Source organism: Humulus lupulus, chromosome 1 (assembly GCF_963169125.1).
Source record: "Humulus lupulus chromosome 1, drHumLupu1.1, whole genome shotgun sequence".
NCBI classification, from domain to species: Eukaryota; Viridiplantae; Streptophyta; class Magnoliopsida; order Rosales; family Cannabaceae; genus Humulus; species Humulus lupulus.
This window is the reverse complement of record NC_084793.1, coordinates 219,050,591-219,122,679: the sequence shown is the minus strand read 5'-3', so window position 1 is coordinate 219,122,679 and position 72,089 is coordinate 219,050,591. Positions and strand designations below refer to the sequence as shown.

At 38.7% G+C, this 72,089-nt stretch overlaps 1 protein-coding gene, 1 long non-coding RNA gene and 2 other non-coding genes across 4 annotated transcripts; 3 read left to right on the top strand and 1 right to left on the bottom strand.

The window, feature by feature from the left end:
- The first annotated feature begins 38,375 nt into the window (after positions 1-38,375).
- On the top strand, positions 38,376-38,482 carry LOC133813506 (small nucleolar RNA R71). Its single transcript, XR_009884515.1, has one exon. It is a non-coding gene; the product is annotated as a small nucleolar RNA R71 (small nucleolar RNA).
- Positions 38,483-45,648: 7,166 nt separating this feature from the next.
- LOC133827383 (uncharacterized) lies at positions 45,649-48,769 on the top strand. The gene is made up of 3 exons (XR_009890080.1): positions 45,649-45,762; positions 45,845-45,925; positions 48,597-48,769. It is a non-coding gene; the product is annotated as an uncharacterized LOC133827383 (long non-coding RNA).
- Positions 48,770-56,154: 7,385 nt separating this feature from the next.
- LOC133829567 (uncharacterized) lies at positions 56,155-57,599 on the bottom strand. The gene is made up of 3 exons (XM_062259274.1): positions 57,394-57,599; positions 56,788-56,989; positions 56,155-56,691 (listed from the first exon to the last, which is right to left on the bottom strand). The coding sequence occupies exons 1-3, from the start codon at positions 57,597-57,599 to the stop codon at positions 56,155-56,157; spliced, it is 945 nt and encodes a 314-aa protein (XP_062115258.1).
- Positions 57,600-57,810: 211 nt separating this feature from the next.
- On the top strand, positions 57,811-57,917 carry LOC133813162 (small nucleolar RNA R71). Its single transcript, XR_009884201.1, has one exon. It is a non-coding gene; the product is annotated as a small nucleolar RNA R71 (small nucleolar RNA).
- The last annotated feature ends 14,172 nt before the right edge of the window (positions 57,918-72,089 follow it).

Genomic DNA, 72,089 nt, shown 5'->3' with positions numbered 1-72,089 from the left:
AAACTTTAGATCAACTAGTTCAACCAATAACCAAGTACAAGCAATAAATTAGGCAACAGTAAACATATACTGTGAAACATATAATTCAATCTTTAATACAAATATTTAGGTGTCCGCACCCTTAGGACGAGCTCTCTGGTTATTTAGTTGATCCCGACTCGCTTATGTCGAGCTGCGCTCAATACGCTTATCATCAGCCCCGGCTCCCTTAGGTGTACTTTCACATTACCCATAACAGATATATAAATTACAGAACACATATGTTCTTTTACAGGGAATCTCAGTCCCATTCACAACTTTGGTGCAGTTTTCTTGCCTCGAATCCCGAGCGAAGAATGTAGAGCAGTCCCGAGCACAATCCTCAATCCCGAGCCTTAATGGTAACCCTAGTCATAAGCGACAATTGATAACTATAAAAATATAATCCAATTAAATGCTTGGGAAACAAATACTAGCCTCTGGAACCTCGAATTCTACTAAACCGAGTAGTAGAATTCGTCCCGAGCACTTAGGTTTAAATCCACGTGCCTAAAAACCAACCTAGGGTATGGCTGCCTAGGCGGGCTGTGACCTGGCCCTAAGGGTCACCGCGCGCCTCAAGTCAGAGGAGCAAGCATCTTGTTCAATGGGGGAGTTGGGCTGCGACTTCACCTCTAGGGCCGCGGCGCGCCCACAAGTCAGCTAGCCCCCAGGGCCTTCAGGGGCATGCGGGCAACGACGCCCATGAATTGGGTTGCGGCGCGCCCCCGTGAACCCAGAATTCCCTGGGTTTCTCAGCATTTTTCCCCCAACTACAGCCTCAAAATTCAACCTAACTATATACCCAAGCCAAAACTAGGTCCAGAATTCCTAATATCGCCTAAAAAAACAACACATATAAGTCTATACCACCAATTCAAATTTCCTTAAATCCTAACCTCAGAAACTAATTCAATTACCCAAAGTATATCCAATCCTAACCAGAATTTCAACAACTTAGGATATGAAACCTTACCTCTGCTGGTAGCTTTAATCCCCATCTGTTCCTTGTCCACTCCTAGCTTTAAATTCTCTTGATTTTTCCCAACTCAAATCCAAAGTTCTCTTGAAGGATTTCCTTCAGCTCCAAAGCACTCCAAAGGGAAGAGAGAGACACATGACAACAAGAGAGAGGGAGAGTGTTGAGAGTGTTTTGAGATACTCCAGCCTAAACCATAAACTTTTAACCATGTCCCTTAATTAAAATGACCAAAATGCCCTTTAAACTATCCCAACCCCTTTGTTGCTCATAAGAGAAAAATGGTCAATTGCCCCGTTTCCGGCTAATTCCTCGAGTCATCCTACAAATTCTCAATTAATCTTGTCATGCCCAACTAACTACAAAATACTTACCCATTACTCAATAAACCCCAAATATATGTTATGTTTCCCAAAATACCCCTAGGCTCACCCCGTGCCGGGTATTAAACCCTGCTGTGACTATTTCGCTAATCCTCTCACTAGGATCGCCTCGAGCCAAATACTGCAAATATATCCACATAATAATGTGGTCTTAATTATTTAATACATATAATCACATTTATGCCTTTAACGTGCCCAAAATACAAATATGCTTTTATAAACAAGAACAGGCCCACATACAAATTTTAATACTAAAAGACATGCATAGAATTATATTCATATTATCATATAAATCATGCATACCACGTAGTCACACATTTAATCAGTTAATCATGCACATATCCTATTATGCCATCCCAACACGCTAATTGAGGTACTAAACCCTATTAGCATTTTTGGGTCGTTAAAACTATCCCCTCCTACTAAGATTTTCGTCCTCAAAATTTACCTGAATAACTCGGGATACTGATCTCGCATAGCCGACTCTAGCTCCCAGTTTGATTCCCCGGCCTTGCTATTACTCCATAATACTTTGACTCAAGGGGTCGTCTTGTTCCTCAAAACCTTATCCTTTCTATCTAGGATCTGAACTGGTCGCTCCTCATATGATAAATCGGTTTGTAGCTCCAGATCCTCATATCCCAATACATGGGTCGTATCTAAGATGTACTTTCGAAGCATTAAGATGTGGAATACGTCGTGAACTCTTGATAATGACGGTGGCAGAGCCAATCTATAGGCTACCTGCCCGATCCTCTCCAGGATCTCAAAAGGTCCTATGAATCTAGGGCTCAGCTTGCCCTTTTTCCCAAATCTCCTCACCCTTCGCAATGGTGAAAGTTGCAGAAACACGTGGTCCCCAACCTAGAACGCCACGTCCCTACACTTAGGATAAGCGTAGCTTTTCTGTCTGCTCTGCGAAGCGAGCATTCAAGCTCGGGTCTTCTCAATAGATTCATTAATCTTCTGAACCATCTTCAGTCCCAAATACTTCCTCTCTTGCATCTCATCTCAATGAATGGGCGACCTACACTTCCATCCATAGAACATCTCGTATGGGGCTACTCCGGTCGTTGATTGATAATTATTGTTGTACAAGAATTCAATCAACGGAAGGTACTTACTCCAAGATCCCTCAAAGTCTAACACACATGCTCTAAGAATGTCCTCCAATATCTTGATTGTCCTCTCAGACAGTCCATCCATCTGAGGATGAAAGGCTATACTGAACTTCAACTGAGTTCCCATAGCCTTTTGTAAACCACCCCAAAACTTGGAGGTAAATATGGGATCTCGGTTCGATGCTGTATATTTAGGGACCCCATGGAGACATACAATCTCCTTCATATCAACTCCGCATACTAATCCACAATATAGGTCATTCTTACTGGAAGAAAATGAGCTGACTTGGTGTACCCGTCTACTATCACCCACACCGAGTCATGCTGTCCCACTGTCATGGGCAAACCTCCCACAAAATCCATGGTGATATCTTTCCACTTCCACTCAAAAATACCCAAAGGCTGTAACAACCCCGCTGGTCACTGGTGTTCAGACTTTACCTGCTAACAGGTTAAGCACTTGGCCACGTTTTCAACCACGTCCTTCTTCATCCCAGGCCACCAATATAAAGTCTGTAGATCTTGGTACATTTTTGTGGTGCCTGGATGGAGTGAGTATGGTGTAGTGTGAGATTCATCAAGAATCTCTCATCTAATACCCATATCCAACAGAACATAGATCTAATCCTTGTACTGCAATAAACCTGTCGATGGAATAATCCCTAGCCACTCCAGCTAGGACATTCCCTCTAACCTCTTGCAACTGCGCATCACCCAAAATTGATTATTTGTGATAAATAAGGCAACAAATATATTCACACTTAAAGATATAATCACATTAGAAAATCAGCTGAATAATTTGATAATTAATCCGAAAATCAATATGGAGATATGCTACTAATTTTCTTTAAACATTTTAAAATATTTTGTCTAAATTAAAGTTTAGCCAAAAAAAGGATTTTACAATCTCCCCCTTTGGCAACTTGATAGACAAAAATATTTTAAGAGTTTATTTTGAAAGATGCTGCAAAGACAAAACAAGTTAGAGCAAATAGAAATGGAATTACTCGCCCTGCGAAAATCATCTCAAATGTAACAAGGATCACAAACATAAAACAAGATAAACCGATCAAAATGAACCTTCTTACTCCCCCTTGTTGTCTAGCAATAAGCCAAAGGAGTAACAGAAATAAAACAAAAGAAAAGACACTAAACAATGTTCTTTTACAATTTATTTAAACCAAAAAGAAGCAAAAAAAAATAAAAACTGATGGCCTCATTTGGAAGGTCCCGCGGCAAAGTGAGACATCATGGTCGAGAGACAACTCTTGAGACTGAACACTTCTGTTTGAACAGATTTCAGAGTGGCCTTGACACCAACGATTTCAGTAATGACAGAATCAGCATCGCCAGCCTTGAGAGCAATCCCTTTAGTTGCTTTTACTAATGAGGGTTCCTTCTTGAGTTTGTAGTCTGCACCAGTAGTGGGAGGTGTCACGATTTCATATTCCAATCTAAGAGACTTTTGAGAATCAAGTAACTTGTAGATCAAATGAGGAAACACCAAATATTGGCCTTTCTTTTTGGCTTTTCCTAAGGCAATGATCTGATAAAAAATGAGGTGGCAAGATCAACTTGGAGACCAGTCCCAACTTTGTACAGAAAGAAATTCGTGTCAAAAGTAATGGTGGAGGTATGAATGGTGGGAATCCAGTTGTTGGTGGAAAATTTGTGAAGCACGACATAGTAATAAGTAAGATCCGTCACTTTGAGTACCGAGTGACGTTCCCAAACCATATTATGTCCTACCAATTCAGATAACACCGTATCTTTGTTGAATTCCACAGCAACATTGTCAACAGTAGGGGCAAATTGAGAACCTTGGCAATTTCAGCAGCACTAACAAATACCAATGCCCCCGAACATAAACTTCACCAAACATAAAATACTTGCTATCAAACAGATCATCATTAAGATTAGCATAGAATTCTTGAACTACTCGAGGAACAAAACCATCTAACCCAGTTAAAGAACCTAACCACCCCCAATCCTCAATATTCTTAATGACCCCAAACACTCTATGGGCAGAAAAAGAAAAAAAATTCTCACAGATAAAATCACGATGCACATAATGCTTCATATTTTTCTCATTGTCATTGAAATAGAAATTCAAAGAGTGAGCCTTAAAAGATGAACCTGGAGAGACTTTGGGACCCACTGGTGACTTAGTGCGAATCTCAGGAATTTTCACAAATTTCTTACCCTTTGGAGAAACAGGACGGTCCTCTGATGGGTCAGACTCGGCTTCTGATGCAACATTTTCATCAAGAGAGGGATCTTCTTCAAAGGGATCATCATCAGAGGGAACACAATCTGTAGATGGATCAGATTCAGAAGAGGAATAGGGAGGAGGAATTTTCTTTACCTTCGATCGAAACTTGGAACGTGGAGTGGAACCCACGAGAGACGAGGCCTTTGGAGTGGAATCTGAAGGATTAGACCCTTTGGATCGAGGAGATTTTTGAGAAGATGAGACCTGGAACCATCCTTTGCTTTTCTTCTTGGGTGCAAGCACATCAGGGGATTCTGAGGAGTCAGAATGGGTTTTGGTAGAATCACGGTCATGATCAGAGACATCATCTTAGGGGGAACCTCGGCCCCTTTTGGAGGATCCAGGGACAGAGGTGAGCGGAGTCGCCGATGAAGGAGGTCCAGACGGTACTTTGGGGGCTTCTAGGTCAGAAATGACCATGGCTTTGCTCGTGCTGATGGAACCATCAATGAGGCTGGGTTGAGACAAGGTACTCTTTCGAGCCTTTTTCTTGGTGAGAGATGGAGATGCAGTCAACGAGCCAGCCACTTCCTTGACAGACCAAGAGCCACTTCCTCTAGTTTTCACCATGATTGCACGAGAATGAGAGAAAACTGTCAAGGAAAAAGGAACCAGAAAAAAATGAAGGATGGAGACGGTTGAGATATTGGGCCCAAGGATATCCGAATATAAAGAAAGGGAAAGATAGGGATTTGATCTTTTATTCCTTTATTTGAGAATTAAATGAAATAAACACTTTTGGAAAGTACATAATAATATCCCAACAATAACTGTCAACAATTGTTCACGACACAAAATTGGGAAACAAGCCAAAAAAGGAAAGTTTTGATCTTAAAAAAATGAGATAAAGACAAAAACAAACATGATACAACATACCCTTTTTGACACACTCAGATTTGATTTCCCTTAGAAAAGATATATATATATTATTTTTTTATTTTATTTTTTTGATTAAGTAATATATATAACCAAATGTACCAAAAAATATCCCATTTTTTATTAGTGCTCAAAGTCTTCATGCCCTTGCATGTGGAGAAAGAATCAATCATTATTTCAAAACAAATTTTTACTATAAGGTTAGAAAATACATTTAATATAAATCATGCTTTTATTTTTCAAATTAAAATATCACAAAACATTTACTCCTGTCACAAAAAATATTTTATTCAAATTAATCAGTGTGTATGAGACTTACAAATTTTTCCAACAGTATATCTTAAGCATTTGTGTGTGACTGTGAAAGCAGAGATCATTGCCCTGTATGAAAATTTTAGCCTTTTTCAGGGACATTGCCCTATGTGGCAATTTTTAGCCTTTTTCTCAATGAGTACCCAAATTAGACGCTTTCATACTACACTGAAGGCTGTATTTAACAGTGGTAGAGTATCTTCTACATAATTTTTAGTTACATAGTTCCAACTTACTCAAAGTTAGCAATTTACACAACAGTGTAGGTAGCTCTATTCTAAGATGGAGCTTGAAATACTTTTCAAGGATCAAATGCTCATACACAACAAACACAGATTGATTTGAAAGAATATTAATTGGAGGGACTATTTATTTTGATTTTGATTTTTTTTTTTTAAAAAACATGAGCATATTAATTGGAGGGACTATTTATTTTGATTTTGATTTTTTTTTTTTAAAAACATGAGCATGAAATATATTAACTATAATTTCTAACCTGATGAAAAATATATTTTGACATAATGATTGAAAAAATTTCGGTGAGCAAGGACAAGAAGACATCACACAACTTTTTCAAGCACAAGGACAAGGTACAGCACAAAACAAATTAATTGGGACATACCCCCAAGGATTTCCTGAGGGAATCAAACCTGACTGTATCAAGTGCTTTTGTAAAAATATCTGCAATCTGTTTGTTAGTCTCAATATATTCTAAGATAAAAGTTTTATTTTCAACGAGTTCCCTAATAAAATGATGAAGAATGTCAATGTGTTTAGTGCGAGAGTGTTGAAAAGGATTTTTTGAGATATTAATAGCACTAGTGTTATCACAGAAAATATTCAAGGTTTTAAGATCAAACCCATAATCTGTCATCATTTGTTTCATCCATAATAATTGCGTACAACAGCTTCCTACAGCTATGTACTCAGCCTCAGCAGTTGACAGGGAGATTGAATTTTGTTTCTTGCTATGCCAAGAAACCAGATTGTTTCCCAGATAAAAGCATCCACCACTTGTACTTTTTCTGTCATCTGCATTGCCTACCCAATCAGCATCACTAAACACAAACAAGGTTAGAGTTTGTTTCCTTTGAGTACCAAACTCCATATTCCTGAGTACCATTCACATAACGAATGATTCACTTCACAGCTGTCACATGTGATTCCACAGGAACCCCTTGATATCGACCACATACCCCAACACTGTAGCTAATATCAGGACGACTAGCTGTGAGATACAGAAGACTTCCAATCATGCTTCTGTACAATGTTGGATCTACTTTAACACCATTTTCATACTTTGTTACTTTGACTGTGGTTCCCATTGGTGTTTTGGCATGCTTAGCAAACTCCATTCCAAATTTCTTGACCAGATTTTTTGCTTATTTACTCTAAGAAATAAAGGTTCCATCTTCTGACTGTTTGACTTGCAGACCTAGAAAATAGGTTAACTCACCTACCATGCTCAATTCAAACTCATCTATCATTTGTTTGACAAATTCCTGCACTAAAGTGTTAGAAGTAGAGCCATAAACAATATCATCAACATAGATTTGAGCAATAACAATATCATAATCAACATTTTTGATGAAAAGAGTTTTATCGACTCCTCCTCTTTTATACCCATTTAAAACAAGGAATTGAGTCAATCTTTCATACCAAGCTCTAGGAGCCTATTTTAGACCATAGAGAACTTTTTTAAGTTGAAAAACATGATCAGGATTATGTGGATCTTCAAATCCTTTTGGTTGTTCAACAAATGCTTCCTCATTCAAAATTCCATTTAAAAAGATTTAACATCCATTTGAAATAATTTGAATCCAACAACACAAGCAACAGCCAATAGCAATCTTATTGACTAAATTCTTGCGACAGGGGCAAAAGTTTCATCGAAATAAACTCCTTCAATTTGAGTATACCCCTGAGCAACTAGCCTAGCTTTATTTCTAATTATAGTACCAAATTCATTAGTTTTATTTTTGAAGATCCATTTGGTACCAATAACATTTGTATGATTTGGTCTAGGAACAAGAGTCCATACCTCGTTTCTTGTGAATTGTTCCAACTCCTCTTGAATTTCTTTTATCCATGACTCATCATTCAAGGCTTCTTTCACATTTTTTTGTTCAAAGTTGGATGTAAAGCAAACGAATTGAACCAAATTCACATACCTTTTTCTTGCCACCATGCTTTCTTCAATATCACCAAGAATGAGATCTGGAGGATGATTATTTTTAATTCTGGCAGAAGGTTCTCTTTGTATTGAATCTGAGATGATTTCTTGCCCTTCCTTTGTTGATCGATCAGATGATGTTGGAATAGATTCAGCTTCTGTTGCAACATATTCTGTATGAGAGGGTACAACATCACTTATTGTCACTGCAGGACATTCTGTCTGAAGGTTTCAACAATAAACCTATCAATTTCTTCTTCATTGGAATATTCAGAAAAATCTTTTAAATCATCAACAACAACATTGGATAATTCCATAGCAGTTTGAGTTCTCATGTTATAAACACGATAAGCTCTACTATTCATAGAATATCCAAGAAACACTCCTATATCACTTTTTGAATCAAATTTTCCAATATTCTCACAATCTCTAAGAATATAGCATATACATCCAAAAACATGAAAATAACTTACATTGGACTTTTTACCTTTCCAAATTTTGTAGGGAGTTTTGAAAGTACCTGGCCTAAGAAACACTCGATTGATTGTGTAACATGCAATGAATATTGCTTCTGCCCACAATCGTTTGGAGAGTTTCTTACTGTTTAGCATTATTCTGGCCATCTCCTGCAAGGTTCTATTTTTTCTCTCAACAACCCCATTTTGTTCAGGAGTCTTGGGAGCTGAGAACTCATGGGAAATCCCTAGAGATTTACAAAAATCATCATAAGCAGTATTCTCAAATTCTTTACCATGATCACTTCTAATTCTCACAATCTTACCTATATTGCAATCTTTTTCTACTCTTAATTTAATTGACAAATTTTTTAAGGCATCAAATGTGTCTGATTTTTCCCTTAAGAAGTCACCCCAAGTAAAACTAGAAAAATCATCAATACACAAAGATGTACCTTTTTCCATTAATACTTTCAACTTGAATGGGACCCATGAGATCCATGTGCAAGAGTTCAAGAACTTTTGAAGTATTGATTCTCGTGACACTTGTGTGGTAGTTTTTTAATTGTTTCCCTGACTGACAAGGTTCACATTTACCTGCAGATTCTTTACCCAATTTGGATAACCCACGAACTAACCCTGCACTTGCAATCTTTTTTAAACTTTTGAAATTTATATGACCCTGTTTCTCATGCCATAAGTCAGTGGTATTACCTATAGCCGAATGACATGTGAGGGTTGGCGAAAGAGTGTAGCAATTATCAATAGATCTATATCCTTTCAATACACTCACACCATTTTGATCAATAACATTGCAATCATCACGAGAAAATTTTACTGTGAATCCTTGATCACAAGTTTGACTTATACTAATTAAATTAGCCTTAAGGCCTTCAACAAGTAAAGCATTTCTCAATTTTGGTAATCCATCAAGACTTAGAGTGCCTTTTCCAACAATATTACCTGACATACCATCACCAAAGGTTACTACACCATATTTCATAGATTTGAAATTGGTGAGTATATTTGCATCACCTGTCATATGTCTAGAACATCCACTATCAAAATACCAAGAGTTAGAGGCACGATATTTATGACAAGTAAAAGCAGCAAGACAATTTGTTCTTGCTTTTTCAACCCAAACACTTTTTGATGGTTTTCTTTCAACCTGTTTTGTTTTACTATAATGATTTAAATGATTGTTTTTGAAAAAATTCATCATAGTAAAACATCTGGGACGGATGTGCCCTTTCACTCCACAAAAAGGACATATTGGAATGAACCGATCTGTGTTGGCTCTTTTGAGAAAATTGGTCTGTTTAACAGATGTGGAAACATATTTCATTTTTGTAGAATCACCTGTCTGAGATGTACCTGCAGAGCCGTTAGCGGATGCAACAAAATGCATGCCAGATTTCACAAAAATGGTTTTTCCTTTTGATTTAAAACCATCAGATCCTAATCTAGAAAAATTACCAGCTTTTTGTCCTGCACCAATAACATCATCCAAAATCCTGGAATTTGGATTAAGCATTTTAACACCTTTTACCATGTGGTTAATTTCATTTGATAATCTCTTAATTTCACAATCTTTAGCAATAACTTTATCCTCAAGATTCTTCACAATGTTTACAAGATCAACATTCTTTTCCTGTAAGGATTTATTATTGCTTGCCATTAAGCGATTATCAGAACAAACCTTTAACCATTGATCATACATATCTTTGTACGATTCTTTTAGGGAATCCTCGTCTAGATCAAACTCACTAGATTCACATTCAGAATTATCTTCCTGAATTGTGTTGTTCAGACAAACAACCCTTACATTATCCTGCGAATTCAATGTTAATCCAGAAACAATGGAGGTTAAAGCAAGATTTGAGTTATCTTCCTCATCACTACTTTCAGAGTCCTGATCACTCCAAGTAGCTGCCATTACCTTTTTATTTTTATTCATTGTATTGACACATTCAGATTGAATATGACCAAATCCTTCACATTCCCTGCATTGCACACCTCTTTTATTGTTATTGTCAAAAGGTTTAGAAAATTGATTACCTTTGGAAGATTTGAACGTGGATCTTTTGTTACCAATCTTTTTCATGTATTTTTGAAAAAATTTGGTCAACAGGGCCATTTCGTTTTCACCATCATTTTCATCTGAATCTTTTATTTTTGATGATTTGAGAGCAACTGATTTTTCTTTGGGAACACTTGGATTTTCCTTTTGGCGAATTTGTTGATTGAGTTCAAACATTCGCAATGAACCCATCAATTCCTCTACTTTCATTGTGTCAAGATCTTTTGCTTCTTCAATTGCTGTGAGCTTTGTTTGAAACATGTCAGGAAGCACTTTAACAATTTTCCGAACTAACACGTTATTTTCCAATTTTTCTCCCAAGGAAAAATATTCATTAGCTATATCAGACAGACTTTCATAGAATTCTATGAGAGACTCAGTTTCTGTCATTCTAGGATTTTCAAATCTAGTAGTTAACATAACAAGTTACATCAGCAGTTCCTTCAAATTGAGTTTGAAGGATTTCCCAAGCTTCTTTGGAAGATTCACACGAGGATATTAATTTTATGTATCCTTCGCCAACGCCATTAAAGATAGCTTGCAAGGCTTTGTTGTTATTATTGGACAATTTATCTTTACCATCGGTCCAGTTAAGTTCAGATTTTACCTTTGTTACAGCATCTGATTCAGATGGAGGTGTCCAACCGGTTAAGATTGATCTCCACGCCTTTTCTTCTTGAGATTTAATAAAGCCTCTCATCCTAACCTTCTAATAAGGATAGTTAGAATCATTAAGTAAAGGAGGACGAGTTATAGATCCACCTTCTGCAAAGAAAGACATTTCACAAGGCACAAAACAAACAGAAAGAAACAAGATCGCACTAAGAGTTTAGTGACCCGCTCTGATACCAATTGAAATTCCATTTTTAGTAATTACCAAATTAATTAAACCATGTGAATTAATTAAAGTGCAGAATGATAATTAACTGTTTACACAGAAAGAAGTTCTGTAGGGACAGAATCTGAACTTGTCACGACAGAACCTGAACACAATAAATAGACACTGCAAAACAATAAAGAACACACTAAATTTTTTTAAGGTTTAGAAACCTTTTCGGATAACCTACTCCTTGGGGCGACACCCAGAGAATAAACCAACTAGTAAAGAAACAATGTGTACAAAAGCATTGACTTAAACAATGTAAGACTCCCTCTTAAACTATTGCCGAAATCTTGTTGTACTCTTCTCTACGAATCTGATTTGATGAAACACTTATCTCTTGAACTCCCTTCAAAGAATAGCGAGTGCACACTTCCTCCCGAAGTGAGACTTAGATAGAATCCTCTCCCGAAGATCCTTATGAACACGATCACAATAGACACTATCTGTTTACAATGGACTAGATAAATATCCACAAGTACACTCAGCACTCTCACAAAGATTAAGGTGAACAAACTTAATCTCTACAAATAAAGACACTCTTCAAAATAACATAATGTTTACAAATATTGAAAATGGAAGAGGTAAAAATTCCAAAGGCCTTGGAAAGATATTTATAGGCAAGGAAATCGTCCAAGGCCAACATTTTCTGGTATCTTTGAAATCAATTTGCAAATTCCTTTGATTTAGGAAATCAGCCAGCCAGACGAATTTTTTGTAGACAGAAAAGGAAATTGATGAGTCAGCAACGTAATCAGTTTTATCTAGCAAAACGAACATGGTCATTTCTTTTGACCATGTTCATTTTCGACACCTTCTTTATTCCAGAATAAACATAATCCCTGAAAATAATATCAAAATAATTGCAAAATATATTTTTACCAAAAATTGATTATTTGTGATAAATAAGGCAACAAATATATTCACACTTAAAGATATTTTCACATTAGAATATTAGCTGAATAATTTGATAATTAATCCGAAAATTAATATGGAGATATGCTACTAATTTTCTTTAAACATTTTAAAATATTTTGTCTAAATTAAAGTTCAGCCAAAAAATGGATTTTACAATATTTTTCTACTAAATTATGGTAGCAAAATAGTTTAGTAGAAAAATCCATAAATAAAAGACCAAATATTTCTACTACCAAACTTATTAGTAGCTAATTTATAAATTTAGCTACCAATTGTTTTTGGTAGCTAAATTTATTGGCGCCAAAATATAAAATTAGCTACTTTATATATTATTTGTTACCAATTTATTTTTGTAGCAAAAACTAAAAATTTTAGCTACTAATTTTTTTAGTAGCAAAATCTAAAATTTTAAATTATAAAGTTCAGAAAATTTTGCTACTAATATCTTGTAGCAATATAAGTATTTAAATTATACTACTAAAATATTGGTAGCTCATAGTACTTAATAAATCATACTTATCTTATAACATATTTATAATAAGAGTAATGATATGTGCACCCAAAATATGCACCCAAACATTACACATAGTGACGTGTCACTACTTTTTAAAATAGTGGGTCCCTATTTTTATAAATGTGATTGGCTATGCTAAACCACCACATCAGTATGTGTAATATTTTGGTGTATATTTTTGGTGTACATATAATTACTCTTATAATAATTATATACAATAATACATATATATACACATACTTGTAAAATAAAGTATTTGTATTTATATAAGATAAATCAAATAATAAATATATATTAATATAACATAACCAACCACCACTTATAATATCTATTGCATGCACACACTCTCACATTTATCTCACCACTACACTACCACTTTCTCCACAAACTGCTACCTTATCTACACAATATTAACCATCTCATATATATATATATATATGTATTATACAGATAAAAGGAATCACAATGTTATCATTTTTGTTTGAGCAGCGAATATATCTTTCTCATACTTGTCTTAGTTATATAATTTTGTCTTTCTCTCATATATAGTTATCATTTTTCTGCAACACTCTCTCTCTCTCGCGATCATCACTCCAGGCCAAGAACGTCTCTCACTATTATTATTCTCAGCTAGCATCGTCTTTCTCAATCTCTCATATATATATATATATATATATAAACAAATTCATTAGATAACTAGAAGAGATTTTTTCTACACTTTAGAGTGAACCCTACACTAAAGGCGATCTTGTAATTTTGTATAAATTAAACAATGTTAGCTTGCATCTTCAACCTATATAAAATTTGTGTCTTGTAATTTTTGTATCAATAATCAAAGCAATTTTTAGCTCGCATCTTCTATGTATATGAAATTTGCATGTATGCAATATATATTTATCTTAAATTTATATTTAGTTTTAAAATTTTCCATGAGCATTTATTATCTTTATATATTATAATGTTTAAACAAATATAATCCATTAGTTTCTTAATACAAATTATCAAACAAAAAACTAGTGGAAGTTATTTTATTAGCTAATAATTTAAAATATATAGCTATCAAATTTTACTTGCAAAATAACATTACTACTAATCATTTTATTAATAAAAATAAATTAATTTGCTAACAAATTATAGTAGCAAAAAAAAATTAGCAGACACAAAAGTTAATTATTTTGCTACCAAATATTATATTTTTGTTTCTAAATATTTAGTAGCCAATAAAAAACATTTGCTACAAAATTTTTGGTAACCAAAAACTTTTAGCGATGAGGATTTAACTACGAACTAGCAACCAAATATTTTGGTAGCAAAAAATCCATTAGCTACTAATATTTTTGTAGCTAAAAGACATTTTTTGTAGTGAATACCACCGCTGCTAGTTCCAAATCATGGGTAGGGTACCGCTGTTCATATTCCTCCAACTGTCGTGACGCATAAGCGATAACCTTCTCATTCTGCATTAACACGCATCCCAATCAAAGTCTCATGCGTCATAGTACACTACAAACTTGTCCCCATCCGACAGAAGACTCAGTACCAGAGTAGGGATCAATCGTCGCTTCAACTCCAAGAAACTACCCTCACACTTGTCTGACCATTTGAACCTCAGATTCTTCCATGTCAACTCATTCAATGGTGTGGCAATCTTTGAAAACCCTTCCATGAACCGTCTGTAATATCCTGCTAATCCAAGGAAACTCCTAACCTCCGAGGCATTCCTTGGCCTTGGTCAATCCCTAACTGCTTCTACCTTGGCCGGAAATCCTATCTCCACTAACAATGTGTCCAACGAATGTCACTTCTGGCAGCCAAAACTCACAATTCTTAAATTTAGCATATAACATATGCTCCCTCAACCTCTGCAATACCAGTTGAAGATGTTGCTCATGCTCTGCCTCTGAACGAGAGTAAACCAGGATGTCGTCGATGAAGACAATCACAAACTGATCTAAGAAATCCTTAAACACCCTGTTCATCAAATCCATAAACATTGTTGGGGCACTGGTCAATCAAAACGACATGACCAAAAGCTCATAATGCCCATACCTCGTGTGGAAGGCTGTCTTCGGAATATCCTCGTCCTTGATCTTCAACTGGTGATAACCAGATCGATGATCAATCTTCAAGAATATCGTCTTACCCTGTAGCTGATTGAACAGGTCATCTATCCACGGTAGGGGGTACTTGTTCTTGATAGTCAACTTGTTCAACTCCTTGTAGTCTATACACATTCTCAGAGTCCCATCCTTCTTCTTAACAAACAAAATCGGTGCACCCCAAAGCGAGTAGCTAGGTCTGATGAATCCCAAATCCAATAATTCTTGCAATCGTATCTTCAACTCCTTTAGCTATGCTGGAGCCATCCTGTATAGTCCCCTCGACACTGGCTCTGTACCCAGTGCTAACTCAATGACAAACTAAATTTCCCTGTGCGGCGGCAACCCCAGTAAATCCTCAGGAAATACATCCAACAACTCGCATACTAGTCTAGTCTCTCCCAACCCAACTGGCATAACTTTAGTGGTATCCACCACACTAGCTAGAAAACCTATACAGCCTACTTGTAATAGGTCCCTAGCCCTCAACGCTGATATCATAGGAATGCGGGGCCCGTGCATAGTACCTACAAAAACAAAGGGATCCTCACCTTAAAGCTCAAAAGTTGCCATCTTCTTCCTGCAATCTATAGTGGCCCCATATCTAACTAGCAAATCCATCCCCAAAATCATATCAAAATCATCCATACCTAACTCAATCAAATCTACTGATAGTTCCCTACTATCCACCCTCACTGGCAGTGCTCTAACCCTTCTCCTAGAATCTACCAACTCCCTTGTAGGCAATATAGTCCCAAACCCTGCAGTATAATACTCACTAGGTCTACACAATCTATCAATAACTGTACTATAAACAAATGAATGTGTAGCACAAGAGTCAATCAACACAGTATATGAAGAGACAACACTAGAAAGCTGACCTATTACTACTGAGGTACTAGCCTTAGCCTCTGCTGTGTCAAGGCGAACACTCGAGCTGGATTTAAGCTGTCTTCCTTCCTTGGTTCCTCTATCTTTAATGTTGGGCAATCCTTCTTGAGGTTTCCAACCACCCCGTACAAGTAACAAGCCTTTTCCCGAAATTCGCCCAAATGGCACTTCATGCTTGTAGCACACTCTGGGTAGCTCCTCCATGACTCACCGCCTCCCTGGCAGCCACCTTGGGCACCCCAGCCCCTTCTATCAGGACGAGTAGTGGTCGAGGTATCAGGGGTCTTCCTCTTTTGATCACTAGGGCCTCCACCCCTACCAGACCCTGTAAATGGAGGCACTGCCCTGCGCACATCCCATCTCACATCATTTTCCCTCCCAATCTTGTTCTCTGCCTCATTAGCAGTGAGGTTCTTCTCAATAGCCAAGGCATAAGTCGTCTCCCCAGGTACTGATGTGATCCTCACATCTCGGGCTATCATAGCATTAAGCCCTCGAACAAACCTGTCCTGCCTAGCTACATTAAATCTGTTGCAAACTTTGCTAGTCTGTCAAATTTCAAGGCATACTAAGTAACTGTCATACTGCCCTGCACTAACTTCGTCACCTTTCTGCCCTGACGGGAACATTATAGTATTTCTGGTTGAACAAATCTCTGAACTCATTCCAACTTAGAGTTAAACGTCTCGAGTCTGAGATTCCACCTCCCACCAAATGTGGGCATCCTCTCTAAGCATATGGGTTGCACTGGCCACCCTATCATTACCTTCCACCCTCATAAAATCCAGGATGGATATGATCTTACTCATCCACTGTTCAGCCTTAAGTGGATCATGTCCTCCCTCTAAGATTGGAGGATGCTGTGTCCTAAATCTTTCATAAAGTGGCTCCCACCTATTCCCAATCTCAGGGTGCCACAATAGGTAGCAAGTTAGGTGTAGCACTCCCTGGCGGAGCCTGCTTCCTCAGAAGGCGAATCTCTTCTTCCGGACTCTGAAGTCTAGCTTGCATATCAAAAAGCAGCTGTTGCCAATTCTTAGGGACTGGTGGAGGGTTCTGGCCCTGCTCATCATCTCTAGCCCCAACCCCGGTGCCAGCTAGTCGAATTGATCGCCTTGGACACATAACAATCCAAGTTTACCTGCAATAAATGACTTGGCCGATCGGGCAATAATAACAGGTTCATATTCATTTCATGGTCTAACGCCAATATCCAAGCCATAAAACACACTCATGATGCAAACAGAAATTTCAACAATTATTCATATGCAATAGCAATGCTAATAAGCAGGCATTATCATATTCACATAGTAGTCAAAGGCCAGGCCCTATCAGTATATCTCATGCTTCCTAATAAATGTGCAGATAAAACATTTATATTTCATTTAAACATTCAAACATATAGTCACATATATGGTTACCAAAGCCCTTAGTCGAGCTTGTCTTTAGTAGCAGCTGTTGCCAATTCTTAGGGACTGGCGGAGGGTTCTGGCCCTGCTCATCATCTCTAGCCCCAACCCCGGTGCCAGCTAGTCGAATTGATCGCCTTGGACGCATAACAATCCAAGTTTACCTGCAATAAATGACTTGGCCGGTCGGGCAATGATAACAGGTTCATATTCATTTCATGGTCTAACGCCAATATCCAAGCCATAAAACACACTCATGATGCAAACAGGAATTTCAACAATTATTCATATGCAATAGCAATGCTAATAAGCAGGCATTATCATATTCACATAGTAGTCAAAGGCCAGGCCCTATCAGTATATCTCATGCTTCCTAATAAATGTGCAGATAAAACATTTATATTTCATTAAACATTCAAACATATAGTCACATATATGGTTACCAAAGCCCTTAGTCGAGCTTGTCTTTAGTGGCAAGTGTACATGCCCACTCGATCTTCAAGAACCCTTAAAACTAGATGGCTCTGATACCAAGTTATAACACCCTGGGTTACCAAGACTGTTACACTATGTGTTTAGAATAGTGCCAGATTTGCTAATCAAGTCATTTGAATGTAAATTTGTTTCTAAGATCGACGGATAGGTTAAGGTTAAAAGATTTTGATCGTAAAATGGTTGACTTTTATTAAAATAAGAGTTTGATACATGGGATCCCAAAATAAGTGTTTACATGGAAGATACAACCCTCAAAAGTTAATACAACGGTAGCCAGTCTAAATGGATAAATACAAGTTTGAACTATAGTCCCTGTAACTTCCTCGGAAGTGGCGGCCGAGTAGCTGCTGATGTACACTTCTCCCCCTAAGCTCTCCAACTCACTGTTGCTCCAGCTTTCCCTTTCCTTTACCTACACCACATAGCACCCATGTGCCAAGGCTTAACAAGAAAACCTTAATCAACAAGCATAGATAACACAGAAAGTGCATAGTAAACTTTAGATCAATTAGTTCAACCAACAACCAAGTACAAGCAATAAATTAGGCAACAGTAAACATAAAATTCAATCTTTAATACAAATATTTAGGTGTCTGTGCCTTTAGGATGAGCCCTCTGGTTATTTAGTTGATCTCTACTCGCTTATGTCGAGCTGCGCTCAATACGCTTATCATCAGCCCCGGCTCCCTTAGGTCGTACTTTCACATTACCCATAACAGATATATAAATTACAAAACACATATGTTCATTTATAGGGAATCTCAGTCCCATTCACATTTTGGGTGCAGTTTTCTTACCTCGAATCCTAAGCGAAGGATGTAGAGCAATCCCGAGCACGAGTCTCAATCCCGAGCCTTAACGGTAACCCTAGTCACAAGCAATAATGGATAACTATAAAAATATAATCCAATTAAATTCTTGGAAAACAAATACTAGCCTCCGGGACCTCGAATTCTACTAAACCGGGTAGTAGAATTCGTCCTGAGCGCTTAGGTTTAAATCCCCGAGCCTAAAAACCAACCTAGGCTATGGCTGCCTAAGCAGGCTGCGACCTGGCCCTAAGGGTCACCGCACGCCTCAAGTTAGAGGTGCAAGCCTCTTGTTCCAGGGGGGAGGTAGGTTGCGACTTTCCCTCTAGGGCCGTGGCGTGACCACAAGTGAGGAAGCCCCCCATGGCCTTCTGGGGCACGCGCGCGACGCCCATGAACTGGGTCGCGACGCGCCCCCTTGAACCCCGAAATCCCTGGATTTCTCAGCATTTTCCCCTAACTACAGCCTCAAAATTCAACCTCACTATATACCCATGCCAAAACCAAGTCTAGAATTCCCAATATCACCTCACAAAACAACACATATAATCCTATACTACCAATTCAAATTTCCTTCGATCCTAAACTCAGAAACTAACCCAATTTCCCCAAGTATATCCAAACCTAACCAGAATTTCAATAACTTAGGACTTGAAACCTTACCTCTGTTAGTAGCTTTAATCCCCAACTATTCCTTGTCCACTCCTAGATTTCAATTCTCCAGTTATTTTCGAGCTCACATCCAAGCTTCTCTTCAAGGATTTCCTTCAGCTTCAAAGCATTCCAAAGGGAGGAAAGAGACGCGTGAGAGCAAGAGAGAGGGAGATTGTTGATAGTGTTCTGAGATACTCGGTCCTAACCCAAAATCTTTTAACCATATCCCTTAATTAAAATGACTAAAATGCCCTTTAAAGTATCCCAGCCCCTTTGTTGCCCATAAGGGCCAAACGGTCAATTGCCCCGTTTCCTGCTAATTCCTCGAGTCATCCTACAAATTCCCAATTAATCTCGTCATGCCCAACCAACTACCAAATACTTACCCATTACTCAATAAACCCCAAATATATGTTAGGCTCACCCCGAGCCGGGTATTAAACCCCGATGTGACTATTCCGCTAATCTGCTCACTAGGATCGCCTCGAGCCAAATACTGCAAATATATATTTGGAATCCCAACGTGATTATATGTATGAAATGATAATGTGATCTCAATCATTTAATACATATAATTGTAGTTATGCCCTTAACGGGCTTAAATTACAAATATGCCCTTATAAACAAGAACGGACCCACATGCATATTTTAATACTAAAAAATATTCATATTATAATATAAACCATGCATGCCACATAGTCATGCATTTAATCAGTTAATCACGCACATATCTTATTATGCCCATCTGACACGCTAATAATGGTACTAAACCCTATTAGCATTTTCGGGTCGTTACACTTCGCTTCGCCTTGAGTTATTACGAACACCCAAGCCGATACTAAGTTGTGATTCTTCTGGTGTCCACCATTCTTAGCTTGCATTTGGGGACAATTTATCTTTATATGACCCTGTTGTCCACACTTGTACTAGGCTCGTGTGTTAGCTCGACATTCTCTACGATGTTTACGGTTGCACTTCGGGCAATTTTCCACCTCAGTGTTGGGATTTTGCCAGCCGCTCGTTGCCCCTTTCTGTTTCTTATTACCTTCATGGCTCTAGTTGTTCTGAGCCTTCCTCTTATCTCCAGATCCAAAATTTCCTTTTTTGGCCTCCCTCTTAGCGGCGCTTTCCTTCCAAATCCGTTCTTCCATCTGTTTCGCTTCAAGCTCACACTCCATAATGGTTAATTTGACGTCTATGAAAATCATCACCTTCAACCCTCTCATGAATCGTTGAATCCTTACGGTCTCAATAGGCACCATCTCCTTTGCAAACTTTTCCAGTCGATTAAATTTCATTGCATATTTGTCACTGTGGAGTTTCCTTGAGTTAAAGCTACGAGCACATCCACCTTTGCTTCTAGAATTGCACCTCTAAAGTATTTCTTGTTGAAAACTTCTACAAAATTGATCTAGGTCATGGCGGTCACATCTCTAGTTTGCTTTACAATGTCGTGCCAAATTCGCGCATCTTTCTTCAAAAAATGTGGCGCGCACGACACCTTGTCCTCGTCATTCAGACGCATGTAGTAAAAAATGGACTCTACAATCCTAAGCCACTTTTATGCTTCAATATGGTTGGCATTCCCTTCAAAGCTGGGCAGGTGCTGCTTCCTGAATCGTTCGTATACTGGCTCAAATTCTAGTATGAAGCGTCCCACCAAGTATCCTTGATAAGTATCAAATTTGTCTATTTTCAATTCATTATTCATCTATGTTTTTGCACTTGATTATTTGTTTATATATGTTTAATAAGTTTATTTTTTGTTTTTAGGACTTCCAAGAAATTTGGGTGAAAAGTAATGAATTTGGGATGTTTTACAAGCAATGGTTAATCTCGGAATTACAAGTTTGAAAATTCACACTTGATTTTGATAATTTTTCAATGCTCTATTTAAAATATTTCAAGATATACAAGTTTTATATTTTTTTTTCTTTACCTTCCATTTCTTTTTAATTGTCCAATTCCGAGCTATATTGAGAAAGTTATGATTAAAATACCGTCAGTGGCTGCAGCTGAAGAAAACCACAAAAATGGAAGATTCACTACAACTGCCGCCAGCCTTATTCCAGGTCGCGACCTGGGGGACAGAACGTAGTGGCCGTGGCCAGCAATGTCCCAAGCCGCGGCTAGAGCCAGATTTTCTGGAAAATAGATGTTCCAGTGGCCGCGGCTGACGATTGAATTTTTCATTAATTTTTTAATTTCAAATGTATTTTTGAAAGGACTATTAAAGGGTTAGGTTTAACTTTTATAATAACTTTGGATGCCTATTTTTAGAGGCTAGAGCATCAAAGGAAGAGAAAATACATCAGCATATACATTCTTCAATCTAGTTTTTCTTTCTTCTCAAAACTCTTTTATTTTCATTGAATATTATGCTTGTGAATATGAATGTGATTATTGAGTATTTTTCTTTATAGTTGAGGGTTATTTCAAAACCCTAGACATGAGATCTTGAATGCATTGATGAATTGTATTCCTTCTATTCCCTTATATTAAATTCCTTCTATTTTTATATTTCAATGTTATGAATATTGGAAAATCTTGTTTAGATGGCCACTAATTAGGGTTTTGCATTGTTCTACTATCATCTTAGGATTGCTATTAACCTAATAGTTGAGGATTCTAAGTAGAGTGATAAATTACAATTAGGATATTGTGCCGGGTATCTTGATTGTGATGAAAAATAGAACCTACGTTAAATGAATTGCATGCTTAATGAATTTGTTGCCTAGATTAACCTGCTTCCATTTAGTGTAATGATTTTACTACGTTAAATAGATCTCATGATTAATGGGTTTATTGCTGGGCTAAAAGGATTAATTAAGAGCACTTGGCTTTAATTAATTATAATAGGGAAATTAGGATGATTGACTACTTAAGAGTTATCTGCGGGGTTAATAGTTTAATTGGGAATAGGGAATATTATTTGTCATCGTTGATAGATCGATTGTCGAAGGTGAAGAGTAATTCTTGACTATAACTTTAATATCATGTCATCCTTACTTATTTAATCTTTGATCAATATTTTGTTTTATGTTTTCAGTTTTTAAAATTAAAACCCCTGTCTAATTTATGTTTAGTTTTTATTTTGAATAATAATTTGATTGATCTTCTAAATCTGTACGCAAGTATACGTAGTCGTGTCAAGTAATAAAGTTTGTAAGAACAGAGATTGTCCCATAGAGACTATTAACCAATTACCAATAATCATTTTTCACTTTTTATTTGGTGATTAAAATAAAGATGAATGATTCTAAACTATGAACACAATTTAAATAACTGTAAATAGAATAAAAAATCAACGAATTAACAATCAATAATAAAAAGCTTAGGAATTAATTTCATCAACTTTTCATTCTATTAATTTTACTAATCAATTCTAAATCTCTTCTTCCTCTTCTAATAGCAGGTTAACATAATCGATTTCTATTCTTTTTCAAGATATAAGATCTCAGCCTATATGGAGGTTTTCTACATTTCAGTGATAAACTTAAACATATAGAAGTCATTAAGCATGGAAACCTAATTACTACACAGGTCATAAAGGCACTTTCATCCAATATGCAACCTATGTCTATATAATGATAGCATATTCAATTCTCATCTTTTGAATTTTGAATCAAAACCATTAAATCAAGTAAATAGTGATCAAGTATTTACTAGCATTAAGCAAACATCATATAGATTAGAATAGAGAAGAAGTATCAATAGAACATCATAATAAAATTAAATTGAAATTCAAGTGACTACATCAATCCCTAGATAAAAGATTTAGTTCATAGATAACATAATGATAATCAAATTCAAATAATTGTTCATAGAAAATAACCTAAAGAATTTAGATGAAGAAGAAATCTAGAAAGTCATAAACCAGAAAAAGAAATCTAATTACAGCAGTCTTTTCTAGATCTGGGGTTTTTAAAACTAAAATTGCCTCCTAAATTCACAGAATAATGTCCCTTAAATAGTTTTCCAATGGTCCCAATTGAAAAGACCCTTTTGTCCTTCTAAAAGTGGCTAAAAATCTCAAAACCACATCGATAGCGCTGTAGCGCTAGGTATTGGACGTTGTAGCGCTATTGACAGTGCCAAATTTCCTCAAAAATTGATGTACTATCATTGTAGCGCTAGTAATGTAGCGCTGGGGCACTAATCTTCACATCCTTCAAGCGCTGTAGCACTGGGGCACTATTGACAGAAACAAAAGCTTTAAGGTCGCCTTTCTAGCGCTGTAGCGCTAATCACAAAAATAGTACTCAGACCTAATGCTCTCTAAAGACTCGATTTTCTCCAAAATAACTTCATTTTCTTCCACTTTCCCTTTATTCCACTCTTTTCACCATCTTAGCATCAAAAACCTGAAACATGAACAAACAAGCATAATGTTGCAATAAAATTGTTCTAAACTATTGAAACCCTTCCTAAAAACTAGACCATAAATGAGCCTAAAACTTTTTTATCAAACTCCCCCAAACTAATCTTTTACTCGCCCTCGAGTAAAGAATCTAACTTGACTTAAACCTAAACAAACCAAATTGACATAACCAACCAATTCCAACACTCAAGACTGCTATGCACATATAATTCTCAGGAAAAATCATCATGCTATTTAAAATATTAATGTAGATTTTTCAGTCAAAATACCCAATCACTGCAATCCATTAACGCCAAAGCTCATTTACTCATAACTTGCAAATAAAATAATTGAACCACTTTATGCACATCAAATTCTCACCAACTAACCACATAACCAAATTATTTCCATATGCATGCACTACTCACTATTCTCCATTAATATAAACAAATGCACAAATAAGAATCAATAGGGCTTTACAAAGGTTGTAATAGAAGGCTTAGGTACACGTAGATAAAGAAACATTTTAAGCTTAATCATACCATAAGCATTCCAACTAACAAACTTTCCCATCAAGTTCAAACCACTCATCCCTTGTTACCCCTTTTTTTTCTGTGCAATGATTGAGAAATTTTTGTTTTCTTTTCAACAATTGCGAAAACTATGCAAAACTAGCTCATTCTTATTTTTCTTTCTCACAATACACTCCCCCAAACTTTGATTTTTCAATGGATAATTATTTGGGAGTGTAATTATTTTGCACTTTATTTTTCTTTTCTTTCTTTAACTTTTCTCAATCACAAGGAATTTTCTGAATAACACATGATACATACATCCCATTACACATTCACTCCCCTCACATAATAGTTTTCATCCTCATGGTATGGGTCAAAACAGTAAATGGTAATCCAGTTCACAGCTAGGCTCAAAAGAATGTGCTAATAAGAAAATAGTTATAAGGCTCAAAAAGGTTGACTAAGGATAAAATTTAATAGGGTTATCTTGAAAGGCACAACCAGTCCAAAAAATTTCCTATATCATTTTCCTAAATGTGCATTGTTTCAAATTTCATCTCAAATAGTAAGCAAAGAGGTTCTATAATTTTTGTTCATTCTTTTTCAATCCACAATCCGAATTCGACATGCATAAAATAGTTCAATTATAGCATTTGCACATCTCGAGCAATAGACCTCTAATGTCAACAGATCACGATGAAAAAGAACAAAGTAATCTAACCAAGCACACAGATTTTTTAAAAACACATCATTTTTCCTTTGGATTATACTACATAACATTCAATCATATTAAAATGGAAATTATCATCAACTTAATTTACACTATAAAATACAACTCAATACAAACTAACTATAAAAAATGCACTAAATAACACTAAAAATAAATCTCTCCCCCAAACTTAAAACCTAACATTGTCCCCAATGTTTAAAGTGCATAAAGAATGAGAAAAGAGACTTACCTGAACTGCCACATAAGTATGGCGGTTGTGGAGGCTGAGACGAAGGTCCCTCAAAAGGTTGAGACGGCGGAGGCTGTGGTTGTTGAAATCCAGCAAATGGCAAAGGTGGAGAGAATAGCGAAGAATACGGTGGATATGGTGGTGGTGGAGCAAAATAATTCTGATCCACATCATTCATCAACTCGCTAAATTATTTAAGTGAGCCACATGTTGTACCTCGTACTTGTATTGCTGTCCCATTTACTGATTCATCATTTGATGTTGCTGAACCATGTATTGATTTTGTTGAACAAGATAATCCAACTTATCATTGACGTTCTGCATTCTAGGGTCAATACTACCCCCCCCCCCCCTAGTAATACCGGTTCGGCATCTTCTTCCACCTCAGTGTCAACACGTCGTTTACCTTTCTTTCTCGTCTAAGGCACATAAAAGCAGATGCAAGATAATCCTTCATTAAAGAAATAGATAAAGGTTGCTGCAATGAATAATAAATATCTTTGACGAACTTGGGCCCTCCATCTTTGTAGCATAACATAGTGATTATAGACCCATGGCCCAATCCTCCAGTTGTATGGCCTTTTTCAATGTACTCAATGTTATATTTAATCCACGAGCCCATTGTCATCAGAGCATGCATCAAAAGTATTCGATCTTTAGTCATGTCAGACACATGACTCACTGGCATAAACCGAGCACATACAAAGAAAGCCCAAAACTTGGCCTCAATGTTCGACTGACATGAAGAAATACTCTTGGGTAAGGAACTAGATAAATTCCACAAAGCACCCTCAAAACATAACTTCTCAGTCACAGCAGCATAGTCTATGTATCCTTTCAAAAATCTTGAATATTCCTCATCTTGCTCTTTGATATGCGACACATTAAACACCTTATTAATTTATTCGGCGATGAAAGGCACCCACTTGCCTCTAGCAAATACTTTATCATTGTGCTTAACTTTCAAATTTGCATAAAATTTATACACAAATGATACGTTTGCCTAGGCCAGTTTAGTAACAAATTTGTCCCACTTCCTAGCCGCTAGATTTGCTCTAACCAACTCAAAATTTTGATGATAAAAGGGTTCAGATTGAAATTCTACCTCTCTTTTAGGAATCAAAGTCTTTCTCATAAACTTCTCATACCATTTTTCAGCTGAAAAACCAATAAGTCTTGTTTCATCAAACTCTTGCTCCGGTGTGTCCTCCCTTTGTTGAGATGCAGAAGCTTTGCCTTTACCTTTATCCTTAGCCTTCCCATCCTTACTTTTAGGAGCCATAGTATCTATGCACTCAACACCACAAAACCCAAAAAAAAAAAAAAATTCGGCAGCACCTCCCCATAAATTATATACTTTCCTTCTTCTAAATCACCCTCTAAAACCAATATCACAAAATAATATACCCAAATACCACGGATCACAGCAGCAAAGACCAATTTCTACCCAAAGACGAGCAAAATTTGTACCCACCCCAAATGTAGAAATAATCTTGAAATATAAAGAAGTGAAAACACTTACTAGCGTTTGAAATGGCCTTCCACGAGCTTGAATGACCAAAGCCCCTTGAAAATTTGAACTTTTTTCAAGAAATGTGAAATTCTGATTTTTAGGGTTCAAAAATTTAATTTTAAAAATTGGTTTTGGTGGAAAGAAATAGATCAATGGGTAATAGGGCTAAGAAAAGAGAAAAGATGAAGAAGAAAGGTGGAAAAATATGGTGGGATGTCTTGGAGGAGGCTTTAATGGAAGATAAATTCTGGTTTTGGGGAGTTGGAATGGAGAGAGAACAAAATAGGAGAAGAAGAAGATGAGGTTTTGGGGAAAAATTCTGAAACCCTGCCTTTTAAAAAAAATTGAAGCTTTAGAGCGTTGTAACGCTATAGGTAGAGCGTTGTAGTGCTACCTTGTTATTTAACCTTATTTTAATATGGAACAAGCGTCGTAGCGCCACTTGGATAGCGTTGTAGCGCTACTTGGATATTTTTCATCCTGTGGGTTCTGGAAATAACGTCATAGCGTTGTGGATAGAGCGCTATAGCACTAGGCGTCCTTTAAAAAAAACATTGAATTCTCAGGAAATAGCGTTGTAGCACTGCTTGGAGAGCACTGTAGTGCTACAGCTTCGAAAAATAAAAAAATTTAAGCCTTTACTTGTAGCACCATTGTGTTTTTCACGGTTTATAAATTACTAAAAATAACTAAAACAAATTCCCTAAAACATTGTTCCAAACAAAACAAAAACAAATAACATATAGTTAAAATAAAATAAAAAATAAACATAGGAATGCCTCCTAAGAGCGCTGTCTTTAACGTCTATTAGCCAGACTCTTGTTTTTCATTCAATTCAGAGTGGTTCCATAATCACCACAGACTTGCATTTTTGCACCTGGCTTTCCAAATAATGCTTCAATCTCTGACGATTCAACTTAAAGTGACCCATTTTCTCGCTATGAATTTGCACCGCTCCATATGGAAATGAAGCAACAACTGTGTATGGTCCTGATCATCTCAATTTCAATTTACCGAGAAAGAGCTTAAGTCTAGAATTAAATAGCAGTACTTTGTCTCCTGGTTGAAAATCCTTCCTAAGTATCTGCTTATCATGAAAGGCCTTCGACTTGTCTTTATTAACCCTTGCATTCTCATAAGCTTCATTTCAAAATTCATCGAGCTCGTTCAACTCCATAAGCCTATTTTTTCCCACCATAAAGAGGTCAATGTTTAAATTTTTTCACAGCCCAGTAAGCTCTATGCTCAAGTTCCACCGATAAATGGCATGCCTTACCAAACACCAATCGATACAGTGACATACCGATCGGAGTTTTGAATGTTGTGCAATAAGCCCAAAGTGAATCATCAAGCTATTTCGACCAATCCTTCCTTGATGTATTGACAATCTTTTCCAAGATACTTTTAATCTCCCGATTTGAAACTTCGGCTTGACCATTTGCAAGTGGACGGTAGAACAACACGTTTTAATTATGAACTCCATAACAAGCATAGAGAGCAGTAAATGACTTGTTGCAAAAATGACTTCCTCTATCACTAATAATTGCTCTTGGAATACCAAACCGGGTAAAAATATTTTTTTTAAGGAATTTATGTACCTCTTTACCATCACAAGTAGGAGTTGCTGCAGCTTCTACCCATTTAGAAACATAGTCCACCGCAAGCCAAATGTACTTATTATTATAGATTGATGGTAAAGGTCCCATAAAGTCTATTCCTCATACATCAAACAACTCAACTTCTAGAATACCAACCATTGGCATTTGATCTCTTCTTGATATATTACCGGTCCTTTGACAACAATCACAACTCTTGACAAAGACATTAGCATCTTTAAATAACGTAGGCCAATAAAACCCACATTGCAGAACTTTTGCTGCTATTCTTGTTCCTCCGAAAGGACCGCCACAATGCAAAGTATGACCATGAGTAAGAACGGAAAGCATTTCTTCTTCTGGGACACATCTTCTAATCACTTGGTCAGTGTTGCGATATTTATAGCTATGCAAGTGCACACAGTCGCAAACTTGTAATAAAATGGTAAAACCAAGTATCGTCCTCAAGGACTGATTTATCAATTACCAATCAATTAATCCCTTAATTCTATTTGATTAAGCAATTATCAGAGATTTTAAACTAAGAAAAATACTAACAAAACGCAGTGAAGAATTAAACAAATTAACAAAGAAAACACAATTAGGAAAATTATGATTCTCTATTTTTCCACCCTGTTATTTCCTAATGCAAGCATCTATATCCCCTTCTCCCTATTCAAGAATAAGTTGCAACAATAATTCATAATCTGGTCAAGACTTATGAAATTCAATCTAAATGACAACTTCCTATATTTCTATGGTAAGTTGAATCATGTAGAGGGCATTAGCCACACAACTCAGAAAATAAGCAAATAACCTAGATACTTTCGTTCTAAATTAAATTTGCATCCAAACAATCAAAGCATATCAAATTTCACTTTTCAGATTTCAATTTGATTCATAAAATAGCAATTAGAGGTGATCAATCAATAATCGCACAATTAACATAGATTGCAAGAAATTGAAAGAGATGAAGAAGAATATCAACTTTGCATTAAACCATAACAAGGGTTTCCAAAAGATTCACATAAAATCCCTAAAAGAGAATTTAGCCTATGATCTTCATTCTAGCAATAAGATAATTCAATTACAAACATGAAAATTGACAGAAAAAGATGATGAAAACTCAGGGACGAATCCTCCAATATGGTGTTCTTACTCCAGCCGTCGTCGTCCCCTATTAGCCTCTCTCAGTCGCCTATATGACTCCCAAAAAAACCCTACTGAAAATTCCCTCTCGAAAAGACTGAATTGCCCATCAAAAATAACCAATTATGCCAGAAATCGCGACCCCAGCGCTATAGCGCTAACATTGTAGCGCTGTAGCGCTAAACTCATAAACAAAACGGGGAAAAAACTAGGCACCAGCGCTGTAGCGCTCTTTTGGTAGCGCTATAGCGCTAAAGTCAGGAACTATCTTCCTGAAAACTGCTTCCCAGCGCTGATGTTGTAGCGCTGTAGCGCTTAAGTCAGTGCTGAAGCTCTTCAAGAATTCTTCCTAGCGCTACGGCGCTCCCAAGGTAGCGCTGTAGCGCTACTTACAGAAACACCCAAAAGTCACTAATCCGTCTCGATTTCATTCCATTTTCGCTCCTTTTCAATATTTGCAACACTTAACATCAATTACCCTGAAACAAGAACAAACGAGCATAAATCCGAAATAAAACAATCCTAACTAAAGAAAAATAACCTAAAAACTAGAACCATAAACGAGCCTAAAACTCGTTTATCAAACTCCCCCAAACTAAATCTTTACTCGCCCTCGAGTAAATCCTAACTTAAACTAACAAAACGAAACAAACACAAAACGAACACATTAAACCATCATTACTATCTATACTACTTTTCCAAAACTCATGAACTCTCAATTGCAATAACAATAACCAGAATTTCAGCTCAATTGCCTTAAAGTCCGATTTGTAAAGTTCAATTAGGGAAATCACAAATATATCATGAAAATTACTGCAACAATTGGACTCTATCATATATGCTCAACTCCTTTCAGACAATTCCACAAACCAAATTTTCAATACGCTTTGCATCACTTGACCTTCTTCACTAATGTCAATAACATGTGTTTTGAAATCAAGAGGACTTTCACAGGTTATAGCTTGGCTTAGGCAGGGGTAAATAAAATTGTCATTTAAGCTCAGTCGTTACCATAAGCATAAAACCTTAAAACCAACCAAATTTTTTTTTTTTTTTTTTTACCACACCAAAAATCGCCCTTTTATACAATTAAAGAGAGAGATGACAACACTTTTCATTATTTTTCTTCTTTTCTTTTTCTAGACTTATCACCTTTTTTTTTTTTTTTTCAAATCACACTCCCCCAAACTTATTATTTTCTATACATATATATGATCAAGGAGTGTGACAAAGTGATAATATATATATTTTTTTTTTCAAAGACTTCTCTCTCTCTCTTTTTCGTTTTTGTACAATCATACTGTATTCCCATCATACCAACTTCTTACTATATTTTTTTTTTCTTCTTCTTTCCCACAGATTATATGCTTATGATAACAAAAGGAAAGGAAAACAAAAATAAAGAAGTTAAGAAATTCAGGCTCAAAAAGTATGATCAAGAACAAAAAACAAAGTTTAAGGTTCAAAAAGGATGACTAAGGATAATAATCAAGGTTGGCTTGAAAGGCACAATCGATCCAATAAAATTGCCTAAATCACTTTTCTAAACACATGTCATCAAGGATTTCGCCTCAAAGGCCAAACAATGCAAGTTCTATCAAATTCAAATTGTCATACCACCAACCCTAGTCCAACATATATAATAAACTCCAAAATGTTGCATTTTCAAAACATATTAAAAATTTCCCAAAAAACCTTTAAATTAAACGCTAAACCAATTGAACCAAGCAGACAGTTGAATTCAATTTCCTTTTCATGAACAAAAACAAAGCAGCAACAGACACGAATGATGGTTTAACGATAACACTACAACTCAAAAACAAATAAAAACAGAAAAATAAAAACAGCATAAGCCCCCCCCCCCCCCCCCAAACTAAAGATGCACATTGTCCCCAATGTGATAAAAAATAAAAACAGAGGAAGAGAACTTACCTGACCAGCCACATCAGTATGGCGGTGGTGGTGGATGGAACGAAGGGCCTTCGAAAGGCTGAGATTGCGGAGGTTCAGGTGCAGGAAAACCAGCAAAAGACGGTGGTGGAGGCGGAGGGTAAAACGGAGAGTACGGTGGATAAGGTGGAGGTGGAGCAAAATACGTGCGATCTGAATCATCTAGCGACCAGCGGTTCACCAAATTGTTTAGTTGAGCCACATGACTCACTTCATAATCATAACGCTGGCCTAAATACTGATTCACCATATGCTGCTGCTGAACCACATATTGATTCTGTTGGATTAGATAATCCAACCTCTCATTAACTTGCTGCAAGCTTGAATTGCTATCGCTACCCACTAAAGCTGGTTCATCGTCCTCCTCCACAGCAGCTTCCATACGGCGCTTTCCCTTTTTTCTTGCTTGTGGCACATATAAAGAAGGCTCGGGATAGTCATTCATCAGATTAATGGATAATGGTTGCTGCAGCGAATGATAGATATCAGTAACGAACTCTGGGACACCAGCCTTACAGCATAACATTGTGATGACTGATCCATGGGCCAAACCACCAGTAGTGTGCCCTTTTTCAATGAAATTGATGTTGGCCTTAATCCAAATACCCGGATTAACACTCATCCCCTGCATCAATGCGTACATTAATAAGGCTCGATCCTTAGTCATATCAGATACATGACTAACAGGCATGAATCGAGCACAAACAAGGAACGCCCAAAATCTCGCCTCCCTGTTAAGCTGGCATGATGCTATACTTTTAGGGAGGCTGCCAGATAAATTCCAAGGGGCGCCTTCAAAATACAGTTTATCAGCCACGGCCGCAAAATCTATAGAACCGCCCAAGAATTGGGCATATTCCTCCTCCTCTTGTTTGATATGCGGGACCTTGAACACCCTATTAATCGCTTCAGCAGTGAAGGGCACACGTTTCCCTCGAACAAAGACTGTGTCATTGTGTTTATCTCGTAGGTTGGCATAAAACTCATACACCAACGACACTTTAGCCTGAGCCAGCCTTGTTACAAAATCGCCCCATTTCCTATTCATGAGATTCACCCGAACCCGTTCAAAGATCGGATGAGCAAACGGTTCAGACTGAAATTCTACTTCTCTCTCGGAGATCAAAGGTTTCCTGACAAATTTCTCATACCGCTCCTGAGCTTGGAAATTGATAAATCGAGTCTCATCATACTCATGCTCAGAACTTTCTTCCCTGGATTGAGACGCAGAAGCTTGCCCCTTCCCCTTGTTTCTACCCGCTCTTTGCTTGGGTGCCATTATCTCTATGATCACCAAATCACAAGACAAAATTTTTACAGCACCTCCCCTCTTTATGGACCTTTTTCCTCTTTACAAACAGTAGCAATATTCAACCTTTCAAGCAAATCAACTAGAATCCCCAAACCCAAACCACAGAAAGGATTTACCCTCTTCAATCAAACAAGGCCAGCCAATCCCAAATATCACAGCAACACAAATCGTAAGAGAGTAGGAAAGAAAAACACTTACCAAACCTTTGCAATAAATTCCCTTACACTTGAATGTGAATACCCCCTTCAGAATTTCCTCTTTTTGCAAGATTTTGGATCAATGAAATTCTAGGGTTTCAAAATAGATTTGGGGCAAAAGTGAAAGAGATTGGAATGGAAGGGAAGAAAAAAAAGAAAATAAGATGAAGAATGAAGGAAAAATGAAAGGTGTGTGGGGAAATTTCTGGGAAAAAGGCTGTAATGGCAAGGCTATGGAGGGATGGAGAGGATAGGAAGAAAGAAATAAAGATGAAGAAAAAGAAAGAAGAAGAAATGAGGGAAAAAAAATCGCACCTTTCTGATTATTAAGTGGTTCACTGGGCCGAGCGCTATAGCGCTATAGGAGTAGCGCTATAGCGCTCATACGCGATTTGGGAGTGGGCCTCTGGAACCAGCGCTATAGCGCTGGTTTAACAGCGCTGTAGCGCTTGTTGAACCTCGAATCTCCTGTTCCTTTCTGAGAAGAGCGCTATAGCGCTGCAAGTGCAGCGCTGTAGCGCTATAGCTCCTGAAATCACCACTTTTTTTTTTATTTTTTTTTATTTTATTTTTTTTATTATTATTTTTTTCACGATTTTCACGGTTCAAAAATACATAAAAAATAAAAATAAAAATAAAAACTAAATACAAAATCCCATCATTGTTCAAAACCAAATAAAATAAAATTCACAATTGAGAACTGCCTTCTCAAAGCGCTGTCTTTAACGTCATTTAGCCGGACGCTGGATCCCTCTTCAAAGAGGCTTCAGAAGAAGGACAGACTTTGCTTGATCGAAAGTACCACCCAAGTAAGGTTTCAATCTCTGGCCATTGACTTTAAATAAAGCACCTGAATTGCCCCGAACTTCTACAGAGCCATATGGAAAAGCTTGAACTACAGTGAAGGGCCCTGACCATCTTGACTTCAATTTGCCAGGAAACAGTCGAAGTCTTGAATTGAACAGAAGTACCTGCTGCCCTGGTTGGAACTCCCTTCTGATTAAGTTCTTGTCATGCCAAGCCTTTGTTCTTTCTTTATAAATCTTGGCATTCTCATAAGCCTCATTTCTGAACTCCTCAAGTTCATTCAGTTGCAGCAGCCTTCGTTCACTAGCAGCATTCCAATCAAAATTCAACTTTTTCATAGCCCAGAATGCCTTGTGCTCCAATTCAACTGGTAGATGACACACTTTACCAAACACCAACCTGTAAGGAGACGTGCCTATCGGTGTTTTGAATGCAGTTCTGTATGCCCAAATCGCATCATCTAACTTTTTCGACCAATTCTTCCTCGAACTGTCAACGGTCTTCTCCAGGATGCTCTTGATTTCTCTATTCGAAACTTCAGCTTGCCCATTTGATTGAGGATGGTAAGGCAAAGCTTTTCGGTGATAAACTCCATAACGAGCCAACAATGCATCCAGTTGCTTATTCACAAAGTGTTTCCCTTCATCACTAATCAGAGCTCGGGGAGTACCAAATCTAGTAAAAATATGTTTCTGCAGAAAATTAAGGACAGTTTTTCCGTCATTGGATCTAGTTGCTGCAGCCTCCACCCATTTAGATACATAATCCACTGCCAATAGAATGTATTCATTGTTGTAAGATGGTGGAAAAGGCCCCATGAAATCGATGCCCCATACGTCAAACAGTTCTACCTCAAGAATCCCTTGTAGAGGCATTTCGTTTCTCCTCGAGATATTGCCCGTTCTCTGACATCTATCACAAGCCTTGACAAACACATTGGCATCCTTGAATAATGAAGGCCAATAGAAACCGCTTTGTAATACCTTAGCCGCCGTTCTTGATGCTCCAAAATGCCCTCCGCATTGTTGAGTATGACAGTGATTAAGAATGGATTGCATCTCTTCTTCAGGAACGCACCTTCTGATAATCTGATCAACACAGTGCCTATAGAGAATAGGTTCCTCCCAATAGTAGTGTTTCACCTCAGAAAAGAATTTCTTTAATTGCTGCCTTGACATTTCAGAAGGCACAATCTTGGCAACTAAGAAGTTCACTATATCTGCAAACCAAGGGACAGCTAAGGTTTCACTTACCCCAAACAACTGCTCGTCAGGAAAATGATCATTGATTTGCACTGCTTTCTTATTTTCAGTCTCCTCCGCCTCAAGTCTAGAGAGATGATCAGCTACCACATTCTCGCTGCCCTTTTTGTCACGAATCTCCATGTCAAATTCTTGAAGCAACAGAATCCATCTAATCAGGCGGGGCTTGGCATCTTTCTTTGACATCAAATATTTAATGGCAGAGTGATCAGTGTAGACAATCACATTGTTGCCAATCAGATATGGTCTAAATTTGTCGCAAGCAAACACAATAGCTAGCAACTCTTTTTCTGTGGTGGCATAATTAAGCTGAGCATCATTTAGAGTCCGACTAGCATAGTAAATAGACCTAAATACTTTGTCAATCCGCTGTCCCAGAACTGCCCCCACTGCGTAATCACTGGCATCACACATCAACTCAAAAGGCAATTCCCATCTCGGAGCTATCACAATTGGAGCAGAAATAAGCTTCTCTTTCAAGAAATTGAACGCCCTCAAACATTCGTCATTAAAATCAAAGACAACTCCATTCATAAGCAGATTCGAAAGAGGCTTAGACACCTTTGAGAAATCCTTGATGAATCTTCGATAGAACCCAGCGTGACCAAGAAAACTTCTAACTCCTTTTACTAAAACTGGTGGAGGCAGCCTTTCAATGGTAGAAATTTTCGCTCTATCTACCTTAATTCCCTCACTTGAAATTTTATGGCCAAGAACGATCCCCTCTTTTACCATAAAATGGCATTTCTCCCAATTCAACACCAGATTAGCCATCTCACAACGACGCAGCACGTTCTTCAAATTACCCAAACAGAGGTCAAATGATGAGCCAAAAACAGAGAAGTCATCCATGAAAATCTCAATACACCGGTCTACCATGTCTGAAAATATGACCATCATGCACCGTTGAAATGTTGCAGGGGCATTGCATAGTCCAAATGGCATTCTCCTGAAAGCAAATGTGCCATAAGGACATGTGAAGGTTGTTTTCTCTTGATCCTCTGGTGCAATAGCGATCTGATGATACCCAGAATACCCATCCAAGAAACAGTAGTAGCTGTGGCCTGCCAATCTATCAAGCATCTGATCAAGAAAAGGCAAAGGAAAATGATCCTTCCTTGTTGCCTTATTGAGCTTGCGGTAGTCTATACAAATCCGCCACCCCGTTACAGTCCTTGTTGGAATGAGTTCATTGTTCTCATTTTTCACCACAGTCATTCCACCCTTCTTAGGTACCACTTGCACAGGGCTCACCCATGTACTATCAGAAATTGGGTAGATCACCCCGACATCCAACCATTTAAGAATCTGGTCCAATACTACATCCTTCATGGCTGGATTGAGTCTTCTCTGCGCCTCTATGGATGGCTTGCTATTCTCCTCCAATAAAATTTTATGCATCACTGTCGCTGGGCTTATTCCTCTAATATCTGCCAAGGTCCACCCAATGGCCAATTTATGCTCCCTTAAAACCCTCAACAGTTTCTCCAATTCTACCTTTGACAGGTCAGCTGACACAATGACCGGTAAGGTTTCATTCTCTCCCAAATAAGCATATTGCAAGTGATCTGGGAGAACCTTTAATTCCAACGGTGGTGGCTGCTGAATGGAGGTTAGCGGTTTTTCAGTCGCATCCGCTAATTCTTGGAACTTTTTCCAATATGGTAAGAAAGAATTTATCCAGTTGACACATTCTCTGATCTCAGCGTCCTCATCATCATCGCCTTCATCACCCAATAATACTGCCTCTAAGGCATCACTGCTCATCCTTCTCTTGGAGACTGCCTTTTCTATCACATCCACACTAAAGCAACTGTCACTAGCCATCGGATACTTCATAGACTTGAAGACATTAAAGACCACCTCATCTCCTTGAACTCTAAGCTTAAGCTCTCCTTTTTGAACATCAATAAGAGCTTGGCCTGTGGCTAGAAATGGCCTACCAAGAATAATAGGGACATCTGTGTCCTCCTCCATGTCCAGAACAATAAAGTCAGCGGGAAATATGAACTTATCCACTTTCACAAGAACATCCTCAATAATACCTCGTGGATGTGTTAACGATCGGTCTGCGAGCTGTAAAGTGACAGTTGTTGGTTTTGCCTCCCCCAAACCAAGTCTTTTAAACACAGATAAGGGCATCAGATTGATACTTGCCCCCAGATCACATAAGGCGTGCTTACATTCAAACTCGCCAATGGTGCAAGGTATGGTGAAACTCCCCGGATCTCTCAGCTTTTGGGGTAACTTCCGTTGTAAAATAGCGCTGCACTCTTCAGTGAGTGCTACAGTCTCATAGTCCTCCATTCTCCTTTTCTTTGACAGAATCTCCTTCATGAACTTAACATAACTGGGCATCTGCTCCAAGGCCTCCGCAAAAGGAATGTTTATGTGCAGCTTTTTAAACACCTCAAGAAACTTAGAAAACTGTTTATCAAGGGTAGTCTTTCTAAGCCTCTGAGGGTATGGGACTCTAACTGGCTGCTCAATGACAACTGGGGGACTCTGATCTGACTTCTGATGGTCTTCAGTAAACCTTTCTGAATCAGACTGTGCACCCATCTCTTTTTTCTGAACTACTGCCTGTGGAGGTCTAGGCTGCTCTGTTTGCTTTCCACTCCTCAGAGTAATTGCCTGAACTTGCTCCTTGGGGTTTACTTTAGTATTACTAGGCAAGTTTCCCTGAGGTCTGTTATTGAGCATATTGGCCAACTGCCCAACCTGTGTCTCAAGGTTTCTAATGGAGGATCTGGTCTCAGTCATGAATTGAGTTTGTGTATTAGTAAGAGTCAACAGGGCAGCTTGCAGTTCATTAGGTCTCTCAGGTTGAGGCATTGGTTGTTGAGGCCTAGGCTGCAGTGATGACGAAGCTTGATTCATAGGTGGCTGAGACATGTTATTCTGAAACTGGCCCTGAAACGGAGGTTGTTGGCCTTGATTATTCTTCCACGAAAAATTTGGATGATTTCGCCACCCTGGATTGTAGTTGTTGGAGAATGGGTTATTGAGTGGCCTCTGAAAATTTCCCACCGCTTGAACTTGGGCGTGATCCATTGGGGTGTTATTATTACAGATAGGGCACTGATCGAAAGAATGAGCACCACCACACATTTCACACCTCACTGCCATCTGAACCGCATTAGCAGACATACTACTCTGTTGCAACTGCTTGGTCAAAGAGGTTACTTGCGCTGTTAAAGCAGTAATCGCATCTAGCTCATGCACCCCAGCTACCTTTCTAACTCCTGATGATCTTTCCTCTGACCACTGATGGTTGTTTGTAGCCATGTCCTCCAGCAGCTCATAAGCACCAGCTGCACTCTTGCTCATAAAAGTACCACCTGCTGCAGCATCTATAATAGTTCTGGTTGTTGGACATAAACCATTGTAGAAATTCTGTACTAGCATCCACTGTTCAATGCCATGATGAGGACATCTTCTCAAGAGTTCCTTAAACCGTTCCCAAGCTTCATACAGTGACTCCCCGTCATTCTGGCAAAAGTTATTTATCTCTCCCCTCAGTTTAGCAGCCTTTGACGGAGGGAAAAATTTGGATAAAAATTTCTGAGCCAGATCTTGCCAAGTGACAATGGAGTTTGGCTGCAGAGAATTCAGCCAACTCTTAGCTCTGTCCCTTAGAGAAAATGGGAAGAGCCTAAGCTTGATTGCGTCATCACTCACCCCATTATATTTGAAGGTTCCACACAACTCCAGGAAGTTGGACAAATGGGTGTGAGGATCTTCAGAGGGCAACCCATTGAATTGCACAGAGGACTGCACCATTTGTAAAATAGCAGGCTTTATTTCGAAGTTGTTGGCCTCTACAGCTAGTGGGCGTATACTATTTTGTACTCCCGTCAGAGTGGGTAGCACATAATCTCTCAGACTCCTCTCAACGTTGGTCTGAGCCTGAACCCCTTGGACAACTCCTGGATTTATACCATTCCTGCCATCCCCATCATTCTGTGCCATCTTCACAGAATTCTGGGTCTCTCTCTTATTCTTTCTGATTTGATTGCAAGACTTTTCGATCTCGGGATTCAGAGGAACAAGTGTGGCTTTTCCTTTCCTGCCACGCATATACCAAAATTCACCTGAGATAGACAAATTAAGCAACTAAACAGATTAGAAACAAGAGAAATAAAAATCAAATTAGAATAAAAATTAATTAGACTGATATTGATAATTTTCAGTCCCCGGCAACGGCGCCAAAAACTTGTTGCGATATTTATAGCTATGCAAGTGCACACAGTCGCAAACTTGTAATAAAATGGTAAAACCAAGTATCGTCCTCAAGGACTGATTTATCAATTACCAATCAATTAATCCCTTAATTCTATTTGATTAAGCAATTATCAAAGATTTTAAACTAAGAAAAATACTAACAAAACGCAGTGAAGAATTAAACAAATTAACAAAGAAAACACAATTAGGACAATTATGATTCTCTATTTTTCCACCCTGTTATTTCCTAATGCAAGCATCTATATCCCCTTCTCCCTATTCAAGAATAAGTTGCAACAATAATTCATAATCTGGTCAAGACTTATGAAATTCAATCTAAATGACAACTTCCTATATTTCTATGGTAAGTTGAATCATGTAGAGGGCATTAGCCACACAACTCAGAAAATAAGCAAATAACCTAGATACTTTCGTTCTAAATTAAATTTGCATCCAAACAATCAAAGCATATCAAATTTCACTTTTCAGATTTCAATTTGATTCATAAAATAGCAATTAGAGGTGATCAATCAATAATCGCACAATTAACATAGATTGCAAGAAATTGAAAGAGATGAAGAAGAATATCAACTTTGCATTAAACCATAACAAGGGTTTCCAAAAGATTCACATAAAAGCCCTAAAAGAGAATTTAGCCTATGATCTTCATTCTAGCAATAAGATAATTCAATTACAAACATGAAAATTGACAGAAAAAGATGATGAAAACTCAGGGACGAATCCTCCAATATGGTGTTCTTACTCCATCCGTCGTCGTCCCCTATTAGCCTCTCTCAGTCGCCTATATGACTCCCAAAAAAACCCTACTGAAAATTCCCTCTCGAAAAGACTGAATTGCCCATCAAAAATAACCAATTATGCCAGAAATCGCGACCCCAGCGCTATAGCGCTAACATTGTAGCGCTGTAGCGCTAAACTCAGAAACAAAACGGGGAAAAAACTAGGCACCAGCGCTGTAGCGCTCTTTTGGTAGCGCTATAGCGCTAAAGTCAGGAACTATCTTCCTGAAAACTGCTTCCCAGCGCTGTAGCGCTGATGTTGTAGCGCTGTAGCGCTTAAGTCAGTGCTGAAGCTCTTCAAGAATTCTTCCTAGCGCTACGGCGCTCCCAAGGTAGCGCTGTAGCGCTACTTACAGAAACACCCAAAAGTCACTAATCCGTCTCGATTTCATTCCATTTTCGCTCCTTTTCAATATTTGCAACACTTAACATCAATTACCCTGAAACAAGAACAAACGAGCATAAATCCGAAATAAAACAATCCTAACTAAAGAAAAATAACCTAAAAACTAGAACCATAAACGAGCCTAAAACTCGTTTATCAGTCAGCACAATGACAAAAAAGAATGGGTTCATCCCAATAATAATGCTTAACTTCCAAATATAACTTTTTAAGTTGTTGCCATGACATGTTAGGAGGCACAACCTTCGCTACCAAATAATTAACATAATCCGCGAACCACGGTAGCTTTTCTTCTCCGTCAATCAAAAATAATTGTTCATCTGGAAAGTTGTAATCAATTTGTACATTTTCTTATTAGGATATTCTTCTAATTCCAATCTATATAAATGGTCTGCAACTAGATTTCTTGTCCCCTTTTTGTCACAAATTTCCATACCAAACTCTTGCAATAATAGGACCCATCGAATCAAGCGGGGTTTTGCATCCCTCTTGTTCAGAAGGTTCTTAATAACAGAATGGTCTAAGTAGACAATAGCCTTATTACCAATTAAGTATGGCCTGAACTTATCAAACGCAAAAATGATTGCAAGTAGTTCCTTCTCAGTAGTTGCATAGTTTAATTGAGCATGTAACGACCCAAATTTACTAATAAGGCTTAAGGGCCTTGATTAGTGTGCCGGGAGGGCATAACTAGATTATATGTGATTTAGCGATTAGACGCATGTTATATGATTATTTGAATATCTGTGATGCATGACTATGTGTATTAGTATGCATGTAGGCCCTGATTAGGTTAGAAGGGCATAATCGTAATTTTGGTCGTTGAGGGCATAATTGTATATATATGTGATAAAATGTCGAGACCACATTATTATGTGGCTATATTTGTAATTTGTGACTCGAGACGATCCCAGTGAGCGGTTTAGCAAAAAATTCACGGCAGGGATTTATACCCGGCTCGAGGCGAGCCTGGGGGTATTTCTGGGAATCTAGAGAATATATTGGAGTATATTTTGACATTGAGGAATATAATTGGTGATTAGTTAAGTTTCGATAAGTAAGTGGTAAATATTAGAGACACTCGAGGAATTTGCGGGAATTGGGTGAAATGACCAAAATGCCCCTAGGTCGATTAAAAGGCTTAGGAATTATGGGAGGGTATTGTGGTCATTTGGCTTATAAGGGATAAATGTTATTAGGCTTTATACTTAGTGGATTGTGTAGAAAGGGCTGGAATTCTGAAGGAAAGAAAAGAAAGAAGAGAAGGGAAAAGGGAAAGAAAAACAGGGCAATCTCTAAGGTCGATTTGGGACTTCCTCACCATTTTCTTCTGGGGTTTGAGGCTAGAATCCAAAGGAGCTTAAGGCTGAGATTGTACACTTGAGGTCTTGATCAGGTTGGGGAAACTAGCTGAGGTTGTTCATCAGTTGAGGTAAGACTTTGAGGTTAATATTTCAGTTCCTGGATTTGGTGTTGAGCTGGTTTTTCTAAGCAAAGTTCTGTGGGAATTTTAGGGAAGTTGAAGCTGAGCTTTGATGAGGTGATGGCCAAGCTAGTGAGGAGGTTAACCTAGGCTAAGCTCATCCATCAGAGGTAAGGAACTTCAATTTTAAGCTTTGTGATTTCTATGGTTTTGTTGAGTTTCTGAGTTTTAGGTCCAGCTGTGGTGAATTCTTTGATTAGGGGTGGATGTGATTGAATTATCTGTGGTTGGGATGTTTGGGATGAGTGGAGGATGTTGGTAAGCTTGTTTTTATGTTTGGTTGAAGTTTGGAAGAGTTTTGGTAAGGTTTGGCTCGGGGAAAATTAAAGGAGGAAAAGGCAGGAATTGATGTGCTGTGACTAGTGCTACAGCTCTAGCCACTGGGCGCTGTAGTGCTAGGTTGAGTGGTCTGGGGCTCCTAGGGCACTGTTTGTAGTGTTATAGCGCTCTCCTTAGAGAGCTGTAGCGCTACCCTGTTTCCAAAAAGGGGTTTTTGGGTTATTTTCAAGGGTTTTTGCCAGGGGGTTCGGGGTTTGATTCCACCACCCCATTTGGTGGAATTAGAGCTTCCCGAGACTAGGTTTTGGGCTTGAGGTTTGGTGATGATTCTAATCTATGGCTGTGACTAGGTGTACGCTAGGGCTCAAGAGGGATCGTGCTTGAGGATCAATTGAACAAAGCTAGCGAATCTAAAGGTAAGAAAACTGCACCCAGTTATGTGTTTGTAATGGGACTAAGTGCTTCCGATATCTGTATAATTTCATAGATGGTATTATGCCATGGGACATGTGATAAACGGCCTAAAGGTGTTGTAAATCATACTTGCGCACAGGGCTTGGCCATTGGTAGCCGAGGACAGCTTGATATTCACTGAGCTCGATTTAAGCGAGCCGGAGTCAGTGGGATAAATTGAGGGTGCAACCTAAGGGAGTTAACCATAGTTATCATATTTGGATTGATTGTTGATATGAAATGATATACTGGTATGTTGAATACTTGATTAACATGAATGCTTAAACGGTTGAGTACATGCTTATGCGGTATGAGTTATCTGATTGTCTGTTGAATGATTGTGCTGTGTTGTTGTGTTTTCTTACGGGTGCTACGTGGTACGTGGTGCAGGTAAAGGCAAAGGCAAGTTGGACCAATCCTGAGATGGAGAGCTGCGGGGCTGAATATACATAGTCAGTTGTTCGGCTGTCACGACCAAGGAGTGGAACAGGAAGAGAAGTGCTTAATTGTCTGTTTTGCCTTAGAGTGGCTAATCACTATATTTAAGTCTTGAATCTTTTGTAAATATTCTTTAACTTATTACTTTTGGGATCCCGTGTAAAAAGAAAATGTTTATTTATAAGAAATGCAGCTTTTGAGACCAAAACCTTTTTACCCTAGTTCAACTATAGTTTCAGTAACATGTTTTGAATTAAATGACATGATTAGCGAGTCTTGCACCTTTATAAACACACAGTGTAACGATCTTGGCTATCGAGGGCGTTATAACTTGGTATTAGAGCGTCCTAGGTTTAAGGGTTCCTGAAGACTGGCTGGACATGTACATTCGCCGTGAAAGCCACGCTCGACTCAGGGTTTGGTAAATTGTGTATATATGACTATGTGCTTAAATGATTTGAATGAGATATGATAGTTGATATCTACTTGATTAATAGGGAGCATGAGATACTGATAGGGCCTGGCCCTTGACTATTTCATGATAATATTGAGGCGTACTTATTAGCACTGCTATGCATGTGGATGAATATTTAGATAAATTGTTATAACTTGATTGCTTGTGAATTGTTGGAGTTCCAGTGATGGATCATGAAAGAATTACTACCCTGTCTTCATAGTTTGATTGCCGAGTCATTGATTGCAAATTGACTTGGATAATTATGCGTCCAAGAAAATCTACACGACTAGCCGGTAGGTCTGAGACTAGAGATGATGACCAGGGCCAGACCCCTCCGCCAGTCCTGAGAACTAGAAGCAGCTTATGACAGACATGTAGGCTCAGCTACAAAGCCAATACGAGCATATACGAATTCTATGGCAGCAGGCTCCATCAGGGAGTGTTGTCCCTATTGTGTCACCTGTAGTGGTACCTGTTGTGCAGCCAGTAGAGGTTGGGAATAGATGGGAGTCATTGTATGAGCGGTTCAAAAAGCAGCAGCCCCCGATCTTTGAGGGAGGACCTGATCCACTGAAGGATGAACAGTGGATGACTATGATTACTACCATTCTGGACTTTATGAGGGTAGAGGGACATGACAGAGTGGCCTGCGCCACATATATGCTGAGGGAGGATGCCCGAATATGGTGGGAGGAGGCACACAGACCAGAGATGTTATTGCCTTGACTTGAGAAGGATTCAAGTACTTATTTAGTCAAAAGTACTATAATGTTGCCATTAGGGCAGCGAAAGTAAATGAGTTCGTGGGGCTGGTTCAGGGCAGCATGACCATTACAGAATATGCCCTAAAGTTTGACAGACTTGCGAAATTCGCACCAGACCTTGTGCCTACTGATGCAGCTAGGAAGGAAAGATTCATCAGAGGGCTTAATACTATGATAGCCCGAGATGTGAGGATTACAATAGTACCTGGAAGGAAAACTTATGCCCGGGCTGTAGAGAAGGCTCTTACCGCTGAGGAAGCAGAAAATAAGATCTGGAGAAAGAGTGCAGCGAGACGAGAGGGCCGCAGGGTGGTGCCTCCATATTCTGGTTTTGGTAGGGGCGGAGGCCCCAGTGATTTGAAGATAAAGACCCTTGATGCTTTGACTGTTCCTGGTTCTGATAGGAGAGGTCGGGGTACCTAGGGTGGCCGTCAAGGAGGCGGTGATGCATGGAGGACTTATCCTGAGTGCACGAGGTGCAGAAGACACCATTCGGGCGAGTGTCAGGCTAAGGCCTGTTACGTGTGCGGGGTGGTGGGACACCTCAAGAAATACTTCCCGACAATGAAGAAGGGAGATGCGAGGAAGGTGGACAGCTTGACTCCAGCTCGAGTGTTCACCTTGACGCAGGCAGAGTGTAACGTCCTACTTTTTTGGGTACCTTTAAACGACTCGGGTCGGGATTTTTCCCCCGGGTTAAGAATATTATTTTAAATAATATTATATTTTGTTTGTAAGTATTCCATGAGTTATTGCTAGCCAAAATATGAATTTTGTGATTTTAAAAGTCAAGATAAGACTCTCGGTCCTGGACCGACACAAAAACCCTGATCGGGTAAAAATCTCGGAAAATAAAATGAAAAATCATGGCAATTATATTTTGGGCATAAAATACATTCATAAAAGTTAAAGTTTGGTCAAAAATAATAAACCTAAAAGAAAATGGAAATTTTAGGGCATTTTGTGTTAAATGCCTAATTTTACCGAAATGGGGAATTTTATTCCATGAATGGACCTTAGGTTAAATTTTATTATGTGATTAATTAAATTAAATGTGAGAGACATTTAATTTAATTAATTAATGTTAAGTTTGGTGATTAAAACTTAATAAGAGTGAAAAAGGTGTCAAAAGCCAATTTGGACTTTTCTTCTTATGAAACCTTTATTGACCTTTATTAAAAAAAAAAAATGAAATGATCATATATGGCAAAGGGTGGCCGGCCATGTGGTGTTTTAGGTGGTGTGAGCCCAACTTAATAAAGATAAATCTCATTTTAAGTAAGTCAAGTCAAGTGGGCAAGTGGGAGGAAAACACTTGAGTGTTTTTGGGATAAATTAGATAGTATATAACTCTTCCATCCCTCCCCAACCGACCACACCACCCTCTCTCATTCACTCATCTGATTTTTTAAGACCATTCAAAGTGTTCTCTCAATCTTCAACCTCAAGAACACCAAGGAAAACTTGGAGGCTAAGTCTTGGTCTAGGAAGTATTTTCCCTAAGGTAAACCTTCACTAATCTAGGCTTTTGTAAAGTTTTAAGCTTAGAGTTTCAAATAGCTAATTAACTATGTTGTTGGGGGAAGTTGGTTAGGGTTTTTTTGAAAGGTTTTGGAGGAGCCAAAGCTAATAGGAAGGTCCAAACCTTAAGCAAGAACACCAAAGAGGTAAAAAGTTTACTTTTGATGATTTTGTTGTAGGGTTTTTAGTTTTAAGCATTATTTTGTATATCTAATGCTTAAAGTTTCTTGTTGGTGATGTAATAAGGTTATGGTAGTTGTATAATAATTTTTATGATGCATGTGTATTGATTTTTGAAAATGGGAACCAAAACCCCCAAGGGTTTTGTAGGATACCCTAAAACAAAACATGTTTTAAGCTGTGACTTCCAAGGGATCAAGTAGCCACTGTATATAGTTTTTGTAAAATTAAATTTTACTGTTATGTTGTTGAGATTGAGTACATAAAATTGAGCTTTTGAAACACTAAAAAATGTTTAGAAATGAGTAAGTTATGCTATTTCAAAGATTAGGTAAAAAACTGTTTTTTCGTATTCTTATTTTTGGAACCAAGTTTGGACAGCCACTGTATAGGGAAAATGATCCCAGTTTTTTCTAAAATTTTGTGTACATATTATTGGCATAACCTATTATTCCACTGTAAAAGTTGGTAAGAAAATATTGAACGGTTTGAAAGTTATTAACTGTCAAAGTTTGGAAAAAATAAGGACTTGAAAATAAGGTCATTTTTACCTCATTGTTGGAAAATGATTTCACCAATCAAAAATGCTCATTTTGACCTAAGATTTTACAAAGGCCTAAATAGCATAACAAAAATGGAATTGGGAAATTTTGGTAACAATTGGGTAAGTAAATTTCAAGTTGTGAACTAACGAAGTTTGTAGTTAAAAATGTGAAAATATGTTTTTCACACTTAGTGTAAAAATGAGATTTTGGAACATAAGGTAAAAAGTAAAATTTTGTTTATTTCAAGATATAAAATGGTAAGTCTTGAAATCATATTTTCACTAAAATTTACCCTTTGAGTTTAAATGAATTATTTTTATTAAAGAGTTTTTATTCTTTCTAAAAATAAGAGATTTAATTTATTAATAGTTAATAAATTAAAAGATGGTTTAAAACCCTATATTTTGAGAAAATAATTAAATAAATTATTTTCCTAGTAAGTAAAATTGATTAATTGCTTTTGTAAAATTAATTAGTCAAGATGAGAAATTTATAACGGTTTTCCTAATTAAGACAAATTAGGCAATTTTCTTAAAACGGTTTTTAGATATTAAAACCTTAAGAAAAATAAAAGGAAAATTTAAAGAGTTTATTTTCTTTAAAAATAATTAAGGAATTTATTTGTATTTTCTGGATATAATACCGGCTAAAATCTTACATATTTTAACCGACTAGTCAAAAGTGCGGGTTAATAGCGATACCTTGAAAGAATAAGATTTTTAGCGGATTGTGGGAAATACCATTGTGATACCCGAGCCTAGGTATCGAGACCTTAGGATAGGTCTCCCCGAGACTTAGGGTTTAGTCTCGAATATTTTGTATGACTTTCCTTAATAGGTTTAAAACCAAATAAGGATTATAAATCCTTACAAATGACTTTTATTAAAATGACCAAACTGCCCAAAATAATAATAATTAATTATTAGTGCCATAATTAATCCGAGTATACTGTATGGATAACTACAGTATTGGCTAAGCGTAACTAGACTGAACGTTGGAGGGTGAAAACCTGCTGAGCGCTAAGGACTCCAAGTAAGTCAACTTATATTGTATGGCTGCAACATGAAATGATTATTGTCTTGTATGTTAGTGTAGGGATACATGCATATATATAGGCTGTCATAGAAAGTTGCTTAGAGACGTTAGTCTAGTGAGTGCTGATTTAGAAAATATGAACGGTAGAAGTCCGTCATATCCTAGACGGTTGATCCCCGTCACACTGCTTGATTTTATTTATGTCCGGTTCATTACCGCAACGAGTGGCCATGAGATGAGGATAAGCTGGTTAAACCTAGGGGCGCCAAGATAAATGGGACCTAGGGGCCCTCATGCTTACTTAATCATTGGACGGTTAGAATCCGAGCAAGTGCTCTGATAAGTTATTCCCGGATAGCAGCCGTGAATATTGGCCATTCCGTGAGAGTGCCTAGAGATACTAGGGGTTGCCAAGATAGAGTGAGGTTGAACACCCTTGGGGTAGCTGCTCACCAGCACCACTGATTAACATAGAAGTATCCATAAAATCGTGTAAATTGGATTACACTCTTGAATATGTAGTGATGCCCTAGGTAACACGATAGTTACCCTTGATGAGAATATTTATTGGCTAGATCTTAGTGTGGGGACTCAGTTCTCTTTTACAGATTAGCAATTATGTTGGAGGGCGCGTTACGCATGAATTGTTGGAAATTGTCGAGCGTTGGTCTCGAATTATGTTGTGATATAATATATCTGCTTGCTCTGGGATTTTCTGAGTGTAGGGATATAATTGTTGATAAGATATAGTTGTGATATAATATATCTGCTTGCTCTGGGATTTTCTGAGTGCAGGGATATAATTGTTGGTAAGAATTAGTTGCGATATAATATATCTGCTTGTTCTGTGATTTTCTGAGTGCAGGATTTTTATCTAGATGTGAATTAATTTATCCTTGGTTATCAGGCATGACCATAAGTTTGCCAGGACGCTTTAGCGTTCTTGAAATTGATTGTGTAGGGTCCGGATGGGTCCGGATCCCTATTTCTCTATCTGCTTTGTTTGGAAGTTGATCTTACTAAGCGTTTTCGCTTACCTAGTTGTTTCATGTTGTAGGTAAGAACAAGGGCAAGGCAGAGCAGTGAGCGCTGGAGTCTTCCTTGCAAATGTACATGTGGACCGACCTTTTGGGAAGCCTTTTTATTTTTGGAAATGTTGTGTAATTTTCCTAAACTAGGCTCACTCTAATCTTTATAAAACATGTCTGTAACTAAATGTTAAGTATGGCCATACGACTTTTTAAAAAGTTTTTTTTTCTATGGGTTTTTGAGACATTTTGTTAAATGAAAACATTTATATTTCCGCATTATCGAGTCTTGAAAATCCGGGTCGTTACACAGAGGCCGAGGCTAGCCCCTCAGTAGTGACAGGTCAGCTTTCTAGTGCTGGCTCTCCTTTTACTGTATTGATAGACTCTGGTGCTACACATTCATTTGTTTCTAGTTAGGTGATTGATAGACTGTGTAGACCTAGTGAGTATTGTACTTCAGGGTTTGGGACTATTTTGCCTACAAGGGAACTGGTAGTATCTAGGAGGTGGATTAGGGCACTACCAGTGATAGTTGACGATAGAAAGTTGTCGGTAGATTTGATTGAGCTGAGTATGGAGGACTTCGATATGATTTTGGGTATGGATTGGCTGGTTAGATATGGAGCTACTATTGACTACAGAAAGAAGATGGTGACCTTTCAGCCAGAAGGCGAGGACCACTTTGTTTTTGAGGGAGCGGTGCATGGACCCCGTGTACCCAGGATATCATCACTGAGAGCCAGAGATCTGTTACAAGGAGGGTGTATAGGTTTTCTGGCTAACATGGTGGATACCACCAGGGTTTCGCTAGTAGGATCGGAAGAGACCAGATTGGTTAGCGAGTTCTTGGATGTGTTCCCTGAGGACGTGCCAGGGTTGTCGCCGCATAGAGAGATTCAGTTTGTCATTGAGTTGGCGCCGAGGACAGAGCCAGTGTCAAGAGCACGATATAGGATGGCTCTAGCAGAACTGAAAGAATTGAAGATACAGTTGCAGGAGCTTCTGGATTTGGGGTTTATCAGGCCTAGTTACTCGTCGTGGGGTGCTCCAGTCTTATTTGTGAAGAAGAAGGATGGGACTTTGAGAAGGTGCATAGACTATAGGTAATTGAACAAGTTGACTATCAAGAATAAGTAACCCCTACCAAGGATTGACGACTTGTTCGATCAGCTACAGGGTAAGATGGTGTTCTCAAAGATTGATCTCCGATCTGGTTATCACCAGCAGAGGATCAAGGACGAGGACATACCAAAGATGGCCTTCCGAACGAGGTACGTGCACTATGAGTTTCTGGTCATGTCATTTGGTTTGACCAATGCCCCTGCATCTTTCATGGACCTGATGAACAAGGTGTTCAAGGACTTTCTAGATCAGTTCGTTATTGTCTTCATCAACGACATCTTAATGTATTCCAGTTCAGAGGCAGAGCACGAGCTTCATCTTCGACAGGTTCTTCAGAGGTTAAGGGAGCATCAGTTGTACGCCAAGTTTAAGAAATGCGAATTTTGGCAACCCGAAGTGACATTCCGTAGTCATATTGTGGGTGCAGATGGGATTAAGGTGGATCCATCTAAGGTAGAGGCAGTTAGGGATTTGCCGAGGCCAAGGAACACCTCAGAGGTGCGGATTTTTCTTGGTCTAGCAGGTTATTAAAGACGGTTTGTGGAGGGCTTCTCGAAGATAGCGGCACCGATGACAGAATTGACATGTAAGAATTTGAAGTTTATTTGGTCAGACAAGTGTGAGGACAGTTTCCAAGAACTGAAGCGACGACTTATCTCTGCGCCCGTGTTGAGTCTTCCTTCGGGGGAAGGGAAGCTTTTTGTTTACTGTGATGCATCGAGGTTGAGTTTAGGCTATGTGTTGATGCAGAATGAGAAGGTCATAGCTTATGCATCACGACAGCTAAAGGAGTATGAACAGCGTTACCCTACCCATGATTTGGAGCTAGGAGCGGTGGTATTCGGACTGAAGATTTGGCGACATTATTTGTATGGGGAGAAGTGCGAGGTATACACTGACCACAAGAGTCCGAAGTATTTCTTTACACAGAAGGACTTGAACATGTGACAGAGGCGTTGGCTAGAGTTGGTGAAAGATTATTATTATGATATTCTTTACCATCCGGGGAAAGCCAACGTAGTGGCGGATGCATTGAGCCGGAAAGGCCCAGGTGAGTTATACAGTTCTACCCAAATCTCGAGAGAGTTAGCTGATGAGATGGTCAGGGAAGGGATAGAATTGGTGGTAGGCCGGTTGGCCAATATTACTTTGCAGTCGACCCTGCTAGAGCGGATTAAAGAGGGACAGTTGGTAGACGCTCAGTTACAGGAAGTTAGAGAGAATGTCTAAGCGAGAGTAGCTAAGGATTATTCTATTTCTGAGGTTGGTTTACTTCGGTATCAGGGGCGGATTTGTGTTCCAGCTGATGAGGGGATCAGACGAGAGATATTGGATGAGTCTCATACGACGCCGTAGTCACTTCATCCGGGTACCACGAAGATGTGCCAAGATCTACAGATGTTATATTGGTGGCCCGGGATGAAGAAGGATGTAGTGGAGTACGTAGCCAGATGTTTAACCTGTTAGCAGGTGAAAGCAGAGCACCAGCGACCAGCAGGGTTGCTTCAGCCTTTAGGTATTCCCGAGTGTAAATGGGAGGATATTACGATGGACTTTGTGGGAGGTTTACCCATAATTGTAGGACTCCATGACTCGGTGTGGGTGATAGTGGACAGATACAGCAAGTCAGCCCATTTTCTTCCAGTAAAGTCGACATATACTGTGGATCAGTATGCTGAGTTGTACGTGAGGGAGATCGTATGTCTCCATGGGCTTCCTAAGTCTATAGTGTCAAACCAAGATCCTATCTTTACTTCCAAGTTTTGGAGTGGTTTCAGAAGGCTATGGGAACTCAGTTGAATTTCAGGATAGCCTTTCATCCTCAGACTTATGGACAGTCCGAGAGCACGATTCAGGTGTTGGAGGATATGCTCAGAGCGTGTGTGATTGACTTCGAGGGATCATGGAGTAAGTATCTCCCGTTGATTGAATTTTCGTATAACAATAGTTACCAATCAATAATTGCAGTGGCTCCCTACGAGATGTTATATGGGAGGAAATACAGATCACCCATACATTGGGATGAGATGGGTGAGAGGAAGTATTTGGGGCCGGATATGGTTCAGAGGACAAGTGAAGTTATAGAGAAGATTTGAGCTAGGATGCTCACCTCTCATAGCAGACAGAAAAGCTACGATGATCCTAAGCATAGGGACGTGGAGTTCCAAGTTGGGGACCATGTGTTTCTCCGAGTTTCACCCTTGCGAGGGGTGAGAAGATTTGGAAAGAAGGGAAAGCTAAGCCCTAGGTTCATTGGACCTTTTGAGATCCTGGCAAGGATTGGTGAGGTGGCTTACAGGTTAGCCTTGCCACCATTGTTGTCAGGAGTTCATGACGTATTCCATGTTTTTATGCTCCGAAAGTACATCTCAGATGCGACTCATGTGCTGAGATATGAAGACTTGGAATTGGAGACAGATTTGGCTTATGAGGAGCAACCGGTTCAGATCTTAGATCAGAAAGATAAAGTACTACGGAATAAGATGATTCCTCTTGTTAAAGTGTTGTGGAGGAATAGTAAGGTCGAGGAGGCGACCTGGGAGCTTGAGACACCAATGCGGGATCAGTATCTCGAATTATTCAGGTAAATTTCGAGGACGAAATTCTCATTAGGAGGGGATAGTTGTAACGACCCAAATTTACTAATAAGGCTTAAGGGCCTTGATTAGTGTGCCAGGAGGGCATAACTAGATTATGTGTGATTTAGTGATTAAACGCATGTTATATGACTATTTGAATATCTGTGATGCATGACTATGTGTATTAGTATGCATGTAGGCCCTGATTAGGTTAGAAGGGCATAATCGTAATTTTGGCCCGTTGAGGGCATAATTGTATATAACTGTCGATACCACATTATTATGTGGCTATATTTGTAATTTGTGACTCGAGACGATCCTAGTGAGCGGTTTAGCGAAAAAGTCACGGCGGGGATTTATACCCGGCTCGGGGCGAGCCTGGGGGGTATTTCTGGGAATCTAGAGAATATATTGGAGTATATTTTGACATTAAGGAATATAATTGGTGATTAGTTAAGTTTCGAGAAGTAAGTGGTAAATATTAGAGACACTCGAGGAATTTGCGGGAATTGGGTGAAATGACCAAAATGCCCCTAGGTCGATTAAAAGGCTTAGGAATTATGGTAGGGTATTGTGGTCATTTGGCTTATAAGGGATAAATGTTATTAGGCTTTATACTTAGTGGATTGTGTAGAAAGGGCTGGAATTCTGAAGGAAAGAAAAGAAAGAAGAGAAGGGAAAGAAAAACAGGGCAATCTCTAAGGTCGATTTGGGACTTCCTCACCATTTTCTTCTGGGGTTTGAGGCTAGAATCCAAACGAGATTAAGGCTGAGATTGTATGCTTGAGGTCTTGATCAGGTTGGGGAAACTAGCTGGGGTTGTTCATCAGTTGAGGTAAGACTTTGAGGTTAATATTTCAGTTCCTGGTTTTGGTGTTGAGCTGGTTTTTCTAAGCAAAGTTTTGTGGGAATTTTAGGGAAGTTAAAGCTGAGCTTTGAGGAGGTGAAGGCCAAGATAGTGAGGAGGTTAACCTAGGCTAAGCTCATCCATCAAAGGTAAGGAATTTCAGTTTTAAGCTTTGTGATTTCTGTGGCTTTGTTGAGTTTCTGAGTTTTAGGTCCAGCTGTGGTGAATTCTTTGATTAGGGGTGCATGTGCTTGAATTATGTGTGGTTGGGATGTTTGGAATGAGTGGAGGATGTTGGTATGCTTGTTTTTATGTTTGGTTGAAGTTTGGAAGATTTTTGTTAAGGTTTGGCTCTTGGAAAATCTAAGGAGGAAAAGGCAAGAATTGTTGTGTTGTGACTAGCGCTACAGCGCTAGCCATTGGGTGTTGTAGCGCTAGGCTGAGTAGTCTGGGGCGCCTAGGGCTCTTTTTGTAACGCTGTAGCGCTCTCCTTTGAGCGCTGTAGTGCTACCCTATTTCCATAAAGGGGTTTTTGTGTTATTTTCAAGGGTTTTCGCCCGGGGGTTCGGCGTTTGATTCCACCACTCTGTTTGGTGGAATTTGAGCTTCCCGAGGGCTCAGGATTGGTCACGAAGGTAGGTTTTGGGCTTGAGGTTTGGTGATGATTCTAATCTATGGTTGTGGGTAGGTGTATGCTAGGGCTCAAGAGGGATCGTGCTTGAGGATCAATTGAACAAAGCTAGCGAATCTAAAGGTAAGAAAACTGCACCGAGTTATGTGTTTGTAATGGGACTAAGTGCTCCCGATATATGTATAATTTCATAGATGGTATTATGCCATGGGACATATGATAAGCGGCATAAGGGTGCCGTAAATCATACTTTTGCACAGGGCACGGCTTGGCCACTGGTAGCCGAGGACAACTTAATATTCACTGAGCTCGGTTTAAGCGGGCCGGAGTCAATGGGATAAATAGAGGGTGCGGCCTAAGGGCGTTAACCATAGTTATCATATGTGGATTGATTGTTGATATGAAATGATATACTGGTATGCTGAATACTTGATTAACATGAATGCTTAAACTGTTGAGTACATGCTTATGTGTTATGAGTTATCTGATTGTCTGTTGAATGATTGTGCTCTGTTGTTGTGTTTTCTTGTTGGGCCTTGGCTCACGGGTTCTATGTGGTGCAGGTAAAGGCAAAGGCAAGTTGGACCAATCCTGAGATGGAGAGCTACGGGGCTGAATGTACATAGTCAGCTGTTCGACCGTCACGGGGGAGGAGTGGAACAGGACGAGAAGTGCTTAATTGTCTGTTTTGCCTTAGAGTGGCTAATCACTGTATTTAAGTCTTGAATCTTTTGTAAACATTCTTTAATTTATTATTTTTGGGATCCCGTGTAAAAAGAAAATGTTTATTTATAAGAAATGCAGCTTTTGAGACCAAAACCTTTTAACCCTAGTTCAACTATAGTTTCATTAACACGTTTTGAATTAAATGACTTGATTAGCGAGTCTTGCACCTTTATAAACATAGAGTGTAACGGTCTTGGCTATCCAGTGCGTTACAGAGCATCATTCAAGGTCCTACTAGCATAATAAATTGTTCGGAATACCTTGTCAACTCGCTACCCCAGATATGCTCCAACTGAATAATTACTCACATCGCACATCAATTCAAAGGGAAGTTCCCAATTCAGTGGTACCACAGTCGGTGTTGTGATCAATTTCTATTTCAAAGTATTGAAGGCTCTTAAACAATCAGCATCAAAATTAAAATGTACTCCATTAATTAATAGTGCAGACAGGGGTTTAGAAATCTTGGAGAAATCTTTAATAAATCTCCTATAAAATCCAATGTGGCCAAGAAAACTCCGAACACCCTTAACTAAAATTGGAGGAGGCAAGTTCTCAATAGTTGAAACCTTCGCACGATCTACTTCTATGCCTTTGCTCGAAATCTTATGGCCCAAAACAATTCCTTCGCTCACCAAGTGACATTTTTCCCAATTCAGGACCAAATTAGATTCTTCGCATCTCTTTAACACCTTCTCCAAAATCTGTAGACACATGTCAAATGAAGGGCTAAAGACCAAGTAATCATCCATAAATATTTCAATGCTCTTCTCGACCATATCAAAAAATAATGACATCATGAATCTTTGAAAAGTAGCAAGAGCATTGCATAATCCAAATGGCATTCTACAAAAAGCAAACGTACCATAAGGACAAGTAAAAGTTGTTTTCTCTTGATCTTCGGGAGAAATAAGTATTTGGTGATAACCCGAATACCCATCTAAAAAACAATAGAAGTGATGGCCCAAAAGTCTGTCGATCATTTGATCAACAAAAGGCAATTGGAAGTGATATTTTCTTGTTGCCTTGTTTAGTTTCCAGTAGCCAATACAAATTCTCCACCATGTCACTATACGAGTTGGAATTAACTCATTGTTATCATTTTTGACTACTATCAATCCCCCTTTTTTCAGAACCACTTGTATTGGGCTTACCCACGAACTATCCAAGATTGGATAAATAACACTAGCATCTAACCACTTCAAAATTTATTTTTGAAGCACCTCCTTCATAGCAGGATTTAGCCTCCTTTGAGCATCAATACTAGCCTTACTGTCCTCCTGGATGAGAATACGGTGCATAACAGTAGAAGGGCTAATTCCCTTTATATCAGCTAAAGTCCAGCCAATGGCCAATTTATGAGCTCGAAGTACTCTTAATAATTTTTCCCCTTCAACAGTAGATAATGAAGCAGAAATAATAATAGGGAGAGTATCATTCTTACCCAAATAAGCGTATTTAAGATGATCTGGTAAAGTTTTCAATTCAAGTACTGGTGGTTTCTTTATAGATGGTAGTGGTCTCTTGGGCCCTTTTCCAAGTTCCTCATATTTCTTCTTATAAATAGGTCCAGCAGAGTTTAGCCAATTTACATATTCAAGAACCTCAATGCCATCACAGTCATCCCCTCCTTGTGAAATAAGGCCCATCTCAAGCGGATATTCAACAAGTTTACTCTTTCACAATTGTTCCTCAATTACATTCACACTAAAGCAACTATCACTTGCTCTAGGATACTTCAAAGCCTTGAATACATTAAATACAACCTCATCACCCTGCACTCTTAGCCTCAACTCTCCTTTTTGAACATCTATCAAGGCTTGACCAGTGGCTAAAATTGGTCTTCCCAAAATAATTGGAACATCTTCATCTTCCTCCATATCAAGAACAATAAAATCAGCGGGAAAGATGAATTTTTCCACTTTGACAAGAACGTCTTCAATAATACCTCGGGGGTATGTCAATGAACGATTGGCCAGTTGTAGAGTAAGCGTAATGGGTCTAGCTTCCCCCAAACCGAGTCTTCTAAATACGGACAGTGGCATTAGATTAATACTTGCACCTAGATCACATAAAGCCCTCTCACAATGAAAATTCTCAATGGTGCACGGTATAGTGAAACTGCCTGGATCTCTCAACTTTTGAGGAAGTTTCTTTTGAATTATTGCACTACACTCTTCTGTCAAAGCCACGGTTTCATAATCCTCAATTTTTCTCTTATTAGACAATATCTCCTTCATAAACTTCACATAACTAGGCATTTGTTCAAGAGCTTTCGCAAAGGGAATGTTAATGTGAAGTTTCTTAAATACTTCAAGAAATTTGGAGAATTTCCTGTCAAGATTTTCCTTTCGGAACCGCTGAGGATAAGGAATCTTTGGTATCGACTCGGTGTATTTTGGCTTCTCTTTCTTTGGAAGGTCTTCAATAACCTCCTCTTGTGCTAGACTAGGTACATGTTGATCTTCAATCTTCTTTCCCTTGTTTTCTACTGTAGGCCCCTCATGCTTAGTCCTGCTCCTCAAAGTGACAGCTTGACATTATTCTTTGGGATTCACCATAGTTGATCTAGGTAAACCTATTGATTACGATCCGCCATTAACTTTGCAAGTTGGCCAACTCGTGTTTCTAAGCTCCGAATGGAGGATCTGGTTTATGTCATAAATTGGCTCAAAGAATCAGCAGATACCTCTGGTTTAGTCATTTCAGGCGGTGGTTGTTGATGTTGCGGCATTTCTGGCCTTGGAGTATCATAAAAGGGTCTTGGGTTTAGCCCATAAGATTGTGTATGTGAAGGATATTGAGGTGGATTTGGATGATACTGTGATTGGTTCCCTTGATTATTACTACATGACAAATTTGGATGGTTCTTATATGCTGGAGTATAAGTGTTAGGGTATGGATTGTTATTCGGTTACCTTGGGAAATTACCAATGGCTTGAACCTGTTTAAGTGGGATATCATCAACCGAATAAGAACTCGTTGCTGGACATTGCTGAAAATGATAAGGGCCTTCACATGTCTCACAACTGATAAGAGCGGGTTGTAGTTGCATCACTTGACCTGAAATGTTGTTTTGTTGTTGCATTTGTTTCGTTAGCGAAGCAATTTGAGCAATGAGCATAGCAATAGGATCAACTTCTAGAGCTCCTGCCACCTTCTTATTTTCTCACTCAGATGGCCAATTATAATTATTCATGGCCATCTACTCTTAAAGCTCGTAAGCTTCGTTAGCGCTTTTTCTCAGAAATGCTCCACTTGCTACTGCATCTATAATAGTCCTTGTGTTTCCCCTCGTTCCATTATAGAAAGTGTGCACCAACATCCATTTCTCTATACCATGATGTGGACATTTTCGCAACAGCTCTTTAAACCTCTCCCAAGCGTCATATAATGATTCCCCCTCAAATTGAAAGAAATTATTTATTTCACCTCTAATCCATGCTGATTTAGCGGTAGGAAAATACTTAGCAAGAAATTTTTGAGCAAGGTCTTCCCATGTCAGAATGGAATTGGCTTGCAGCAAAATCAACCAACTTTTAGAAAATAGCCTCAAACAGATTGCATCATTACTTACTACGTTCATTTTGAAAGTATCACATTACTCCAAAAAGTTGGTAATATGGAGGTTCGGATCCACATCAGGTAGCCCCCCAAACTGAACGCAATTCTGAACCATTTGAATAATCGAAGGCTTGATCTCAAAATTGTTCGCCTCCATAGTAAGTGGGCGAATACTAGAATGCACCCTTGTAACAGTAGGGAGTACATAGTCCCTCAGAGGTAAGTCTGCCTCAGCTGCAGCGTTCCCCGCATTACCCTCATTTAGATTGTTATTAGCAACATTATTGATGTTTTGGGCCATCTTTTCAAGTATTTTCTATTTTCTTTCTCTTTTGCAGGTCTTCTCAATCTCAGGATCAACATGTACTAGTATTTTTGAACCCTTACGTCGCATAAAAAATAGGTCACCTGAAATTGAGAAATATAAAAGCAACTAGATTTAGAAAACGTTAAATTAAGACCAAAGTAGATCAAAAAATAATTATATTTGGTATTGATTATTAGTCCCCGGCAACAGCGCTAAAAACTTGATCTGCTAAATTTGTACGCAAGTATACATAGTCGTGTCAAGTAATAAAGTCTATAAGAACAGAGATCGTCCCACAGAGACTATTAACCAATTACCAATAATCGTTTTTCACTTTCTATTTGGTGATTAAAATAAAGATGAATGATTCTAAACTATGAACACAATTTAAATAACTGTGAACAGAATAAAAAATCAATGAATTAACAATCAATAATAAAAAGCCTAGGAATTAATTTCATCAACTTTTCATTCTATTAATTTTATTAATTAGTTCTAAATCTCTTCTTCCTATTCAAATAGCAGGTTAACATAATCGATTCTTATTCTTTTTCAAGATATAAGATCTCAGCCTATATGCAGGTTTTCTACATTTCCGTGATAAACTTAAACATATAGAAGGCATTAAGCATGGAAACCTAATTACTACACAAGTCATACAGGTACTTTCGTCCAATATGCAACCTATGTCTATATAATGATATCATATTCAATTCTCATCTTTCAAATTTTGAATCAAAACCATTAAATCAAGCAAATAGTGATCAAGTATTTACTAGCATTAAGCAAACATCTAGATTAGACTAGAGAATAAGTATCAATAGAACATCATAATAAAATTAAATTGAAATTCAAGTGACTACATTAATCCCTAGATAAAATATTTAGTTCATAGATAACATAATGATAATCAAATTCAAATAATTGTTCATGGAAAATAACCTAAAGATTTTAGATGAAGAAGAAATCTAGAAAGTCATAAACCAGAAAAAGAAATCTAATTACAGCAGTCTTTTCTAGATCTGGGGTTTTAAAACTAAAACTGCCTCCTAAATTCACAGAATAATGTCCCTTAAATAATTTTCCAATGCTCCCAATTGAAAAGACCGTTTTGTCCTTCTAAAAGTGGCTAAAAATCTCAATATCGCGTCGATAGCGCTGTAACGCTAGGTTTTGAGCGTTGTAGCGCTATTGACAGTGCCAAATTGCCTCAAAAATTGATGTACTAGCATTGTAGCACTAGTAATGTAGCGCTGGGGCGCTAATCTTCAGATCCTTCAAGCGTTATAGCACTTGTTTTGTAGCGCTGGGACGCTATTGACAGAAACAAAAGCTTTAAGGTCGCCTTTCTAGCTCTATAGCGCCACTATGATAGCATTGTAGCGCTAATCACAAAAACAGTACTCAGACCTAATGCTCCCAAAAGACTTGATTTTCTCCAAAAATAACTTCATTTTCTTCCACTTTCACTTTATTCCACTCTTTTCACCATCTTAGCATCAAAAACCTGAAACATGAATAAACAAGCATAATTTTGCAATAAAATAGCCCTAAACTAATGAAAACCTTCCTAAAAACTAGACCATAAACGAGCCTAAAACTCATTTATCATCAATTGTAGTCCTTGTGGGTTCGACCCTTATTTACCGTTTTACTGAAGCAGCTAGTGTTGGGAATATGTTGCTTTACTCTTTGCAAATCAATAATGAATAATGATAATAATGTAATTGTAACGACCCAAAATCATTAATAAGGCTTAAGAGCCTTGATTAGCGTGTCGGAAGGGCATAATTGGTTTATGTGTGATTTAAATGATTAAATGCATGATTATATGATTATATGAATATGTGAAATGCATGTTTATGAGTATTAATATGCATGTGGGCCTTATTTATCTTATATGGGCATATTTGTAATTTTGGCCTGTTGATGGCATAAATGTGATTATATGTGATAAATTGTTGAGACCACATTATTATGTGGATATATTTGCAGCATATGGCTCGAGACAGCCCTAGTGGGCAGATTGGTGAAATAGTCACAGCGGGGATTTATACCCGGCTTAGGGTAGCCTAGGGATATTTTCGGGGATTATTAGACATTTGGGTAAATAATTGGTGATTAATTGGATGACAGGATTAATTGGTGGATATAAGGAGCACTAGAGGAATTAGTGGAAATTGGGAACAAATGACTATTTTACCCCTAGATTGAGTTAAGGGTTAGTTTTATTTGGAATGGTAAAATGGTCATTTTTTTATTAGAGGATATAACCAGATTTTATATTAGTATATCATAGAATGTTTTAGAAATTATAGAAGAAGGAAAGAAACAGAAATATTCTCTCTCTACTCTCACTATTTCTCCCTTCTCTCTCACTTGGATTTGAGCTGAAAATCTTTAAGGAAATTGAAGGGAAATTAAGCTTGAATTGTGGCTAGAAATCAGAGGAAAAGTCAGAGTTTTGGAGCTGAGTTGGTGTGAAGATTCAGCAAGAATTTGAGCTGGGTTGGGGTAAAAATCTCTACTGAAATTTGGGTCTCCATTTGAGGTAAGAACATTGCTTTAAATTTCTGTGTTTTGCTGAGTAGTTTAGGTTGAATTTTTGAGCTCTTGTGTATGGATTTAGTGATGAATTTGGCTGAGCTTTTGAGGTGATAATATCTAATGAACTTGGTTATGATTTTAGTTTTGTGGCTAAGATTTTGAGGATTAAATAGGTGAATAATTCTTGAGTTTGTAGCTTGTTTGATGTTTGAATTGAGGAATTTTTTAGGGAAAATTCTGGGTAGAACGTGGGTATTCTCGGCTAGGAAAAGGAGGAGAAAACCCAAGTTTTCTCTGGGTTCGTAGGGCATTCCACGACCCAGCCTGAGGGCGTCACGGCGCGTGTGGCCCTTCTGGCTTGGGATGCTCTATGACATGGGGCAAGTCGCGACTTGCTGAACCAAGTCACGACCTGCTTGGGAATTTTGGCTTTGGGAGTATTTTAAGAATTGTTAGAGCTCGGGGGTTTGAACCTAGGTGCTCGGGACAATTTCTACTACCCGGTTGTAGAAATTGAGGTCCCAGAGGTTAGTTTCTGTCTCCTAGGTATTTTATTTTATGATTGGAAGTTGATAGAAAGCAATGGCCCTTGTCACTAGGTTTATCACCAAGGCTTGAGGCTAAGGACCGTGCTCAGAACCAGTTCACCTTCTCCACTCGAAATTAAAAGTAAGAAAACTACACCTATTTGTGTGGCTATGTTGGGGCTAAGGTTCCCTATATTTGAATGCCATATAATTGTGATATGCCATGTGAGCATGAAATAAACGGCCTAAGAGGTTCGGGACTGATATTTGCGCACAGGACGTGGCTCGGCCACTGGTAGTTGAGGTTAATTAAATAATCACTAAGCTCGACCTAACCGAGCTAGAGTCAGTTGATTAAACATGTTCATGATATGAATGTTCATGATATGAATATTAATCTTGAATATAAGGAACTAAATGATTAAATGATGATAAGATGAATTTAGATACATTTAATCATCAATACTAACAATGAAAAACATAATAGAATTACAAAATACAAGATTAGGGTTAGAGAGATACAACCTTTGTATTGAACAACTTGAATCTTTAAACTTGGGGAACTTCTAAGGCTTATACACAATAATAATATTACTGTCCAAAATCTCTATTCCAATCCTTCCTAATTGCTTGAAGCTTCAACTAAGTAGAATGAAATTTGGGATTGAACAAGCTTTAAAACTCATGCAAGTCAAGCAATGCTTGATGAGTTTCTTGAAGAAAACTTTGGTCTTAGAAAGCTAGAGAGAGAATGAGGTTAGAGAGAGAGTTGGAAAGTGTGATCAAGACTTTTCAACTCTAATAAACCATATATATGTTGGTATTAAATGATCAAATCAAAAGTATGCAGCGGAATATATGGAGCCATTTTAATAAATATTAATACCAGACAGGATCATATACATATATAAATATTAAATCACATACAAATAGATCAGGGATTACCTCTTGTAGCCTATCAAGTGTCCTTGAGTCTTTTTGTATAAATCAACGATTTTCCAATCCAGTGTTCTGAGATCTCACACCTTGATCTTCCAGACCAATCCTCAAACACACAAGGACGTGTGTGGGCACGTAGGATTCAAAAGGTTGATTTATGTGACTCCCTAGATGTACTCAACACATGAGATCTAGAGAGTTTTGATAGAGAGAATGTTTAGAATAGTTTTTAGGTTTAGAGAAAATTATCGCTTTAGAGAGAGAGTCTGATTATCCATCCTTATTCTGAATATCATGTATATTATATTTATAAAGATATTTAATCTAATCAAATAATCTTTATTTAATTAAAATATAATTCAAATAAAGAATTATTAGATATTTTTATTTAATTATCTATTTAAATCATATTTAAAAAGAATAATTAAATAACTGATTAAACAAATTTATTTGAAATTCCAAATCCAAATCCTAGGGATAATATCTCTTACGCTAGGTGCCACACACTGTATTGTATAGTGTGTCACCCAGCCCTATTAGGGTTGCCCTAATTTTCTCATTTGTTTATTTAATCAACTTTTATGACAAGATTTTATTCCAACATAAACATTAGTTAATTCAAAATTAATTTTATCTTAAAATATTAGTTTTAAATTAAATAAATAAATATCATATTATAAATAAGATATTTATTATTTTCTCTCTCTATATTAATCCAAACAAGATTAATATTAAGTTTAACCTATAATTTTAAATAATTAATTAATTCACAATTAATCAATTACCCATAATTATTAAATAATTATTTCTTTGCCCTCAAAAATTAATTCATTTCCAATTTAGTCATTTCTCTTAACAAATCTTTCTTTTCACATCCTTACTATTGACAGTGTAGGATAGAGGTGATCTCGGGACCATGGACCTATAATACGAAGCTCCAATAAACCAGATTATTAATTAAACTCTTTAATCTAATAATCTTATTTATTAATTCCATGATTACTCACCTATAAATATGGAATTGCACTCTAAGTATTTATAGAATTATATTTATAGAGTTTTCTCTAGTAGTCCATTGATATAATCAATATAAGTAGTTTTGTCGTCCATTATTGGTTCGTTAATTAGAGCTGGTCAAAATTTCATTTTTACCCTTCTAAATACTTTTTGATCCTTAATTATCATTAATTCACTAGCGAATAATTAATCTATAATCTAATTATAGATTTGAGCTCAGTAACTATTCAGTTTTAGAATAAACCCTTAAGGGAACCAATATTCGATCTATTAGGAAAGCATGGATTCCAATATTGTAATTCATATTCCTAGCCATCCATGATATTGAATCTCCAAAAAAAAAGTCATTAGCCTCATTATTCTAAGAGACCTTAACGAGTGAATCAAAAGATCTAATAAACATAAACAGGAGTTGATGAATACACAGGATTTAGACTAATCTACAAATGATCATCTATTATGACGAGAATTAAATCTTTACGTCAAAAGACAAATTTATAAAGATAATTAATTCTCATCAATCTTGTCATATATAATCTCTATTATATATATATATATCACATTTACTAAGATGTCTATTCACATTAGTAATTCGAATCTAGATTACTTGCATCTCGTATGCTTAGCAAACTGTACTAGTAACCATTCATTAAAGATTTCTTACTTTAATATGCTACTGACTTTTTTATTAATTATATATGATCTTAATTCTCACGTACTAATACAAGATAATATTTTCATGAATGAATAGGGATTTTCTTGATATTATTATATAATTAATTCAAACAATAATTATAACATTCAAATATAATAAAATTGTACTTTAAAACCAATAAAATGTATTTACATGCTTTTAGGGCATTAACTCTAACATCAACACCGCTGCTAAAGCTGCCAAGGAAGCTGGTCCAATCCCGAAGGATGATCCAATTATTGACCTTATCCAAGAGGTTCCTCCCATATCAAATTAGACTGTCCTTTGTAATTTTGTATATCTTAGTAATTAGGCATGTGAGCAATATTTTATTGGGTTACAAACAAATTAAATGCTCGAGCCCCTGAATACAACTGTACATATTCTATTGAATGGATTTTTTTGCTCTATTTACTTGCCTTCTTTGCCATTTACTTAACACATTTTACTTACAACATTTAGTAATAATGCAAATTGGACTCAAAATTTTTAACCTGATGTAGCATCATGAAAAAATCGATTTGGTTTACCCTATTTTATCAACAATATGTGGGCCCAAGTCTAGGAGACTGGGGTCTTGCGTGTCCAAGTATAGGCAACTTAGAACTTGTGCTCGAGTCTAGAAGACTCGGGTCTTGTTTGCCCAAGTGTAGGTAACTTGGGACTTGTGCCCAAGTCTACTGACTCGAGGCTTGAAATGTTGGGAAAACTTGTACAGGATCTTTATTTATTTTCATGTAGATCTAATATTAAACAAATTAATATGAGATAACCTAGAAGATGTTTCTAAAATTGAATTCAAAGAGAAATGATGATAAGAATACTTAAATTATATGCAGGGGAATGAATGAGTCATTCCTTCAGTTTCTCTAACCCTTGTGTCCTTTCTGTCGCAGAGTATTATGAGGAAATTGAACTGATCTTCAATTTTCTTCACAGTCTTCCAAAGTATTCTGGGGAATCACCTAGACTAGAGTGGGAAATTCTCAACACATGAGATTGATACAGAGAGAAGAAGAGAAAGTAACAATAAGGCTTAGAAAAGGACTTATGTTTAGAGAGAATCTAAAACCTATCGGAAACTTGTGTTTCAACTTATCTGACTTATGTTTTCAACTCTCTCAAAACATTCCTTTTTGTTTATCCAAAAAACAATCGTGGATGACGTGGCAATAATTTTCAGCACGTGGCAGAGATGCTTCTCGCCTATCGACCAGAGATACTTCCATACGCAAGGTTCAAGTTTTATATACGACTAGCCTGGTCGTATACTCCATTTATTTATGTATAAATTTGTATAGTTGTAATGATAGCCGATAATATCTCTTCATTATAACCTGAATATCCATTTATTAAGGAAATATATGATTGATTGACTCATGTAACCCTCCTTGGGCCTATAAATATAGAAGAAATAGCTCAAGGGGGGATCCTTTTTCGAATTCTCTTTTCTGATCTGAAATCTAGATAATTGTATTGTTATTATCCATCGTCTGTATTGTTTCTCCTTCTAAGGTTTGTGAAACTCAAGAACCCTAGTTCTTTGATCACACCTTTGAAGCTCAACATTAATAATAGCATCAAGTGGACGTAGGTCATTACCAATCTTTGGGGCCGAACCACTATAAATCTTTGGTGTCATTTTCTTTTTTCCCATTAGATCTTAATTGTCACATTATTTTCATCCAAGTATTTGACTCCGTGTCAGTTGGCCAAAACGAGAGTCAACATTCTGGTGCTTTCATTGAGAGCTTGTGAAAGAATCTAATGGAAAAAACATCCAAGAAGACCGGACAGGTCGCAGGCGCTGCATCATCCCAGCCTCCTCCCCCAAATGTGGCTGAGGACGAACCGCATTTGGAGTTGGATGAGGAGGAGTTAGATTCTGAGACCCTGAAGGCAACACTGGGGGTGTTGCAGGATGAGTTGCCCAATCTGAGGGCCAATCAAGAAAATGCTGCCAAGATAATGGCGTCGCAGCAAAGAGAAATAAAGCGCCAACGTCAGGAGCTGAGCGAGCGGTAGGCTAAGATGGACCGTCGACAGAGGGATGCCATGGCTGCCCTTGAAGCAGCCATCCAGCTGGCTAGGAATCAGGCTACGCCAGCCTCCTAGCCAGACCAACCACCAAATGGGCCACCTCAAAGGGGTCCCAATCCTAGCCCTCCGCTCCAGCCAGTAAGCCCTCAGAGGCCAGAACAACCACCTATGGCTCAGGATGATGTCCCACCTAGGGATCCTGAGCAGCAGCCTCCGTCTCAGGCTAGTCGAGGCAATCCCTCGCGCCCAAGGCAGAATAGGGTCGGGCAACTGCCCCGCAGCCCTAGACGCCCAGGGGATGAGGAGCCCCATCCACTGAGCAGGGGGCAGCGTCCTTCTGCCAACAGGAGGAACTCAGAGACAGGCTCTGCAGTTAGGGGCCCCCCAAGGCATAACAATGCACAGGGACCCACCGACTAGCACAGGCCTCCCCCTAACGCTCTAGAAATGCCAGCCCAAGGAAGCAACAAAGTGAATAGTCGGTCGCACCATAGTCAGCCACGATTCAGAGATGGCCACAACTACAATGAAGCCGACTCTGGCAGAGGAAATGCTGGTCAGAGGAACGAAGAATGAGGTGGAGGCAGGAGCCCCCCACCTAGAGAAGACTGACCAGCGGGTCATAACGCTGGGGGGCAACCCAGGTAGAATAACGTCTTCAGTCGACTTGGAGCCAGCGAGCAGCGATGAAGAGACGATGATCTGAGGGACGTAATTAACGACCGCCGAGAAAGGCATGATGAGTACACTCCCCTGGCACTGGAGGCCCCGGCAATCCCAGAAGTTGTTCAATCTCAGATCGATGCCCTGAACCAGGCAATGCAGCAGCTGGTCGGGGGGCAAACATCCCACATTGAGTATGATCGGAGGAGAGGCACCCCCTTCGTACAAAGGATTGTCGTGGCTGAAACCCCCAATAAGTTCAAGATGCCGACACTTCCAAATTTCGACGGGTATGGAGACCCAGTATCTCATGTTAATAAGTTTGAGATACAAATAGATATACAAAAGGTATCAAAAGATGCCCGCTGCCGCAACTTCCCAGCAACACTGTCTGACACTGCCCAGGAGCGGTTCTTTAAGTTCCCTCCTGCCAGTATAGTATCATGGGAAATGTTCGTAAAGGATTTTTACGGACAGTTCTATGTGGGTCATGTGCACCCCACTGAGGCAAACCAACTGGTCGAGATACGCCAAAAAGAGGGAGAGCCTTTGAAGGAATATGTTCAGCACTTCATGCGAGCTGCAGCCAGAGCCAAAACTGTGGGCGATGAAGGCAAGATGATGGCCCTAACTGCTGGGGTTAGACGCCATTCACCCCTTTGGAGCAGCCTCAGAAAGAATGGGGTAAGAAGCACCCAAGAATTCTTAGATCGAGCTGATCGGTACATCAAGATCGAGGATGTGATTGCCAACGAAGGTAAATCGCCAACAAAACACAAGGGGCCCAAGGAAGAACCTGCCAAAGCCGCCAATGGGTCCGAAAAACCCAATGGCAATGGCAATGGCAAAGGCAATGGGAATGGAAATGGTAGAAATGGTGGGAAGTGGGCGAACAATGAACCCTCGACCTCCGAGAGTAAGTGCCCCAAAGGTAATCGGTATCACCAACTACACTGCCCTTGTTGAAAGCCGAGCTGAGGTCTACCAGGCGACCAGCTCAAGCGTGCCTTACAAATGACCCGCACCCATAAGAAAAGACATCTCCAAGAGAGATGCTACAAAGTTCTATCGTTTTCACAACGATTATGGGCACGACACTAACGAGTGTAACCAGCTGAAGGACGAAATTGAGTTCCTGATAAGACATGGACATTTAAGAAGATTTGTACAAGCTGCAGGAGGTTCTTAGCGAGAGGCTCAAGGCGGCAACGAGTTGGCGCCTGCACGCCAACGCTTGCCACCTTCACAGCCAGCTCCTGTGGCAGGTACCCTACTCACCATCTGCGGAGGCCCACATCTTGCAGGAGATAGTGGCAAAGCGAGGGAACGATATGCTCGAACCCTGCGCCACGACCAAGACATCGAGATGATGAGTGTTGAGGATTGAGCACCAAAAAAGGCTCGAACAAAGGAGGAACTGATCACCTTCTCTGATGACGATGCCCAACACGTGCGATTCCCACACTCTAATCCACTGGTCGTGGACGTACAGATCGTAAGCATGATGGTGAAAAGGGTGTTGGTCGATACAGGAAGTTCGGACAACATCCTATACAAGTCTTTGCTAGAAAGGATGAAGTTGTCCGTGAAAGACCTAGAACCATGTAGCCAAACCATTTATGGTTTTTCTGGAGAGGGGCTCGCCCCAACAGGGTCGATTAGACTCCAAGTCACAGCAGGCACTGCACCTGCTAATATGACATTACTCACTACTTTTATAGTAGTTGATTGTCCTTCGGCGTACAACGCTGTGATAGGGAGGCCAATTTTGGTCGACCTACGAGCCGTCACCTCTATATGGCACCTTGCTATGAAATTCCCAACGGACGCAGGGATAGGATGCGTATTGGGAAACCAGAGGGAAGCAAGGGAGTGCTACAATGCCTCGATCACCAAGGCGAAGAAGGGTGTATCGAAAGATGCCACCGGAAAGGAGTTGCAAATGGCGACTGATGTTCAGGCCCACTCGGGTGATAATCTCACCAAATAGGGTGTTGCCCAAAATGAGGCAGGGGTATTTCTGGCCAACGATGAATGAAGATTCAATGGAGTTCGTGCGGAGGTGTGACAAGTGTCAAAGATTTTCCAAAATCCCACGAGCAGCCCCCAATGAGTTAAAGCAAATGCAGAGTCCATGGCCCTTCGCAGTTTGGGGAATAAATTTAATCGGATCTTTGCCTATAGGGAAATGTGGTGTAAAGTATGCGGTGGTTGCCGTCGACTACTTCACCAAATGGGTCGAAGCTGAACCGCTCACAACCATAACGACCAAGAAAGTGCTTGACTTCGTAGTCAAGAACATCATTTGTCGATATGGATTGCCAAGAAAAATCATCTCGGATAATGGAACCCAATTTGACAGTGATCTATTCACGGACTTCTGCAAACGACATGGTATTATCAAAAGCTTTTCTTCAGTCACTCATCCCCAAGAGAATGGGCAGGTCGAAGCAGTTAACAAAACCTTAAAGGATACCCTGAAGAAAAGACTTGAAGAAGCTAAGGGAGCATGGCCAAAACAGTTGCCTGAAGTTCTTTGGTCGTATAGGAATTCCCACTGAATAGCAACAGGTCATACCCCATTTTCCTTGGCATACGGGTATGAAGCTATGTTGCCTATCGAGTTGGATCCACCCTCACATCGCAGATTAACATACGACCAAGACTCTAATAGCCAACTATTGATGGAGTCCCTAGACCTGGTTGAGGAAAAGCGTGAACAAGCCCAACTTCGAGTAGCTGCGTACCAACAGAAGGTCGCCTGGTATTTCAACTCTAAAGTGTGAGAAAGAAATTCAATGTTGGAGATCTTGTACTCCGAAGAGTTTTTCTCAACACCCGCGACCAAGCTACTGGAGTACTCGGACCTAATTGTGAAGGGTCATACCAGATTGATGAGGTCCTTCACCCAGGCACTTATAAACTTGCATGCTTAAACGGAGATCTCGTTCCTCGCTATTGGAATGGAGAACACCTACACAAGTGTTACCAATAAACAATTCTTCTTCAAGAATTGGCTTGTATTAATTTTACTTTTTACAAGTTTTGAAAAAGGGTTGGTCATTTTATGTGACTGATCGCTTATAAGTGTAAGATCTTATTGATCACTCGTACAGACATGTTTATTTCATTTATTATGAGAAATAAAAGGGACTATGCGCAACCAGTCATTTCTTGCCAATTATTGTATTTATTACAAGTATTTGCTCATTACGTGTGTTGTTTTGCTGTATTATAATTCTAATTATATTACTACGAGCAGTAATGTTCGAACAGGTTCTGGTCAGGGCAAGTGACCAAGGACCTAAAGCTCCTCGATCACTTGGGGGGCATATAAGGTACAAGTAAGCAAAGCATATCGTTAAAAGGTATGTAAACACATGAGCAAAATAAGTGAAAGCATGCTAGGGTACTTAGAGTATTTTTCAAAATTTTGTTATTTTGTTAAATCAAACCAAAGTGCTATGCTAAGTTCGGTCATGCGAACAGATGTTATAATAAGATGCAAATATATTATAATATCAAAATGTATCCTTTTACACCGAGAGCAGTCGCTGCTCGGATGTAATTGTTCAAATAAAAGTAAAGGCTGCCCATGCAGCAATAAAAAATCGATGTCTTTACACTACGACCCGTAGATTGAATACTTGAAATAATAAAAGAAAAAGACTAAGGGACCGGAGGATCTTGAGGAGTGCTCTGATCGACGACGTCTGCAGCCTCATTGTTTGCCCCATCCATGCCAGTTGCCAAGGAGATTTCAGGCGAGGCAGGTACCCTTGCTCTCTCCTCTTCCGTCAGTCGAGCCATGCAGCGGGCTATCTCGGCCTACCTTGCGCGCTCAAGAAGGTAGCTGAAGTTCGCCCCTTGGTTGTGTTTCCATAAATCATAAAAACACTTACTTATGGCGTTCTTGTACCTTTCTAAATTGCTAGCATTTGTTTTCTCAAGCTTCTCGATCTGGCCCTCCAAGGTTGTAGTCTCTTGTCTACTCGCATCTAAGTCATCCTCGAGCTTTTTAGCCACACGGTAATTGACGCAGTTAGACTCCTTGAACTGGTCCCTCTGCTCGATGGTTTTATCCAGAGAATTTTGCTTCTCCTTCAACTCCTCAGCCAGTTTATTCTTCTCCTCGAGCACCGCTGCAAGTTGTTCAGCATATTTCGCTTTGGCAGCTTTGAGTTCATCAGCATGTTGTTGCTCCAAAGATTTGGCCTGCTCGATAACAATACCCGAGTGGAGACGGCCGACAGTAAGGGTCAGCATTTCCTGTGATCAGAGAAAAGGTTAGGCTAACTGTAGAATATAGAAGGGCTGTCTCCACAGAAAAAGATGACTTACACTGGCAAATTCGTTCAAGGTGCAGTTTAAGATCTGGTCGACGTCCATCGTCTCCGTCCCAGCCATTGCCTCTCGGCATCGTTCGTGCTTCAAAATCTTGGCCACTTTGTCTTTGACCAATCTTAAGGCACGACTTGGTATGTCGCCGCCTGTGGAAGCAGGGTCGGCCTGCTGAGTCTGGTCAGGTGGGGTCGATAGAGATGGTGTCGACCCAGTAGGAGCAGGGGGAGTCTGTTGCTCATGAGAAGAAGGTGGAGTTGCGTTGGCTGAGGGCCCGTCCTCCCAGAGGCCTGCATTTCGAGACTTCTTAGCCTGAGGCGCTTTACTACTTTCCCCAGGATGCCTCTTGCTTGTTTTCTTTCTGCTTGAGGGAGCCGTAGGAGTCTCAGGGGCGCTGTAAATGTCGAACACGTTCTCGGAGTCCATATCTAAAATGAAAACAAACATTCGAGCAGTGAGACGATATAAACAATTAAATATGTCATGTCAAGAAAAGAAACGGAAAAAATTGTAAGTGAAATACCCGAGCTATTATTACTGGTCGCTATACTATAGACTCTACTAGTCTTATACTCACTCTCTGGCATGAAGAAGGATGAATCTAAATTTGGAGCGTACTTAAAATTATCGTCCCCTTCAAATAAGTGACAGGGAATTGGCAAGCTATCTAAGAGCGAGAGATCAGTACCGTTCTCGTCTGAAGATTCATTGAGGGGCTCGAGGGGTTTGGTAGCTTTCTTTTTCCCTTTTCCCTTTGGGACAGGGGAAGCAATAGCCCGCGGGGTGCTGGAAGGTTTCCTGATTGTCACTCCAGTGGCCCTCCTCCTCGAAGGTTGTTCCACGGCTGTGTTCTACTCGGGAACCTCTCCGCCGGTAGCACTCCCCACTGTCGACTCCCTCATGTCCTGATGAGGAGCCAAAAGGCCAACCAGCCTAAGGTTAGCCTCTGTGACCAGATGTTTGACGCTTTTTTCT

Excerpts from the sequence above, each read along its gene's own strand:
- LOC133829567 (XM_062259274.1), bottom strand. The coding sequence starts at position 57,599 with ATGCTCATTGCTCAAATTGCTTCGCTAACGAAACAAATGCAACAACAA. Across the intron at positions 56,990-57,393 it reads GCCATTGGTAATTTCCCAAG|GACTAAGCATGAGGGGCCTA; the intron begins GTAACCGAATAA and ends TTTGAGGAGCAG. Across the intron at positions 56,692-56,787 it reads AATTCTCCAAATTTCTTGAA|AGAAAAATTGAGGATTATGA; the intron begins GTATTTAAGAAA and ends TTGTCTAATAAG.